The 71,026-nt window shown below is 42.3% G+C and overlaps 1 protein-coding gene and 1 long non-coding RNA gene across 4 annotated transcripts; one reads left to right on the forward strand and one right to left on the reverse strand.

Moving 5' to 3' along the window:
* Positions 1–1,149: 1,149 nt before the first annotated feature.
* On the reverse strand, positions 1,150–49,428 carry KCNH3 (potassium voltage-gated channel subfamily H member 3). 2 transcript variants are annotated; one of them, XM_072135110.1, is made up of 16 exons: positions 49,288–49,428; positions 48,624–48,736; positions 31,113–31,346; positions 29,873–30,007; positions 29,201–29,331; positions 28,446–28,695; positions 26,582–26,739; positions 24,434–24,641; positions 22,442–22,711; positions 13,879–14,078; positions 12,218–12,467; positions 11,187–11,404; positions 6,108–6,358; positions 5,279–5,364; positions 3,851–3,912; positions 1,150–3,740 (listed from the first exon to the last, which is right to left on the reverse strand). In XM_072135110.1, exons 2-16 carry the CDS (start codon positions 48,700–48,702, stop codon positions 3,276–3,278), a joined length of 2,997 nt encoding a protein of 998 aa, XP_071991211.1. In that variant the 5' UTR covers positions 48,703–48,736; positions 49,288–49,428; the 3' UTR covers positions 1,150–3,275. The 2 variants fall into 2 exon arrangements, with proteins under 2 accessions (XP_071991211.1, XP_071991210.1); XM_072135109.1 differs by having other exon boundaries at positions 29,201–29,334.
* On the forward strand, positions 13,860–26,841 carry LOC140117906 (uncharacterized). 2 transcript variants are annotated; one of them, XR_011853103.1, is made up of 3 exons: positions 13,860–14,120; positions 24,493–24,626; positions 26,574–26,841. It is a non-coding gene; the product is annotated as an uncharacterized lncRNA (long non-coding RNA). The 2 variants fall into 2 exon arrangements; XR_011853102.1 differs by having other exon boundaries at positions 26,598–26,841.
* Positions 49,429–71,026: the final 21,598 nt, after the last annotated feature.

Here is a 71,026-nt window from a genome sequence, read left to right on the forward strand (position 1 = left end):
GAGCTGAGAATTTCCAATGATCATCAGTTTGGGGATCCCTATAGATTAGCTGGGCCTGATCCTGTGGAGAGGGCAAACGTATTGATTATAGCAGCATTTTATTATAGGGGTTGTGGGCGTTGAGCTTTGAGAGCAGCATCAATAGACTGAAATAAGTGCAGGATGGTTGATTTAATGAACGGACCTCCATTTAGGTATTGCCGACCTAGATGTTGGGAGTAGTGGTTATGTGTGGGCAAATATTCCACAGACCCCTAGGTCCAGCCATATCTTGTCTCCAAACTATAGGAATGTTTTACTTTACTATTGAATGATGGTCATCATGACATTGACAGGTAATGTGGGTAGTAAAAGCATTCCCATCCCTTTAACGCTTCCTCATTTTTTAACATTACAGCCACAGACCTGTTTGGGAATGTCAATACCAGCTTTGTACTTCTAGAGGCAAGGAAAAGCAATTTAAATCCAAGTCACTTACTCATAGATCCAGGTACTGTGACGGTGGTAATCTTCTTATATTTGTTATCCATGGCCTCCTTCCCTTTTAAAATAAGTTAGAAGGGTTCTAGGGTGCTTACCAGAGCCTCTCCGTGCTGTAGCATCACAAGCTGTGATCTAAGAGAAAGTGTCCCTGGTTTATCATGCTAGATTTCCTTTTGGTTTGTAAAGTTTAAAAATTAGGAAAAGTTCACAGGGTGTGAATACGTTTGCAACCAACCATATAAAGTTTAATTAAATTCCAACAATCCCTTCCATTTTCAATGAGTGTGTACTAGAATTAAAGGGGTTGTCCAAGTTTAGAAAAAAAAATATGTGGCCGGGAGCGGGCTGCCTAAAACAATAAAGCTGTACTTCAGCTTCCGGCCGGACACGACAACCTTCCGGCCCCCATATACAATGCTGTGTATAGGGACGGATAGGCGTACCCGGCCACGGCCGGCCGGAAGCTGAATGCAGCGCTGCTCCAGCGGCCATGTTTGTTTACATGGCGCCCGGACCGGAGCGACAGCAGTGATGGATACCAGAGGTAAGTACAGCTTTATTATTTTAGGCAGCCCCCTCCCGGCCACATATATATATATATATTTTTTTTTTTTAAACCCGGACAACCCCATTAATGAATTAAAAAAATTTTTTTAATTTTGAAAATTGTGATAAAATGAAAGATGTGATTTGATTGGTTGCTATGTTTATACTTGTCCCATATGCCAATAACAGCATTTATTGTGGTTATGACAAGAGCAAATGTACGAGGGTTGGAATACATTATGCTCAAAGTATATATTCACCGTTTGTAGTTGATGGGTTAAAAGAAGTGAAGTGACAGATTGTGAAAATTGGATCAATTTTTTCTATTTTTTTAAATGCTCTGAATTACGGAGAGCTACAGCAGCATAATTGCACATAAAGATAATCCTAGCATAGATGGAAAGGTATTGGAACACTCACTGCATCTCATCTTGCTGGGTATCCCTGCTTACAGTGCCCAAGGTGACCCCTGTCCATTGCCTAGAGCACCAACATTGAGGATGAAAACTGGACCATGGAGCAGGTGACCCAGTCTGATGAATCACCGCTGAAAAGAGATGCACTGTGGAGATCCAGAGGAGGCGATGTAATGCTCTAAGCAATTTTCTGAACAACCTTTGTTTTCATTATTCATGTGGATGTTAGACATTCTTTTCTGCAAGTCCCCTAAAGCAGGGGCATATTAAGACTGTCGTGGGCCCTGTGTTGTGTGAATATTCTTTTCCTACATATGGCACTAGAATCAGCTTCTTGGGGAATGGAGAATGCATCCCTTCTGTCTGCTTACAATCTGATCTGCTATTGAAGGTCCTCCAAAGGTCCTGAAATGGCTCTTGTGTATTGAGAACAGGAACTGATGCACGAGGATTTCATGGATCAAGGTCATTCTCTGTGTAAAATTTGGTGGGTGGCTATGGACCCCTTAGAAGGCTTGGGCATCGGGCTACTGCCTATATTATAATCCACTACTGCCCTGAAGTTCCTAATTTAAAATGGGGTTCATGTTCATATATTGCTCTGTTCTCTTCTGTGGGGCTTTTGGGAAGTTCCTTACACAGAGGTTGCGTATGCACACAATTCCAGCTGTGGGACCTGCATGGATCAGGCACTTATCCCCTATACGGTGAGAAAGGGCTCATTAGTAGCATAATCCCCATTACAGCTTCCATTGCTACAACTGTAAATGATTTGTTAAGCTTTCCTAAGCAGCTCATACACATGAGATATATGTGGGCAAAATCTGTAGGTAACTATTCCACTATGGCAGATGAAAGGGCAAATAACAATCATTGTAGTTCGATTTCATTTTGTTCTTGAGTAGATAATGTGCTGCCAAAAAGGTCTGGCAGTGAATTTCCTCCTATTCCTACACATGTACTTCTTGGCTGAACCAAGCATGCAATTGTGTAGCCTGGTAGTAGAGCTCTTGCTTAAAGGGCATCTACCACCAGGATGAAGGACTGTATGCAAATTAGCCCCAGTGGCTCCAAGCTCATTTGCATACAGTCTTTCATCCTGGAGGTAGATGTCCTTTATCACTATATAGTTATAGTGCTTGTCTACTGTGTCGTCTGTAGATGGTGGCACTATCCGTTTCTCTTTATATAAATACATATATAATTCTTTATATTGGGAAGTTACAGAACTACGATTGTGTATTTAAAAGGTTTAATGAGATAAACAAACAACCACAATCATGTCCAGACACCTCCTATCTACAAGTTCACTAACTCTATCTAATATCATACAATCCCCTGAAATACACGGTATAAAAAACTTTCAGATAAAAAAAAAATATTAGCATCCTTGTCATTGTTTTTGTTTTACTAAAAAGCCTTATGGTTGGAAACGTGTTTGTACATTTCAAATTTTTGGTTCCTGTATAAACGGGGACAGGCACCAGAGGCGACAGGGTTCTTTACTATGAGAACTGTCAATCTGTGGAATAGCCTGCCTCAGGCGCTGGTCACAGCAGGGACAGCAGAGAGCTTCAAGAAGGGTCTAGATGCCTTTTTACACCTAAATGGTTATGCTATATCAAATTATTTCCCATAAATCTCTTCCTCATTCAATCCCTTCCCTTCCTTGGTTGAACTTGATGGACAAGTGTCTTTTTTTCAACCGTATAAACTATGATGCTATGATACCTGAGCTTCAGCACTGTGCCTACTTCTTCATTCTCCTTAGCATAACGTCTTGTAAGTGTCAATGTCGTACAGTCGTGGTTATTACTATCCTAACACTTCTCACACTCCTGTTCCCTCCTCCCTGGACCATATTTCTGGATCTGTGTTGCTTCCTCTTTGTGGAAGGATAAAGTGCATTTCAACAGATTGAGTGTCGGTGGCAGGATGAGGCTCTCCCATTGCCCCTGGCTGCATGTAGTCTCTCTGTTCATATCCTGTGCAGTGCAGCCACATTGGGGTAGGGGGCGCCCAAAGCCAAGATAAATGTCCCTCTGAGCAAGATGGGGAAGCGCTGTGTATATAGCAGACCTGAGATGGTTTTTCTACTCGAGCAGGGTGAAAAAGTGAAGGACATGTACTTGTTGCATCCCCTGGTGAATGTACCCCTCCCCCACAGTGTGAATGGAAGTCTCCTCCGTGGTGGCAGGATGATGGACTGCATGGCATTAGCGATACGTGAACCGCATGGCGAAGAGACTGGAGGCCTTCTCTCAGCTCTTGCACTTGGCACGAGAGATCAGATACCTGAGGGGAAACGAGAGGCGTCTATGATACTGTTATACCTATGCCACTTCCGCTTACTATGATAATACAGATGGAATATATGATAGAGCAGCAGCTATTGTACTACTCACCGCTTCACTGAGACGATCCATGCTTTCAGTCGCTCGCGGTTCAGAAGTCAACAATAAATGATCTGTAAGTAGACAAGAGATAGAATGTCCCCCGATAGTTATAGCTTTGGATATAAAAATTATTGGAAAGGTTTGCTTTGAGTTTGCATATCTATGAGACATCCTGTTGGCGATTCTGAAACGCAGCACTCTCATCCATGGGGCACCATAATCCCCGGTATTTACCGCTGTGGTACAACCTCAGCTCCGCTGTTTACATATAATGCTTGTTGTCTGCGAGTAAGTTTGGTCCAACAAACCCCATGGACTTGTGGGATTCACTACATGTTGAGTTTTGGTAGTTACTGTTTATTATATATGCCTGTAAACATCCTTATCTGTTAAAAAAAACATTTGGGCATCCTTTTTTTTAACCATTTTTATTGGGAGATTATGAGCATGGAAATACAAATCATAACATTCATATGAGATATCCATAAAAATGAGTTACATTTGTAGTGGGCTGGTTACACATGTAAGATTTTACTTCTGGACCCCTCTACTCTCCTCTCCCAATTCGCTTTTCATTGGGTACTGCCAACTGTTTTTTGCATAGTTTATGCTTTTATATTTCAGTGGTCCCCATAGAAGTGGATTTAACATATAAAACAGAAAGAACAATTGTACAACTCCAGGGGAAGGGAGGGGGGCATTACGGGATGTCTCCTAGAGTCCATCAATAAAGGGGTCAGACTGCAGTCACTATGGGGCTCATTTACTAAGGGTCCGTGGAGCGCATTTTCACCGGGTTTCCCAGCGGTTTCCGTTTTGCGCTGTATTTAAAGGGATTTTGCCTCATCGGCACCGGGAAGAAGAAGGTGAACTCCGGAGGACCTTGGCGGGAAAGTGACGGATGCAGGAACTCTGATGCACAACCTACGTGAATCACGCCGGATTTCATTTTTGTCGGACCATCTGAATCGGGGATCACGACAGGACCAGGTAAGTAAATTTGCCCCTATGTGTTGAGAGTCGCCCTATTTGGGGTTCCTTACACCCTTAGTCTACCTAGCGTACCCCTGAGATCCTTGACCATGTACCAGCTGGAATTCTTTAACTTTCTCATGAAATCCCCAATTTCACTTACAGACTTTTGGCCATCCTGATCTGTTATAACAATTTGTACAACCGCTTCGAGTTTACATTACACTGTAATTATTTTTCATATCATTTATTCTTTACTTACAGAACTATGAAACTGTGCCTATAAGTATATGAAACATTTCTATGATACCCACCAATATCCCCCCTCCCCCAAATGTTATGCTGCGGAGAACCACTGATCTGTGTTGTGGAATCTGATATTGAAGACATTACTCATTAGTATTTTAACCCCAGAAATGTACACTGATATCTGGTTTAGCAACTTCATGCAGATGTTTCTCTTACCTGAAGTGTTTTGTAGGTTACTGCAGTTCGAAAATGTGAACTTTTGTTGGACCAACCCAGTGGTCCCTTCTTTTCCATCCACTACCCTGTAGAAATACAGATTTTAAAGGTTATTATAAGTGCTATGCAGGACTTAAAGTGAAAAAACTACTTGTAATAATTATTCTTAGGCTCTGTTCACACTGATATTGGAGGCTTTGTTAGAATCTTTACACTAAACTTTACTGTCACCACCAGCCCTGTAGACTGTCATGTGGTAAGGAGGAATTGGGGATCACTATTCCAGCAATCACTAGAACCCCAACAATATAACATTTAACACTTATTCTGTAGACGGATGATAACTGGGCAATAATCTATTTTTTAAAAATCCTTTATATTCAAAGTGGGCAAAATCTAAATTTCCATATGTGGCACCTAGCATGTTCTATCTAGACAATAGTGCACATATTCATGTGAATTCATGTATTATGGATATGTGCACCATTACAACCATTTCTCTTTCTCAGGAATTCTCCGAAATTCTAAACAAAATTCATATTTTTTGTACATGACTCTAAAGGCCGCCTGAGAATGAGGCCAAAATAGACAGAGGTTTTATTATATTCTCATGCCCAATTTGCCTCAGTCTAGCATCTGTATTTCATGGATCCTCATAAATTATGAGTGATCCGTAAAAATACAAATCTGATTAGGACATGCTCTTGTTTTTAACGGATCAGTCGTATGGTCCCATTAAATAAAGGCTGTGGGCACTGATCCATTAAAATGTAGAGCATCCATGTGCTGTCGTAATGTTCCTGATACTAGCTCACTTTTTACATCTTACCTTGGGCTTAAGTCTGGTGGCCTAGTACAGGGCATAAGTGGTATTTGTAGGTCTGTAGCACATCTCTTCCGAGGTGTATGAATGGGTGTCACTTCCTGAGACCTGTTATCCATACTGTAATTTGAAAACCGAGACGGGGAGAGTCGAAGCCTGGGAGATGACTTTGGGGTAAGCAGAGAAGCATTTAGATTTGATGACACATCTTCTGGTGGATCATCTTTCATAGGTGACTGATGCATATGGATTTGACTCTAGAACACAGAGATTATAGAATTTTTACTGTATGTTGTTATAATAATTCCTTTATTTATACAGCACACACAGATTACGCAGCGCTGCACAGAACTTGCCAAATCAGTCCCTGTCCCCAATGGGGCTCACAATCTAATCAACCTATCAGTATGTTTTGGAGTGTGGGGGGAAACCGGAGTACCCCACACAAACCACACAAACACAGATAGAACATACAAACTCTTTGCAGATGTTGACCCTGGGACTTGAACCCAGGTCCCCAGCGCTGCAAGGCTGTAATGGTAACCACTAAGCCACCGTGCCACCCTTATATGAATAAGCATTTGACCCACATCTCCATTTCTTCTATGTTGATCATAATTGTCACACTTCTTTCAGGTCTTTTATTGTGAGACAAAGATAACGAAACTAAACTGTAGAAAGCCTTGGGCTTCCTTCAAACATTTGTTTTTGTGTTTTATTTTTACACATTTTAGATGTTATTAAGCAACTGTTTAAAAATGTAATCATGGTGATAAAATCTGATGTGAAAATCTGTATTTGATAAGTTAATTAGATTTTAATGTAAACCGTTTTTAGGTAGTATATGTGTTTCTTTAGGTTACAGAAAGCATTCTCAAAATTGTTAATTGAGAAAGTTTTTAATATTGCGTTTGGGGGGATTTAGTGAGCATTTTTCTAATATACTTCATTAACAAACTCTACTTAGTTTGTAAAAAAAAAGTCAAGCTACTCCCTCCCATAAAGATGAGTATTCCAGCCTGTGTAGTGTGTATCTCTGGCAGTGAGGATTAACCCCTTTACATTCAGCTTGATGTGTGAATATAGTGCTCATAGCATACTACAGCCAGGGAGAGCTCAAGAACACAGTTACACAGCTGTGTAACCAACAGGAGAAGAGAGGAGAGAGACCCATCTTCAATCCTGTAAATAGAATTTCTTAAAGGGGTTGTCCTAGCACTTTATAAGGCGCTGGGACAGGACCAGAGCGTGCCTGCTGCTATAAACAAACAGGTTCCGACGAGAGTACCTGAGGAGACCTGGAGTGCTGGAGGAGCTAAATAAAAGTTTATTTATTTGTTTAATAAAAGTTGGACAACCATTTTAATGAAGTATATTAGAAAATCTGCACAACACTCGCCAACACACACAATGTCAAAAATCATTTGCAATGACGGTTACGTTTTAACATGAGATGATCTGTTGATAGGTATTGGTACATGAAATAAGTCAATTGCGGGGCTGTAATACTATAGCTGGTTAGTGCTAATTGTTAATTTAGTTTGTGGGTCACAAGCAGTTTGTACTCAAACATACACTCGCCGGCCACTTTATTAGGTACACCTGTCCAACTGCTTGTTAACACTTAATTTCTAATCAGCCAATCACATGGCGGCAACTCAGTGCATTTAAGCATGTAGACATGGTCAAGACAATCTCCTGCAGTTCAAACCGAGCATCAGTATGGGGAAGAAAGGTGATTTGAGTGCCTTTGAACGTGGCATGGTTGTTGGTGCCAGAAGGGCTGGTCTGAGTATTTCAGAAACTGCTGATCTACTGGGATTTTCACGCACAACCATCTCTAGGGTTTACAGAGAATGGTCCGAAAAAGAAAAAACATCCAGTGAGCGGCAGTTCTGTGGGCGGAAATGCCTTGTTGATGCCAGAGGTCAGAGGAGAATGGGCAGAGCTGATAGAAAGGCAACAGTGACTCAAATCGCCACCCATTACAACCAAGGTAGGCAGAAGAGCATCTCTGAACGCATAGTACGTCGAACTTTGAGGCAGGTGGGCTACAGCAGCAGAAGACCACACTGGGTGCCACTCCTTTCAGCTAAGAACAGGAAACTGAGGCTACAATTTGCACAAGCTCATCGAAATTGGACAGTAGAAGATTGGAAAAACGTTGCCTGGTCTGATGAGTCTCGATTTCTGCTGCGACATTCGGATGGTAGGGTCAGAATTTGGCGTCAACAACATGAAAGCATGGATCCATCCTGCCTTGTATCAACGGTTCAGGCTGGTGGTGGTGGTGTCATGGTGTGGGGAATATTTTCTTGGCACTCTTTGGGCCCCTTGGTACCAATTGAGCATCATTGCAACGCCACAGTCTGAGTATTGTTGCTGTCCATGTCCATCCCTTTATGACCACAATGTACCCAACATCTGATGGCTACTTTCAGCAGGATAATGCGTCATGTCATAAAGCTGGAATCATCTCAGACTGGTTTCTTGAACATGACAATGAGTTCACTGTACTCAAATGGCCTCCACAGTCACCAGATCTCAATCCAATAGAGCATCTTTGGGATGTGGTGGAACGGGAGATTCGCATCATGGATGTGCAGCCGACAAATCTGCGGCAACTGTGTGATGCCATCATGTCAATATGGACCAAAATCTCTGAGGAATGCTTCCAGAACCTTGTTGAATCTATGCCATGAAGAATTGAGGCAATTCTGAAGGCAAAAGGGGGTCCAACCCGTTACTAGCATGGTGTACCTAATAAAGTGGCCGGTGAGTGTACATGGCTTAAAGGGAACCTGTCACCTCCTCCTGCACTTCAAGACCATAAGGAATACCTTGTCTGTCAATATTCAAGTCTTCAAAAGGTGTTTTTACAGCCAATGCTGCAGCGTTCCTCCAAAATGTACTTTTATTCTTTCCATCTCCTCCATTCCATTCCGAGTTCTTGTGCCTGCACAGTGCCCCTGTGATCTCCGCGCCAGCCCTTCACGTAGCTGGGCGGTTTCAAAGGCGCACAGGGAAATCCGATGGCCAGTGTGATTAGGAGGGCCAGCTTGACTGCATAGTGAAGTTTCCCCACCTCCTTGACTTTATCTTATGGAGGAGATGGGAGGAATAAAAGTACATTTTTGGGCATGCTTCAGCATTGAACGGCTGTGAAACACCTTTTGCTTTCAGACAAGCAGGTACTGGCCTGGATGACATTTATCTGGAATCTTAGTCAAAACCCAATTTTTTAATTTGATATGCTGAATTTGGAGTAATTGGACAGCTCCTAAGATTGTTTGCTGCACCTAAGATAAACATTGCACCGTTTACCTCTTAAGAACTCGGAATATGTAAAATGATTTCCACAAAAAATTTAGCAATGCAGTGTATATTTTTAATTAACTTCTGGCTATATTTTTTTTAAAAAAAACAATAAAATGCAGTGAAAAACAATCAAAAACAATGTGTAAATCCAACACTGTGGTTTCAAATTTAAGATTTGGACTACACCAAGTTCTCGGTTACATAATGCCTTAATCTAATGTTCTAAGAAATGGTGCTCTGACATTATTTTTTCATGAGGAAAGGTATTTACATGTCAGAAGACCTCGAAGATCCTCTTTAAATATTAACCTTGGTAAATCTAGACTTCCATGTCATCTTCTTTATTTACTCTGTGGTTAATTACAGTGGAACTTTTCAGACTCTTGAAAGTTTAAAATACTCACTTTCCCATATTTGTTCATGTGCCAATGTTTCCCCATACATTATTTACCCATCTCCACTGGTGACACGACCTCTGCAGCCAATCATTGCTCACAGCACTGTTATCAGGGTTCATGTGGAACTGTTATCATTTGGGACATTGCAACCTATTTAAATGTTTGCTATGGGGCCAAACCCCACTATGGCCATTTAATGAGTTACATGCTACTTTTTAATATTTCCTTTAAATTTCTTTTGATGGTACAAACACATTTTTCCTGTATTATATATACTGTATCCCAAATACCTTTTTAATACTACAACATTTTATTTTTTAAATTATATTCTCTATACTTATTTTTCTTTATTTACTGAGCAATTGGAACACAGACAATGGACCCGTATGTTGTTGTTTTTATCGTGTGTCATCGGTATGTGAGGTCCACTCCTGTGTGGATTACAATAGAAAAATAAACTTGTGAGCCACGAACTCAGGCAGGAATAGGATCTGCTCCAAAAAGTGCGGCCAATGCATTTGTATAAGTCCAATGAAATACACAAGGCTATCTCCAATCTGCTGAACCAACGGCAAGCAAATGGCCCAAAAATACAAAAATATGTTCATGTGCGTGAGCCCTAACTATAAATTTTTATTTATTGGGGCAAATAAAGGGAGAATATTAAAGCAAATAAGCACATTAACAATAGCACAAAATAGACCCAAATTACATAATGGTGGGATGGATGCAGTAAGCATCACGAGCAATGGTCACATGGGGGGGGGGGGCAAGCTGCAAACCCAGTTGAGGGAGAAACCCCGAAAAGAAGTTGCAACCAATGAAAGATGAAAGCAAAGAGAGTAAAGAGGGAATAAGAGTGAAGGAGAGGTGGGTATTCCCGCACATTCAAGCGATACAACACTACCTAGAGGGAGAGGACGGAGGCGACACTAGGGGAGGAATGGGCACAGTCCCTCCATAGTCTCTTCATAGGGACAGAAATGCATCATGTTTATTATGGGCATAACTTTAGGGGATGCAGAGGTTGCGATTGTACCAGGGCCCAAGAAGTTTAAGGGGCCCTTATGGTGTCACTTTCCCATATGAGAAGACTATTACTATAAACCATACATTATAGTCGGGGCCTGGCACAGACTTTGCACTGGGGCCCATCAGCTTCTAGTTACGCCACTGATGTTTATCATTCTAAATAGACATGTTTTCTAATGATGAAGTAATAACTTTCTTTGGAGGGCACAATATATCAAAACTGTCTACTGATTATAAGAACATGTACCATCCACAGCTGACATCTAGTATCATCACATGAAGTCCACTAAAAGATATTTCTATCATTTTGTTTGATCTCCTGCTTGGTGTCACTTACCTCAGGTTCACATCTGCTGCTTCCCAAGTTGTAACTGAGCTGCTGTGTGATCTGACTTGTGAATTTGTATGCATATTCCGGATAAAGTGATAGCGTGTCGCGAAGTCCCTTCAGACTGATCCCCTGAAGGTCACAATATGTTAAGCCTTTGACATCTGCATTTGCTTTAATCACTGTGTCCTCGAAAGAGACCTCACAGCCAATCAGGTCGCCTTTGCCTACAGGTCAATAAATACAGTCAATAAATGTTGTTACAATACGGTTATTGGGGTTTCTTAACTAGTGGAACACAGAAATACTTGGCTAATAGTTCTTTTTACCACTGACCTTTTATATCTACATATAAAAATAGTTATATAAGCTAAATAATAGACTGACTAATTAACAGAGCATGTCTAGAATTCTCCATAGAGCTCAATGAATAGTCTCCAAATAATTGCTGCCTATTACCTTAAACGGTTATTTTCATCTGGACATTCACATTTAAATTGATTCATCTGCCATATACATACATTTCTTCAATTGGATGTACCTGTAGATAATTTCCCATAAATGTAGTCATATTGTCTCTTAGAAATAAAGGACAGCTGTCTTTGGGTATGACCACTGCCACTGGAGGGATCGCTCAAATTAACTGTCTTTGCATCTGAAATGGTTGGAAATTACTGCTCACAGCTGCCATGCAATGAATGCTAAATCTGAGTAGTCAGGTGCCTCCATATCAGTGCATATCTGGCTACTGCTGAAAGTGTGTGGGGTGGTCGTATCCAAGGATGACTATTTAGTTCTAAATTTGTAAGTTTGAAAATCTACAAATGTTCGAACTATTACATTTGACTGCCCCTAACAACTATCCATGGTTATGAATGGCTATGGGACACCCTGGGAAATCATAGCCATGGCTAGTTGTTAGGGGCGTTTATTTGCCAGATCTGCTTCTCAGCAGCCAATCCGACAATATGTCAGGAGGAACAGGGCTGAATGCCGAACCTACACTTCAGATTCACTCATCTTTAATAGTAACCACTCACCCAGTATTGCAAGTACAACTCCATCCTTAAGGACTTCCATGGAACCTGAGCACACACAGTACAAGGCTTCCAAAGCATCCCCTTGCCGAATGAGGTACTCTCCAGGAGTGCAGAAAGAGGGCCTGATATTAAGGGACAGAGAGCGCAGACAGCCCCGACTTGCAAGAGAAAACAGGGGCATTTGGAGAAGTTCTTTGTTGAGGTGCATGGCGATATCAGCTCGTAGTTCATCTGGAAGACTGTGCAAGAGCTGAAAAGCAGAAAACAGAAAACTTTCAAAGAGTTGAAGTCTACAAATGGATAATATTTGGATGTGTGTGAAAGTGTGTATAACAGTTGTGTTGTTTCCACAAAGTTCAAAACTTACACTAAGGATACTCGGATACAAGTATGATTGGCAGGTAAAACAAGGCAAAGGAATAAGGGTCTGTTAAGGGTGTTAAGCACTATTCCCTCCCTGAGATGCCAGGGACTGCTGAGGGGGTGTGAGGTGCTGCACATGAGTGACACCATCTTGGATAGCCGATAAGTGTCCCCTGTGATTTCATTGAAGAATGGTGATTGGTTCACAATAGCTCCCACAGCTGTCATTTGGCACTCTGCTACAGTCTGTCTGAGGCAGACTGTAAGAGAGAATAATAATTCCTTTATTTATATAGTGCACACAGATTACGCATAGCAACACAGTACAAATCAGTCTCTGTCCCCAATGGGGATCACAATCTAATCAACCTACCAGTATGTTTTGGAGTGTGGGAGCAAACTGTAGGACCCGGAGGAAACCCAGGCAAACACGAAGAGAAAACTCTTTGCAGATTTTGACCCTGGGACTTGAACCCAGGTCCCCAGTACTGCAAAAAAGCAGTGTTGCCACAATATAGTGCAATACAATTATATTGTAGTATATTTTAAGATGTTAAGACCCCTTAAGGTTCAAGCACCCTAGAGGGCCTGAACTAATAGTAAAAAAAAATTGAAGGTTTTGAAAAATATGAAAAATATGTTAAACACTAAAAATTAAAATCACCCACCCCCCTCCATTTACATAGAACACATATAAAAATTCATAAACAAATGAAATCATAAACATGTTAGGTATCACCATGTTCAGGTGTCGTCATGGAATCAGTGAAAAACTACCTCTCTTCACGCAAAAAAAAATTGCACCTTACCCAGCTCACTAAAGTTTAAAAAAGTTATTGGTGAAAGAATATGGATACATAGCTTTTTTTCGATACAAGTTTTTTCATGTTTTTGAAGGTAATAAGAAATAACCAAACTATCTTATTTTCGTATAATCATACTGACCCAAAGAATAAAGACGATGTGTCACCTGAACCACACATTCAAAGATAAAAAAATAAAGCCCTTCAGAATATGGCGTGGCTATGTTTTTTGCCAATTCCCCTACAGCTCCCCAGTACTTGGCACATTATATTAAATGGTGTCAATATATAGTACAATTTATATACTCAACAAGATATGGCTTGTGAAAGAACAGGAATGAAAAACGAAAACTCTTTTTTGCCCGGAGGACAGAAATTTTATTTTTACTGTATGGCAAATGAGTAGTGTAAGGTCTCATGCAAACGACCGTTAAAACAGGTGAAATTACATGAGGAGAAATGGCAAACATGTGATTTATGTGATCACTCTCTTACCTCATTAGTATCTATGCCATTGTTCACTGCCCATGTTGTCTGGACATACTCCAACATGCGTTGTTTCAGCGGCTTGGGGATCCCATGAATACGGATATAATCTCGAAGATCCCGCGTACGGCTGTGGTACAGGAATCTCCTTGCATAGAGACGCTGGATAATTGCAGTGACATTTCCGAATACCAGCGCGTGCATCAAGGCTGATGGGAAAGAAGGGAACAGATAACACTGTAATAGAGCAAGTATGGAAACTTAAAAAAGTGAAGCTTTTACGTTTCATCCATTGGCATTGTTGACTATGAAAAGACACCAGCATGCCAAGAGGAAGTTGAGTAAAATTTGAGAAGTTCCTACAAACTTGGCAAAGGTGGTACCCCATCTAGACTAGTCCTACAGCTGTAGAACCACTTTCTATCAGTACATACATCCCTATGGAGAGGGGCGGCGGTGAGCAGCTCTCACCTCCTCCTCCTCTCCCCGCACGCTGCCGTTGCCCGCCGTGCTATGGTACGGCGGGCAACGGCAGTGTGAATCTAGCCTTAAACTGTAATGGCCTGAAGAAGTTATTTCTCGTAAAGCCCTAGAGTTCAAAGGAAAATTAAATTCTCTGCTATGGGATAAAACCATGCCTATGACGAAGGCTCAGGATGTACCAACTCTCAGCTCTGCTGACAGAATTCAATTATTCATGTCAATGGGTCAATTAAAATGATGGACAACGCATGGGCGACATTGGCGCGCTGTTCATTTTTCACAGGTTTGTTGCTAAGCAACGCTGGAAATAAAAAGTGAAATCAGGGACCGTAGACAAGAAAAATACGGATGACATATGGACGTAATAAACAAACAGAATGTGCATGGACACAACACAGACATTCATATGGATGCATATGCTAAAATGTACAGGCTTGTCTGTAGATCTACAATATATGGGAAAAAGGTATATCTTATTACTAAGATTAGACAAATCAGCCTCATCCTTTGCACATAGGTGCATAGATATGCAATCCTCATAGACAAACATTGGTTCATATGGGGAGATTTATTAAGATTTTCATATGCCAGTCTTCATATATAAAAGCATATATATTATAAGGTAAAGGACATTGTAAACCAAGCGCACTGACCTTCAGCTGTATACACGGTGCTTCAGGGACTTTTCTTCCTTATCAATAAAACTATTTGTAGAAACTGTCTTTTTACTTTATGCAAATTAGCGCCAGGTGCTCCTGTGCACATCAGACAGGGTGCTCCTCTTCTAATAATGTATTCATTCCTCATACTAACTTTCTATCCCACCCCCATGGATTCAGCAGTTCCCGAGAGCCACTGATGTCACTTGGCTCTCAGGAACGCTCACATATACCCGGATGGCTCACTCACTGCCCTCTCTCCCACAGTGTAAGAGAAGATGCCTCTTGTGGGAGGGCACACACCGGAACAAGCGTTCTTGAGAGCCAGGTGACGGAAACGCTGAATCCAAGGGAGGGGTGGGATAGAAAGGTAGTATGAGGCATGAATAAATTATAAGAAGCACCTGGTGCTAATTTGCATAAATAAAAGAGATCATTTAAAAAAATAAAAACGTTTTATTTATGTGAAGAGAAGTCCCTGCACACTGGGCACATAACTAAATGTCAGTTTACAATTTGCTTTTCTGAGTGGCTTGCTTTTCTTCAAAGCATATCTACCACCAGGATGAAGGACTGTACACCAAGCACACTGACATACTTATGTGCTCTCTCTGGCAGGATCTGCTCTTATTTTTGCTTCTGGTTTTTACAGAAAAAGGCCTTAAAATTACGCAAATGAGCCTGTAAGCTGCGGGCTCTATATGTGTTAATGGAGTTAATGGAGCCCCTCAGCTTCATTTGCATAATTTTAAAGCCTTTTTATCTTAAAAACAAGGTCATTAAAAGCTTAAGGAAAATTGGATCCTGCCAGAGGGAGTTTCCACCAGTATGTCAGTTCTGTTATAAAACAGGCTTATATTTGAGCTAAAACGTTCCACCATCTACACTAGAAATAGTAAACCCAGTAATAGTAATAGTAATCACTTATTTAGCAGTTTCTATTAGAAGTAGCATAAAACAGTTAGTTGGACATTTTAAACATGTGATTTTACTATTTATGTGTAGTCCATGTGCAACATCCCTGCCAATGCAAGGCAGAGCTGTTGTTTTGAATAAGTCTCTTATATGTGTGTTCCCCTCAGGTAATTGTGCAGCGATAGATTCTGCCTGGATAGGCAAGGGTTACAACAATGTTATGTTATCATCCAATAATGTTCCACTGTTTGTAACTGGAGTGTGATTGGAGGAGGAGACCACCTGACAAGGGAGTAACTAAACCCTTAGTCAGGGAAGGAGTTAGTCCAGTCAGGGCAGAGGAGAGTTCCAGAAACTTCAGGGAGAGCAGATCTCTCAGGCCCAGCTCTCACCACAGGAGAAGCTACTAGGCCTCAGCTCATCAACCTGACACCACCAACAGGACAAAGCTGCAGCTTCCAGTATTGGACACAGCTACATCCCAGCCTGCCCCTGCATCCAGGCTGGTGAGACAACTCCTGAGGTTCCTCTCCAAAATCACTCCAGTACTGCACTTGTACCGAATCGTTTGGCGTGTTGTTACCGTTGGTTGAATAAAGAACTGTAAGAGTTACTTTTTTGCACAACATTGCCTCAGTCTGGTCACTGCTACAGCTGCCTCACCACCAAGGGCGTCCCATCCATCTACCAGGGACACATACTACAGACTCTAAGGGCTGCCCCATGGAGAACCAGTACTACAGCCTCTCCCTCCATATCATTTCTTGCCAACACCACCTGCTGGAGACCTGCCAGGCTATAGGACAGCCCTCCGGTCCCCATACCAAGCACCGTGACACTATCATGCCTAGGCCGCAACCGCCAGCCACTCCGGTATTCCGGGCCCCGGCTATCTCCAGGCCCCGAGAAAAGGCTAGGCCCGGTGGGGGATGTTGCACATGTTTTATCAGACATGTAAATATGCCCATTCCAATTTACAGAAAACCCTTTCTCTTACCACCATGTACCAGAACTGTCAACAAAGGGAAGTCCATAAAGACATAGCTTGATAAATTACAGGAAATCTACCTGTTAGGGTATATCTAATGGTAGGTTCCTATAACCTACTAATCCCTAATGTATCTGTAGATAACCTGTAATGCTTTCTATACTAAGCTAAACTTTATCTAGCTAATATGTACATTTTCCCAGAGAGGCTACTGGGGAGTGGAGTAGTCATGCTCCAGTAGCATCTGCAATACCTCCCTAGCTGGCTGCACGTCCTTGGTGCCAACACAGTGGCTTTCCGCTGCCGCTCCCACGTAATGGCATCAGTGCAGACGTGCAGGCATATAGCAGCTCTCCCGTCGGCACTGATGCTGGAGCTACTATGAATGCACAGAGCGCTTGATAGCGGGAGCTTTGCGCCAATGATGTTCAGTTAGGGAGGGATCACAGAAGGTACTGGGCGTGGAGAAGCCTTTGCTACTACTCCAAGGAGAGGCTACTCCATACCCTAGTAGCCTCTCCGGAAAATGTACATATAAGCTTGGTAAAATTTGGCTTAGTATAGAAAGAGTTATAAAGTTAGCTAAAGATAGATTAGTGTTTAGTAGGTTAGTAGGAACCTACCACCAGATCTACCTTAATAAGAACATTTCTGATGGTAGGTTTCCTTTAAATGTAGAGGAGCTCAAATGGCTGCACAAAGTATTGATCAAACCCTTGGAATAAGTTGGTATAGACACCAGTGCCTGACCTTGAAAATGCTCTTTTGGATGTTACACAGACATGTTACAAGAATTTATCCTCCCAAAAATCTTCAGGATTGCAAGAAATGGACACAACTCACTATTACTGGCCATGGATTAGATGTCCACCAAGCTCTTGAGAGTACATTTATTTGATGTCCATATTCCATTGGCCATGAAGCGTACACTGAATGCTATCTCCCAGTTATGTTCTGTGTAGATTTGCATTTTCTGTAATTTACTCGGCACAGAAGAAGTGGAGTCTGAGCTGAGAAGCTGCTGGTTACATAAGTGTTTGAGATATTGATTACTTTCCTTAGCCCTATCGCTTTAGACGGAGCTATTAATACACAAATTGGGACATGCAGACACGTACTCCCACACACACGTATGAACACGTCGTCTCCATGGTAATGTCCCACGCTTGTCCCACACATACAGAGAGTAGAAATCTGCCCTGTTCTGTAAACTCTCAATTACCAAAGATATAGCAACAGAAAAAGTAGAAACAGGTAGAGTAAAGACATATAAACTAATGAAATCGCTAACACTGACCTCCATTTTATGGCCAACATCATACATTGTACTAATCTGGCGGTTTAAGCTACAAAAATATCTGTTAATATACGAAAAAGCGGAGATGATCTGTGGTTTAAAGCAGATCCAATAATAAAATCCACCCACTTCTGTTCAGAAACATAATTGAAAAGTGTATAGCAACATGGAAACCGGGGTTTGAGAACCCTCTGTCACCAGTAACAAAACAAGTAGGATGCATATATTTTCTCTGTATAGACCTTTTTAATATCACAATATTTCTACACACATTTCATGATTCTTACCCCACCCATCTGTTTCCTATTACTTTACTTCTATATCCAAACCCCCTGACTATTTATATACGACCCACCAATGCCGTATGTTACATACACCATATATCTGTTTCCCTACAAAATATTCTTGCTAACAATAAGATCTGAGATCCGATAGGAGTAAAGGGGGCCAATACGATGTGGAATCTAGACATAAGCATGTTTATAACTTTAAAGATGTTGGGGTACAACCTAAAAGTTTTTTCCATAAATACCTGGACACATTGCCGGATTGGCTGCAGAACACCCATTAATGCCCCTAGCTACCAGCCATGGCTGTGATTGGTCTAGGAGAGACTGCTGCCCAATTAAAGCCAATGCTAGTTGCTCGCATGTTGTTTAGCAGCCAATCCGGCAATATGTCCAGGACGTGAGGTGTGCACCCCATCCCCTTATCTGAACAGAAAGTTCTGGTCCGTCCATCTCTAATAACGATATAAAGAAAATAATATCACTGGCACGATTGTTAGGGGATTTTATGTTTACATTTATGTATTATTTACTTGCTATTTACGTGCTATCTATTGGACAGCCATTTCTAACCCTGTTATTTTTGTGTGCTGAAAACTGAAAAAGACTGGGAAAATCTAGGCACAACGCCATTTTGTGAAAGGCGAGGCTGCGTTCACTTATGATTTATTATTTAGTTTTCTGGCAGATTATTTTTAGCCTTTGTATACGTTTTCTGGGGAATTCCAGATTTTTAAATAATAGTGTGGATTTCTTTTATAACAATGGAATAGTTTTAATAAAGATGCAGATTAGTCAATTTCAAACTAAAATTCTTAAAAATCCTTAGGGCTAGTACTAACTGGCTCAAAAAAAATCCATGGATCAGCATCCCATTTTATAAAATGTGAAGTTTTTTTTCAGGAAAGGTATCCAGGCTCCTCTTTAGTTCCATAGTTTTTACTCGTATTTCAAAGCAGTCCGTTTGTTTTTGAGAAAGGGGCAGGATCCTGTCACAAGGGCATGACTAATTTCACTCAATTGTAAGTTACTTCATTTTATCATTTTGGAAATTTTATTGCCTTTTATGAATAAAGCAATTTTTAAATTTTTTTGGAGAAGAGTCAATTGATGCATCATTGATGTAGACACTCCAGTAAAAGATAGTACTTAGAGTCAGCGCCACCCATTCTGGTTATCTAGATATATATTTCTCTTTCGTTTGTTCATTTCACCGGACCCCCGTCGTATTTTGGGGGTTCCGGCCTTTATCTTAATACCAGAGGCAGCGACCCTAGTACAATTATAGCCAAGACGTTGAAACCTGAAGGTCAGGAACTTGTAGTGTATGACTGGATCCCCTGTGCAGGATATTTTGCCTATACCCAAGTGGCAAAGATGGTGAGCAGCCCTGCTGTGGGCCCCCCTCTCCTCTTTTTTCCTCACTCCATATCTACTGTGAAGGTATCACCCGAGGTGCCGTCCTTTTGTCTGTTGTTTTGTTTTACTTGTCATGGGAGGAGCTGGCATGGGACTAGAGTTCCAGTTTGAATTCACCATCGTTGCAGATTGGTTGTTGTTTGTCTAATCTTGTGCTTGCAAAATTGTAAATAGAGCGAAAGTTATGGTCTATGGAATATGGTGGAGAGGGTCTAAGAAGGATGCCTTTTCCTTTAACCCGTTCACGACCCGTGACGTAATAGCACGTCACGGGTCGGCCGCGGGTGCATGGAGAGGGCTCACGCCGGTAATAGCCGGTAAGTCTTTGCTGTATATTGCAGCAAAGGCTTACCGGTAACACCCGCGATCGGTGCCAGCTTTGCCGGTGGCTTCAAAAGGATTGCGGCGCATGGGCGTCACCATCTTTTCGAGGATCGCCGCTCCCCGTGACGTCATCGGGGAGCGGCAATCCGTCGCCATGGTAGCCTCGGGTCTCACGAAGACCTGAGGCTATTTCGGGTTAACCCATGCATTACAATGTGCTATCAGCACATTGTAATGTATGAGTAGTAAAATACACATATACTGCCATACTGTAGTATGGCAGTATATGATAGGATCGTGCAGACACCCTATCGTTAAAGTACCCTATGGAGTCTGAAAAATACTAAAAAAAAAATTATAATAAAAAACCCTAAAAACTCAAATCACCCCCTTTTCCCTAGAACTGATATAAATATAAATAAACAGTAAAAATCATAAACACATTAGGTATCGCCGCGTCCGAAAATGCCTGATCTATCAAAATATAATAACGGTTTTTCACTGCGTTTAATCCCGTAACGGAAAATAGCGCCCAAAGTCAAAAATGGCACTTTTTTTGTCATTTAAAAAAAATAAAAAAATTCTATAAAAAGTGATCACAAGGTCGAACAGTCCTAAAATTGATAACATTGTAAACGTCATCAAAATCTGCAAAAAACTACACCACCCACAGCTCCGTACAGTTATTAGCGCCAGAAGATGGCAAAATCCCAAAAAAAATTTTTGTATAGGAGGTTTTAATTTTTTTAAATGTATGAAAACATTATAAAACCTATACAAATTTAGTATCCCCGTAATCGCACCGACCCAAAGAATAAAGTAGACATGTCATTTGGGGCGCACAGTATAATCCGTAAGATCCAAGCCCACAAGAAGACGGCACAAATGCGTTTTTTTACCAATTTCACTGCATTTGGAATTTTTTTCTCCATCTCTATGAAGTGCAATTTGTTACGCAGAAAATAAGCCATCACACAGCTCTGTACATGGAAAAATAAAAAAGTTATGGATTTTTGATCATGGGGAGTGAAAAATGAAAAAACAAAAAAGGGCCAGGTCCTGAAAGGGTTAACGAAGGAGCTTAAACAGGAAACTGAGGTCTTCAGGTGAGCGTTCCCATTTTCAAGCACCACTGGGGAGCACTGCGGTGATCACTGCACTGTGGGTTAAGTTGCATCATTATTCAGATCAGGCTCATGGATTCGCAGTTGTGATGTGGGTTTCCCTCAGGCTAGACAGTAGTAATCGATATGGGACATGCAACAAGTTTACCAACAAATTGTGTTGGATTAATCCTCGATCTTTAGTTTTAATATGTGTAAACTGGTTATGTCTGTAACAAATCTGTAGTTATACTGGTCCAGTTATATGCTCATATGTTTTGGTAATTGATAACCCATTTTTATAACCTATGTGTCAATATGTTCCATTTGTTATAATTTATTAAAATGGGGAGAACACACAAGTTACATAAAAACACAATCATTATGAGCTGATGTTTCTAGCAATGGCTCAATTCTGTCAAAAAAGAGTGTACTCCTTTGTATGAAGTCAAAAAATCCCTTTGATAACCTTCGAGAACTATCTTAAAGTTTACCTATAGCTTTAGTCTCTTAAACTTATTGCTCAATTAACTGGTTTCTCAACAATTTTGTTAAGCCTGTATGGGTAGGACATCATGTAGCCATGATATTAGTTAGAAATTGTTGTCCTTGGATGCGACCACCGGTGCTGGAGTGATTGCATATAAAATGTCCGGGAATTACTGCATTTCCCACAGCAGCCCTGTGGTAATATCTAATATCCCTATGGGGAATTATCTTCACACAGGTACAATTTTCAATAACATGCACTTGAAGAAATGTATGTATATAGCAGATTAATTAATCTAAATGTAAATGTCCCGATGAGAATACCCCTTTAAGGGTATGTGTCAATTGGACTGTACAGTGAAAGCAGTAAATACAAAGGGCATAAAAATGGTGCAACTCTATTTTTTGGGGCAAATTGCATTTGGAATTTTATTTTTGAGCTTCCCAGTAGATTGCACAAAATACTAAATGGAACCACCAGGAAGTTATGGAGAACTAATATGGTTTGCTAAAAGAAAAATAAAAAACATATGGCTTTTGGAATGCGAATATGAGAACTGGAAACACAAAAACTGAATCGGGCCAGGTAAGAAGTGTGGTTAACATACCTCCTATTAGCATGATGCAGATGGAGAAGATTTTCTCAGTGTCTGTGTTAGCTGATACATTCCCAAAACCAACACTGGTTAGGCTGCTGAGAGCAAAGTACAAAGATGTAATGTATGAGCTCCTGGATGAAGGTCCCCCTAATAACACCAGGCCGGTCTCATTGGCGGTGTCCTCACTGTAATTGTTCTGAGCCGGTAAAGCTCTGGTGATATTTTTTCTTCCTATGTAATAAGGAGTTTCCAAACGTCGGGCCAGTTCTTGTAGCCAGCCTGAAAGAAAGATGAAAGTAGTGGTGAAAAGTATAGACTGACGTCCATCTTGCTTTTTTATTTCCCATTACAGCTCATGGAAAAACCCCTTTAAATCATCTTAGGATGCTTGTTTTGTGGGAGTAATTTTTTCCTGTACGAATTGATGTAATATCATTAGACAATAATTGTACAAACATGTCATTGTCATTCATTACTGTTTATTAATAAATGTTACCTGATTTAAAAAAAAAAATCATCTTAGGATGTTACATACAGTACAATGTTTATTCTCGTATCACTTTAAAGCTGCACAAACATTCCTTTTTCCTCTGCTGGTAATGGTACTGAGAAATATGTTACTTTTTCTTCCTAGTCCTTTATTAATAGATACACCTATTAGCATCTTCACATTTAGCAGTTTTTCTGTTTCTGCTTAAGAACTTCCACCTGACAGATGGCAGTTCTACTGAGATTGAAAAATAAGACAGTCTTCTCAGTCTAAGAGAGAAAAAAATCCATCCTGGTTTTCTATACAGAAGGTCCCCTACTTATATGGAACTTGTCACCAGGAGACCCATTTTTAGCACTCCCCCAGTCCCCACAGAGCATAGTACATACACTGCCAAAGTGTTTTTGTATTAAAAATAGGTTTTACAGAAAAAAAAGATATGTTATATTGTTTCTTTCATTAGCATCTGCTGTGTGACTAGGCAGTTGCCAAATGGGAGGGTCTGGAAAGGAGCAGTCCCCCCCCCACCCTTGGGGAACAGCTTCTCCATGTGACCTTTTCAAATATATGAAAACACCCATCACTTGGCTTAGCGACGCCCCCTGCTGCTCTACAGCCAATCCCGACTGAGGGGAGTTATTCATATATTTGAAAAGGTCACATGTTTCCCAAGGGTGGGGGGGACTGCTCCTTTCCAGCCCCTCCCATTTGGCAACTGCCTAGTCACACAGCAGATGCTAATGAAAGGTACAATGTAACTTATCTTTTTTTCTGTAAAACCAATTTTTTATACAAAAACACTTTGGCAGTGTATGTACTATGCTCTGTGGGGACTGGGGGAGTGCTAAAAATAGGTCTCCTGGTGACAGGTTCCCTTTAAGAACACCCGACTTACAGACAACCCCTAGTTACAAACGTCCCTCTGGATGTTGGTAATTTCTGTACTTTAGCCTTAGGCTGCAATGAACATCATTATCATTATCACAGGTGTCTGCAATTAAAGGGGTTCTCAGGAGGTGGAAAAACATGGCTGCAGTCTTCCAAAAACAGCACCACACCTGACCATGGTTACTGCCAGTACTGCAGCTCAGCTGTATAGAAATGAATGGAGCTTAGTTGCAATACCACACACTACCCATGGTCAGGTGAGGTGCTGTTTTTGGAAGACTGCAGCCATGTTTTTCAACCTCCAGAGAACCCCTTTAAGCTTTATTGTTATTCCTGGTTCTTGTGACATTCCAACATTTTTAAAATCCAGTTGTCACAGGGACCAAAAATTTTGGCTGGGGCTACAATTATAAAATATACAGTTCCAACTTACATACAAATTCAACGTAAGAACAGACCTACAGAACGTATCTTATAAGTAACCCGGGGACTGCCTGTATAAGCAAAGACTAAAACCAATAATTTAACAGAAGCACAACTTAAACTGATGAAATAACAGTGAAATAATAAGGGTATAATACATTATATTTGAGGATTTAATTATAATAGAGTTATAGACCTACCAATTTCTGGGACTTCTGACTGACTGCTTTGAATTTCTTGCTGCCCAATGAAATACCAGACACAGGCAACCCAATGCGCCAGGAGAGCAAAGACAACCATCAAAAGGCTGAGAACAACTGCACTGTACTGGGAATAGCGGTCCAGCCTTGGGAGAAGGCGCAGGAGCCTTAGTAAGCGTACAGTCTTCAAGAGGTGAGCCCCAAAATACTGAAAAAGTTAACCATTTAAAAATATTAAAGGGGTATACCGATTTCAGCAAATAAATGTTATAAAATTTTCCAATATACTTTCTGTATCAAATCCTCAGGGTTTTCTGGATCTCTGCTTGCTGAAATCTGGTGCACGGCTCATTATATCACACAGCTCTGGTTACTCTCTATGATACTAACAAGCCGTGCACCTGTGTGACCATGGTCAGATTTCTGTCCACTGGAAGTAAACATAGAAACTTTCTGTAGAATGACAGCAAGCAGAGATCTAGCAAACTGTGAGGAATCGATATATATATATATATATATATATATATATATATATATATATATATAGTATTTTAGAAAAATGTATAATAACATTATTTGCTTAAATGAGAATTCACTTAATTAAGCATTAATTAAAAATAAATACTTTTATTTGATTTAAGAATAAAATTAAGAATTACAGGTAACAGACATACAACAGATACATTCAGTGGTAAATTCAATCATTTTTAAATCAGTGATTTCCAGCACGAAACTTGTCAATTCAAAATAAAAACTGCTGCTGATGTGATCCTAATTTACATGTAGTTAATCCATATAATTTCAAAAGCTATTGGAGAATTGGCTTAGGGGGAGCAGTTGTTGCATTTCTACATGGACCTAGACCTGAGGGGCCAAAGGTCAATATGTAAATTAAGAAGATGGGGATTGGTCGTGTTACTCTGTTAAAGATTCTGCCTGGGTAATTCTATTTAGAAGAAGGAGCCACATACGATTGCATTTCTTTTGCAGATAAAGCTATCAATAAATTTAGTTAGATGATCTGGCTTTTGACTTTTTATTAGTGCTTTTTGTTTAAATACAAGCAGAAATGGTAGAAACAAAGTGTTAGATAAAACTGCAAATAAGGTAGATATGGTCATTCATGTTTGAGCCCCCTATTTGCCATCTGTGCAGGTAAAACTCCCAGAGAATGGCTTATTGCTATTCTCTGTTAAAGGACAATGTGATGCGGTATGAATTAAGTTTTCAGGCTTCTGGAGGTAACTGTCAGGCTTCTGGGGTAGTGAACCCCTTGGACCACCGTAGACAATGACACAAGTTGACGCCTGGGACCGGAATCTAAGTGACATCCGGTTTTCAACAGAGCCAGCCGCAGGTCGTTCCACAGGTGTGACTTGTCCAGAGTGGCAGCCGAGGTCGAGGGACAGAAAAGGCAGGCAATCTCGTGGTCGGGGATAGGCAGGAGGTCAAGACAAGTGGCAAAGGTTCAGGGTCAGAGACAGGAGTTCAGGGCTGGCAGCGGAGGAGCAGGTCAGGGGTCACAACGGGAATTCAATAGACAGGTCACAGATAACAGCTTTCTCAAAGGCATAAAGCACAAAGATCCGGGTGTGTGGGGAGAGGCTGAGTTAAATTGAATTCTGGGTAATTCTTGTTAAATCTTGTGAAGCTGTCGCGCGTGTGCCTGTAGGACACGGGGATGCCTGAGTGCAGCCGAGGACACGGAAGCAGGAGCTTTTGCAGGAGGATGTGTACCGCGGAGTGGGGGCACATGGGGGGCAAGGGTGAGCCCGCAACCCGAGACAGAAGTTTTTTTAAAATACGTAGGGAGAGATTTATCATTTTGTCTAGGGCAGAACTCTGGAGTAATGTCCAAATGAAATGCTGAGGACCACATTTATTGAGGGGTTTAGGTCATTTTTGGGCAGTTGTCTGTCTGAAAAGGGGATGTGGACTCTGGAAAAGGGGGCATGGTAAAATTCAGTTTGTGCACCCGAAAATTAAACTAGACCAACTAATAGCTGGTATGAAATAAGACTCCATAGTTCTAACCTACTCCAGATACATGATCCAGCATGATTTATCTGGCGCAGAATAAGACTATGGCATCTGATTGCTTTAGTCTATTAACCGAAACTTCATTAAATCTCTCCCATAGTGACTTACTATGTTGACTTTAAAGCTGTAGAGCAAATCCACCGGGAGGGCAGCTAGAAGATCCAACAAGAACCATGTCCTGATATAATGAAGGAAGATAAGACGTGAGGAGAAGACCACCTGTCCTGACTGACTTACAAATGTTGTCCGGAAATTCAAGATGATATCTGTATAAAAAGATGATACAGTACATTAAAAAATGACCTTTATGTTAATTTCATAATTATAAAATATGCATCAGTGATTGGATAGTATATGAATAGGACACTTTAAGGCTGCATTCACAATACCGCAAGGGGGACGTATATACGGCCGATACACGTCCCCCATAGACGGCAATGGGCACACACATGCGGCACCGTACCGCTCCGTACCCCATGAAAAAATAGGACATACGGCACCGTGCACCATATATCCCCATGGAGAGGGGCGGGGGTGAGCAGCGCTCTCCCCCTCCTCCTCTCCCCGCGCGCTGCCGTGCTACGGTACGGCGGGCACCGGTCGTGTGAATCCAGCCTAAGATTAACTTTTCCTCACTGTTAGCTGTCAACATTTTTTATATGTTCCTATAGAAATGTTTTTAGTTGGAGAATGACGGGCAATGGAGTTGAGACAGTAAGGAGGATCCTGCTGCTGCCAGTTGTCCTACAGCCAGACACATGATTGTGAGGAGGAGTCACATATACTTGGCTGACACATGTAAGGAACATAGTTTTATACATTTTTCAATTTTAACTGTAACATGAGACAAATTCGAATGAATGAAGTGGAGAAAATTAGGGTAGGAAACACTAGGACTTTGTTGACTTTTCTGGTTTTAGACTTGTTTACAGGTAGAATTATATATATTTTAGGTAGAAAAGGAGTAAATAGAAAAAAGGAGAAATACAGTAATTTAAGGATGAACTAAACCTCAACACATTTAAGGGTGATGGCAGCGAAATCCATAGTTCTACTGCCCATGTATTGCTCGCTTAGATGTAATAAACTATGATGAACAATTGGATCCCTCTTGCACAAAAAAGAACTGGAATCATAAAATCGCAGCTAAATGATCAAGCTTTAAAGGAAACCTACCATCAAAATCCAGTATGATAACCCGGGGGCACTTACTCATAGACCCAGATACAGTGACTGTGGTAATCTTCTTATATTTGTTATCCAGGGCCTCCTTCCTTCTAGAATCAACTTTTATAATTATGCTGGTGTTACCAGAGCCCTCCATGTTACAATGTGCAAGAAGCACTTCCCCCTCCCACTGTATGCTGAAACTTCCTTTGCTGCAGTGAGTTAACGTCAGACAGAAGGAGCGGGGAAGTGCTTAGGGAGCAAAGGGGGAAGGGGGGGCTGTCTAACAGCCTGTGAAGGTGCAACATGGAGGGGCTCTGGTAACACCAGAGAGTACAGTCCGACTTTAAGAAAGAGTGTAGCATTTTGCTTACTAGTAATGGACAAAAACTAATAACAAAGGCACTCCCAAATCACAGGAGCTGTAATATGTCAGACATATTTCTGAGACTTCTCAATAAATCCATTTATAACCCATTATCATAGTTTTCCATAACACTCTCAACCTTGTTCTACCATTCAAAGAAGATCCACAAATTCATTTCTTCTTAGTTCCCTAGAGATCAATGCTAATCCTCTGCTCAAATTCAGGACTGATCATGCTGATATCTTAATTTTACTTGAGTACTTGGAGAAATAAATACATTTAGGAGGGATTATATTAACTCACACCAAATTCTGAATTGCTTGTGAACACATCGTACCTATGTTATCTTTCTAGTCAGATTTTATGTATAATATAATGCTTTGCCTATTGCCTTGTTTTCTTTATATTTTTACTCCAGATTTAGCTCTTCATACATACCTAGAATGAACAGGATTTCTACCACAAGATCACATGCACTTGGTGGACTTCTTGGACTTTTAGCACCTTCTTCTCTTCCAGTACCGAAGCAGAAACTGTAGGGCACAGTCACAGCTACATAGAGAGTAGCAAGGAGGATTAAACAGTCCCAGCAGGCTTTAAATGGACCATAGTGTAGGAGTATAAAAGGAGATTTACGCACAGAGACAACTTTATATTCTGGAACCCGAGGCTTCTCACCAAAAACACCCTAAAATATAATTAAGTGGATTGATGAAAATGTAAATTATTAATTTTATATGAGCAACATCTATCTCATAATGTTTTAAAAACGCTCATATAAGAACCCCAGACCAACTTATTGCCATGGTGGACTGGGCCACTTGTAGAAGTAAAGGAAAGTAAATATGTATGTGAGAAACATTGTCATCCATGAGTCCTGGGATTTATAGATAACTGTTATTATCTGTGTTTACCCCATACCTTATTGAATTCTACTTTTCCATGAGATGTGCCCCTACACCATATGATACCATCAGTGATAGCTGATCAGTCAGACAAGGGAATAGGAACACATTATTATTACGAACAGAGAAAGGTGATATTGACTATAGATATGGCAAGACAACAATTGGGGAAGGAATTCTCCAGCTTGGTGTAGAGCTCAGGGCCTATGATCTACTTACTCTACCACTGATGGACTGTCTATTCTTTTCACACACACATATATATATAAAGAAAACCTATGTTTTTACCTTTCCAATTTTTGCTTTAGCTTTATTCTGTTTTTGCAGATGTCCTGAAAGGTGGTATAGAACAGCGCGGCTTCGCCTACGATTGGCATTGAAACCTTTACCCGTGGCACGAGAATGTTGCTCTCCCCTTCCTGCTAAGAGAGTATGCTGCCATTCAACATGTATTCAATATGTATTTATAGACTCTAAAATACGTATTACTTAGCCCTCTTTTACACAAATGTATGCAAACAGCCATATGCTGCCTGTACCGTACCGTTTTCATACGGATAGGATGCGGCCATATTAGTTTCAATGGCCGTATTGTCAACCGTACCACGAGGTATAAAAAAATATAGAGCACATACTATTTTATCCAGTTTTTACCGTTCGGTATACCTCATAAAAGTCTTTGGGAACATTTAAAAAACATGTTGTATATGTGTTGCATATGGTTGTGCACCATATATGCTGCTGTATATATGTACAGTATCCAGGGAGACCAGAACCAGTGGGAGGTGCATTCTGCATCATATGCCAGCCCACAGCATTTTATATGGATACGGTATAGACATATACGTGCACATTCGGAGGAAAAAAGTCACGTGTATACAGATTCATACGGTACAGAAATACAGGACTAGAGAAATCATACATCCATGTGAAACGAGCCTTAATTTTACTAAAAAAGACCTGTATCTTTCCAGCGCTCTGCTCCTGGCCGGTTCTTGGTATCAGTGATGTCTTTATATGAAACCAGGAAAAGAACCACCTCCCCTTTTTCATTCTTGATTGGTACAACATCCAGAAGACACAAGAACTGTGAACCTGGTAGTAATAAAAAAAATCATCTATCATGTTTACCATCTACAACATGACCTGAATCATAAAATCATCCCCAATTATCCGTAAACCATGTACCATTATATTTATGGCCTAATCATTAATGAACTAAATTAAATCTGTCACACAAAACAACTTCTTTGGATTGCAACTACAATTTCAAGAAAAAAAGATGTAAAAGTAATTTTCTAATACTTGACAAAGTGAATAGCCACAGACTGAAGTTATACTACTGAATAAAATATCCCTCTGGAAAGCACATGAAGAAAATTTCAAGCTGCACAATATAAAAATAGAAAATACAGACGAGTTTAGACTGACATGAGGTTGTGCAAAAGGGTCTCTCCAAAATATCTGAAGAAGAGGTTCTCTGAAATGCAGTTTTGCCTGACACAGGACAGTTCTAGCCATTGTCTCCTTCATCAAAACACATGAAACACACATGTCGGGGAACGGCTCCCTTGGTCTGTATACATATACTTTTATACTGACCTTTTGCTCAGCCCTGTTATATTTTGTTTATTTAGCAGGATTTATGCTGATATATACTAGGGGATTTTGCTTGCCATTGGATTCAGTGTAGTAGAAGTGAGTGTCCGTATATACCGTACTTTATTAGTACAGTATACAGTATATGTGTGGGCCCTGTATTTTCTGTGTGTTGTTCCTCTTTTTTATTATGTGGTTTTTGATCTGTTATCCAATAAATTTATGCTTTTATTTACATTGTTATTTGTGTGCTGTCTTGGATTTCTTTGGTCAGGTACACTATCAATACATGTTTCAAGAGAGATAAAGTACTTGAAATATATCTGTATTGAAACAGACCATTTGTAAAGCTGCAAAAAAAATGTATGTTAATGGATTGGTGAACTATTTTATGTGCATGAGAGCTTCCTCATTGTCTCCTAACTGCAGATGAATTGGGCATTGGTAGGGGATCTTCTGTTCTATCAGGGGTCTGAAAGTTGCATTTTTAACCCGGTTGAAATACACGCTGTGCCATATTGGGGAAGTAGTTACTGCTCTGTAAACTGTTTTAGAGCAGCCATACTATTTTATACAATTAATTCCAGTACAATTCACTCACCATTTTTCCTGTAAAGCAGTAACTCAGCCTTGAGCTCTTCCTTGTCATTCAGAGCTTTTTGGATGCACTGCTTGACCTGTTCTCCAGTATCTGAACCATACAAGAAGGTACAAGCACAGGACCTCTGCATGACCTCCGCCCGGGCAAAGCCAGTCAACTCACAAAAGCCATCTGAGCAATACACCACAGGGTAGGAATGTGGCAGCTGAGCGTTACCAAGGACAAAGTTACTGTCTGTAGAGAGAAGGTGAATGGGGAGAGGAACAGACAGAGGGAGAATGAAAAATGGAGAAGTGAGAAGAGATAAACAATAATGGAGAGTGAACTATAGAAAAACAATAGAATTACAATGTTTAAATATACACCAACATTTTCATGTCATCAGGTCATGTTTACAGGCATGTATTGCAATGTCACCATATACCCAGTGACATAACTGTAAGTTCACTGCTGTTTCACATATTTTGTAGCAGTTTTTATTGCTGAAACAGCATTAGGCAGCATTCACACGGCCGTTGGGGAGGGGTATGTACGGCCCCAAGTTTATGTATGCAAGGTACTGCTCCGTACATAGGGAAAAGATAGGACATTTCCTATCTTTCCCCATGTGCCATGCATCGCTGTGAATAGGGGAGGGGTCACCACTCCTCCTCTCCATCGCGGACAACGATGCCCACCACGCTATGGCTCAGGGGGCATACGTTCGTGTGCAGGTAGTCTTAGGCTGGGTTTACATCACTTTATTTACCATACATTGTAAGGACACATCAGGAGGATTCCAACGTGTATTGAAACGTATAGCACAGATGGAATACGTCGTCCGGGGACCTGTTGCTGTCATTGTACTCTAATGTGTATGGCGACCAAAATACAAAAACTATAATCTCACCCAATTTACAAGATATCTGCTCCCCCTTTTGTAATAACTATTGTATCTCACATCTCTCTAATCCTGAGAATCTCTAGATAAATTCACATACTTATGTGCCACTGATATTAATAGCTCTTCTTCTGAGCTGCACTTAAGGTTTACTGCTCCTCGGAGCTAATTAGATATCATTACTCTAACAATTCCTGCTTAATCCTTACTGATGTAAATGCAACAAAACCAAATGATCCAAAATAAGAGGTTGTTATGGAATAAGAAAGCTTATGATTGTTACAGATTTAATCCCAAACTATTCATCAGATAAAGGTGTAACGGACAATGTTGTGACATGATCGCAACAACATATTTTTGTATAAATCTTACATATCAAAGACCAATTTTTTTGGAGTGTGAATTACAACTCTACGTAGAGACCAGGCATTTATCAATGAAAGTAAACAACATATTTAGGTCTGTTATACACTGAGAGATAAATAGTGTGCAATGACTACAAATTACCCAGTGGTGTATCTAGAGTCCTCTGGGCCCCAGGGCAAAATTCCCAATAAGGCCCCCCCCCCCAACGCTATGCATAAAAACATTGAACCCTACTCCCGCATTTCAGCAGCTCCATGATTTGTGAGTCAATAGAAAGTAATGGGGCAGCTTGCTAGCCACTGAAATATCCAACACTATCTCCCAGCACTTATAATGCTGAGAGATAGGGACGGGTGGGAGTGGTCAGCCACCTCACTGGCCGGAAGTTCCCTCTGAACGGCTTCTGTGCCCCTGTAAACAAACAGATCGTTGTGTGTAACATCAGTAGCGCCGGAGGCGGTGAGTACACTTTTTTTTAAAGAGTCACAGGACCACCACAGCAGCAAACAGCCACAATGTTCCCCACAGTAGCCAAGTCATAGTGCCCCCATAGTAGCCAGGTCACAGCCATTATTAATTTTGCCCCCACTGTAACTATTAGTAATAGCCTCCCCCCACCAGTAGCCATTAGTAATATCCTGCCCCCCACCAGTATCCATTAGTAATATCATGCCCCCAGCAGTAGCCATTAGTAATATCCTGCCCCCCACCAGTAGCCATAAGTAATATCCTGCCCCTCACCAGTAGCTATAATGAATGCCCCCCCTCACCAGTAGCCATAATTAATGTTTCCCCATCCACCAGTAGCCATAATTAATGCCCCACTCACCAGTAGCCATAATTAATACCCCCCTCCACCAGTAGCCATAATTAATACCCCCCTCCACCAGTAGCCATAATTAATGTTCCCCCCTCACAAATAGCCATAAGTAATGTTTCCTAATTCACCAGTAGCCATAATTAATGCCCCCCCCCACCAGTAGCCATAATGAATGCCCCCTCCCTCACCAGTAGCCATAATTAATGCCCCCCTTCGCCAGTAGGCATAATGAATGCCCACCTCCCTCACCAGTAGCCATAATTAATGCCCCCCTCACCAGTAGCCATAATGAATGCCCCCTCCCTCACCAGTAGCCATAATTAATGCCCCCCTTCACCAGTAGCAATAATTAATGCCACCCTTCACCAGTAGCCATAATTAATGCCCCCCTTCACCAGTAGCCATATTTAATGCCCCCCTTCAACAGTAGCCATAATTAATGCCCTCCCTCACCAGTAGCCATAATTAATGCCCCCCTCACCAGTAGCCATAATGAATGCCCCCTCCTTCACCAGTAGCCATAATTAATGCCCCCCTTCACCAGTAGCAATAATTAATGCCACCCCTCACCAGTAGCCATAATGAATGCCCCCCTCAGCAGTAGCCATAATGAATTCCCTACTCACCAGTAGCCATAATTAATGCCCCCCCTCACCAGTAGCCATAGTTAATGCCCCCCCTCGCCAGTAGCCATAATTAATGCCCCCCTCACCAGTAGCCATAATGAATGCCCCCTCCCTCACCAGTAGCCATAATTAATGCCCCCCTTCACCAGTAGCAATAATTAATGCCACCCTTCACCAGTAGCCATAATTAATGCCCCCCTTCACCAGTAGCCATAATTAATGCCCCCCTTCACCAGTAGCCATAATTAATGCCCTCCCTCACCAGTAGCCATAATTAATGCCCCCCTCACCAGTAGCCATAATGAATGCCCACTCCTTCACCAGTAGCCATAATTAATGCCCCCCTTCACCAGTAGCAATAATTAATGCCACCCCTCACCAGTAGCCATAATGAATGCCCCCCCCTCGCCAGTAGCCATAATTAATGCCCCCCCTCACCAGTAACCATAATTAATGCCCCCCCCTCGCCAGTAGCCATAATTAATGCCCCCCCACCAGTAGTCATAATTAATGCCCCCCCTCACCAGTAACCATAATGAATGCCCCCCCCCCCAGTAGCCATAATGAATGCCCCCCTCAGCAGTAGCCATAATGAATTCCCCACTCACCAGTAGCCATAATTAATGCCCCCCCCTCACCAGTAACCATAATTAATGCCCCCCCTCGCCAGTAGCCATAATGAATGCCCCCCCACCAGTAGCCATAATGAATGCCCCCCTCAGCAGTAGCCATAATGAATTCCCCACGCACCAGTAGCCATAATTAATGCCCCCCCCTCACCAGTGTTAGGGATTTTTATGCAGGGCCCCAACAGCCCTCTTGACTTTTGTAAGGTGAGTCCTAATTAACCCTTGATGGAACATAGAGACTAAGCCACACACGTCAATCTCTTAGTCAAGATCTTCCTTCAAGGGTTAATTAGGACTCACCTTACAAAAGTCAAGAGGGCTGTTGGGGCCCTGCATAAAAATCCCTAACAGTATTTGGCGTCCATCTGGGTGGGTTTAGGAGTAAGCAACAACAGCACCAAGACAGCCTCCGTGAAGAGTCCCCGCCGGCTTGGTGAACAGAACTGACCAGAGAGCTCTCAGGGTAAGAGATTAATTTTTCTTGTCTACCTTGATATGTCACTTCTGGTTCACTGGTTGGACGGACCGGGTAAGACTGTCTCTGTGTTATGTATTTGCCACTGTTGTTCACTGTAACCTAAGCTCAGAGTTTTTGGCAAAGAACCACTTTGTAAGGTGATGGACAGAGACTGAACAGAGACTGGACAGTGACGGATGGTCAGACAGTCTGTGGTGTTAGCTGAAGCAGTGAGACGGGAGGGAGTAACCCTTAGATGTCTGCAATGCTAGAGTGGGAGAGTGGGAGATATTCTGTTGTGATTATCATAGTGTCTAGTACTGTTTGACTGGTGCCAATAGGGTTGCCCATAGAGGTATAGAGCTCAATTTGTGCACGTGCAGCGGAGACCCGCTCTGATCAAGTGTGTGTTAAGCTTTCTTTTTTTGGGAGTCTGAACAGCCTCGTGGGACTGTAAGAACTAGTAGTGACTTAGTAAAGAGTCGGTAAGAGAGTGGACTTGGTGTAGAGTCAGTGAAAGAGTAGTGACAGGTCAGAGTTGACTTGGTGTAGAGTCCTCTGTGGAAGTCTGGTATCTAGTTTCTTTGGGGTCAGTAAATCGAGGTGTTGGCATTCGCTGTGTCTGTGGGGACAAGTTTGGTTGTGTTGCAGTAGTAGGCATTTATGATGAGTTGTGAATTGGAATTGAGCCAAGTGCATTGCAGACAAAAAGATGTAGGTAGACAGAAGATTGGCTTGATGTAAGTAGACAGAAGGTTGTTGAGATAAGTAGAACAGTTGGATTTGAGTGCATCGGAAGACCGACTGTGTTTTTCATTTACTCTGTCAGCTCGCTGCCGGCAGCTATCTCATCCTCCCTCAAAGGGTTAATTAGGACTCACCTTACAAAAGTCAAGAGGGCTGTTGGGGCCCTGCATAAAAATCCCTAACACCAGTAACCATAATTAATGCCCCCCCCACCAGTAGTCATAATTAATGCCCCCTTCACCAGTAGCCATAATTAATGTTTCCCCACGCACCTGTAACTATAAGTAATATCCCCCGAAATAGCCATTTCCTAACTTGCACCAACAGTAACAGTAATAATAGTAGTACTAGTAAATGTATTTAAGCAAAATAAAAAATAATATTCTTACCTTATTCCGCTCCTCTTTGCTCTCTCTCTCTTATCTAGAGATTTGGCGCAGGCAACAGCTGATGACGCGTCTGCCAGGTCAAGTGCCGGGTCATAGACCTCAGCAGACCCGGTGCAAGCAGATGCGTCATTAAGCCTGTGTCAGCCAAAGTGATGGGTGAGGTTGGTGGGGACGGTGGGCGGAGCGGGTGCCCGTTCTCATTTTGAATTGTGACAGCTGCTGGCCCTCCAGATCCAGTGCATGGACCAAATACAGAACAGTCCGTGCACTGTAAAAGGGTCTTAGTCGGTCTCAGTCGCACCCCCTGCGACCACAATTGTTACGCCCCTGAAATTACCCCCATTGGCTGCTATGGATTAAAACTGGCACCACCAAGCAGTATGCAGTACATTTATTTACAGAGCATGTGGATAGGCTATAAATCTCCCTAGATAAATGACAGATTATTAGTAAAGAAATAACTACGAAGACTCTGTTTTTTCATAATTACAGTCTTCAGTCATATTTTTGAAAAAAAATTGGTGTAAATACAGCTCCAATAAATATGGTCTTGCGGTCATTAAAGGGAACCTGCCATTTAAATTAACTCACCGAAAATAAATACTTCATAAAAAACTCTAATTAAAAACCATTGCCCTTATCCCTAAATGGTTCATTTCCATGGCTGCAATGTTAAAAATCAGTTTGTAAACTAATATGCAACTCACCAGGGGCGAGTCCAATGATATTTATGCAGTCCTGCCTATTAAAATTTATGTGCATTGCCCTGTCTCCTTGTTTCTGATTGACATGTCTCCCTGCTAGGACATGCTGTTATATGATATATACAGCTCTGTTTACTTATTATTAGGGGTAGGAAATATTGTGTGAAATGTTTTACACAATGGGGGTCATTTACTAAGGGCCTGATTTGCGTTTTTGCGACGGGTTAACCAAATGTTTCCGTTTTGCGCGGATTTTCCCTGTATTGCCCCGGGATTTTGGTGCACACAATCGGATTGTGCCGCATTGGCGCCGGCATGCTTTCCTTTAGCCAGGGCCGGCGCCAGCTGCAGCGGTGGGGGGGGTTGCACATAAGGCTTTACATAAGGAATCTATGGGGGTGAAGAGGGCTGTATCTAATGAATCCATATGGGGTGTGGGGGGCTATATAAACATGAGGGGGCTGTTTGGGATGATAAATTAGGGAATATGTTAGGGAACCGGAGCCGGTCTTAGTTTCTGAATTCTAATGCTGCCACATGAGTTCACTGCAAAGGAGCCCACTGAGGCTCTGTCGCCCAGGGGCCTACTGAAACAGGTTCAGACCCTCCCATTACCCTTTACATTTCTGAAAAATGTGGTGACAGGTTCCCTTTAAATGCTTCTTTTTCACGTTCTAACAAGTTCAATTCAGTCTGGCATCAGATAATCTATGGTAGTTGCACCTTGTGGTGAAAACCTCTCTTCATCTAGAATTGTCTTAGTAAAAATAGAAAAGCAACATTGCTTGAAGTATTTGATATATTTCAAAATATTGTTTGTAGTTGGGAAGTGTCCTAATTTAATATCCTGCAGCAGCTGACCCTATTTTAGGTTTTCTTCTATGTGCTTCTATGTGCACAACAGTTGCAAGCCATTCATGTATTTGTTGGGACCAATCCTGCAGCAATTTGCTGATTACTGTAGAGAAGCCATGGGAAGGCTAGCATCCTGGATGTTGATTGAATGTTAAAAGTCCTTGTTTCTCTTGTTCAGCCACATGTTGTTCTTACAGAACTTTACCTGAACACAATGTTCACAGCAATGTCCCTGTAGTCCAAGTAGCAATTGATGGCATATAAAAATCCTGCAAACTAGAACACATCACTGGCAATTACAAGACACTCCAAGGACAAAAATATTATCAATATCTCCAGCAATATAATTGTTATTGGTTGATAAGTTGCTGAACTCACTCTCATAGATCAAATTATTGCTCAACAATTGGCTTTCAATGTTCCTAACAGCTTGATAAATATCACCTTTATATTGTCTGTGCACAGGATTTTATATCAGCCGTGGGCTTAATGTACCACTAAATCACCCAAGACATTTATTTTCCTTGTTGGAGGGAGGAGTCTTCAGTATTGATCTTCCATGTGTAGATAGTTTTCAAGTTTAACCCCATCCATTTTCCACATAGTCCTTACAACACACATAAACAAACTGTTCCATCATGTATGTAGTAGCATTTGAAAAGGTAAAGATAACATTTTATCAGAACTTGACGATCTGTCCTTGGTGCTGAAGACTGTGCCTAGGAACATAATGCTCCACAACAGTCCCTCACCTTTTATGCCCCAGTAGAGGAGATGCTTATACAATAGTCAGCAGTGCACAATTTCTTAAATGTCTAGGTCGTTGTGTAGTATTGTGTATTTAATAATATAAATATATATAAAGGCAGTCCCCGACTCCAGGACACCCAACTTACAAACAACTCCTAGTTACAGATGGACCTCTGGATGCTGGTTATTTACTGTACTTTATTTTTATTTTTTTTATTTATTATGCTGGTTTATACTTTTATTTATATAACTATAAGAGTTATCAAAGGTGACTGCAATGAAGTTTTATTGTTAATTCTTCTTCCCTTGACCACCCAAAATTTTGAAAATACAATTTTCCCAATTTTGTCTGGAGTTACACTTACAAAATATGGCATTTCTGACTAATATACAAATTCAACTTAAAGGGAACCCGTTACCACATTTAACACCCCTGTTTTAGTTAATATGGTTTCCCTCTGATCCCCATAAAATCAGAGTTATAACTTGCCTGGTATCTAGGGATCAATAGAGTGAGTTGAGGGGCGTGACCTAATGTCATGTGACCAGGTGCCATCATCTCCGATCCTTTACAAGAAAAAGCAAGGGGATTAGCTGCTGGATTCAGCCCGAGGAGCTGCTATAGACATCCTTGGATACCAGGTAAAATTATAAAGTTGGCCACTAAACTTCCACTCCTCCTCTAACTTCCTATAGCCCACATCACTAGTACAGCTGTACTGGTACAGTAGGCACTGGGGTGAGTAAGGAGCAGAAGCTCCATGCCCTGGCACCTACAAAACTTTAGTCAGTTGTTGCTTCTGCCACATCTTCCTCCATGACTACAAGAACTACATCAGGTTGGGGCTTGGGTTCAAAACTTCCACCTGAGACCATTCCCTGCGCCCAACTTCTTTTCACATCTTTCAGCCTTGGACCATCTGTACCATTTAGCAACATCACATGAGTCATTGATGCAAAACCAGCAGTCAGGTTTATAACTTGGGTTTTAAATAATTAGGGCACAAGCCGCAAGATATATATGTGGTATATGTACCATCCCACATAAATTATATACATGCATTCCCCAGGTTACATACAAGATAGGGTCCATAGCTTTGTTCTTAAGTTGAATTTGTATGTAAGTTGATACTGTATATTATATAATTGCAGCTCCAGATAATTTTTTTTTTCTTTTGTCCCAGTGACAATTGGAGTTTCAATTTTGTGCTGTAATGGGACCAATAATTGTCAATAAAGCTTCATTGCAGACACCTAACAGCTGATCATTGCAGTCTGGGACTAACATCCAGAGAGTTTCACCAGAGGTCACAGTGGGCAGAGGAGTCTGTCTGTAACTAGGGTGTCCTTAAGTAGGGGACTGGAAAGTCCAAGAACAGAACGGCACTCACATTTCTCAATCCACGATTCCTTTATTCAAGCGTTAAAACATCAGACATCTGAGGACGCCGGGGTCCACAAGGTAACAGCCTGTTTCGCGCGTATAGCGCTTTGTCAAACCCTACCAAGTAGGGGACTGCCTGTACTGGAGAGTGGCTCAGTTCTATTGCTATAAGCTGAACAGTTGCTATTCCAGAGATGTGTTATGAGAATACTGAAGCATTTGCAGATCCATTTTTGATCATATGCAAGGCATTAAAAGGTTAATGATTTTCTTACAATGGAATGGGGCATGTGTGTCATAAATGTAACTGCGCAAGGGGGATTAATTGGGGGGGCATTTAGGATACTGTTAGACATCAGAGGAATTTAATGTGTTGTTAAAGGGGTTTGTAAACCAAGCCACTATGTGGCCACTGAGAGCCCTTTAGCTACACTTCTGGGCATAACTATTGTAGAATAATATAGAATATTAGTAGTAAGAGACCTTGACACAAGGTAAAAGAATCAGCACCACTTCTGAACATACAACTGATAAACCAGCTCTCCAGGGCTCCTACCTCACAGTCTACAGTATGGAAGGTCAGAGTTGCTGATATAGATTGGATCATTGACCATACTGTCATCTCTGTAAATGGAGAGCATATTGCTGGGGATATGGATTTTTAAAGAATTCTCGGTTGTTTCTTTCAGGCTGCTATACAATGAAACACTTCCATAGTAATTGGCAGAGATATATCTCTAAGGATATACTCAGACACTGCTGCACTTGTGTTGTGTATAAATTGCTTCATAACGGATCATTAAGAAAGTCAAAAGGAAAAAGCAAATGCTAGCACTAACTAGCAGGCCCATGGTTAATGAATGGCAACAAGTTACTTTCCATGTCATGTACCCTTGTGGCTTGTGCAGGATGACAGGAGTGTTATAGATTGCTGTACTATAAGCTTGTGGATGATTTATCTACATGTTTTCATAGTAAAACTAATTGGAAATGAACATCGACGAAGAACAAACAACATGTAAATATTATGTAAAAAAAACTACCTTCAGATACACGGAGATGTAAATGCACCTGCTGCCCAAATTTCTATTTTTGATTCTACTAGTCTTTAACCCTTTATTAACACTACTTCTGGATAAATATTTTATATAAGATTTTTTTTCTATGTAAACTGCATTAATGATCCCCTTTAAAATTGATGCCAAACTCTTATTAAAACATGTTGACTATGTTGTGTTAGTCACTTTGATACCCAGTACGTATTGGATCGGACGAAGTGTGCAGCTATGGTGATAGTTGGGTAGTTCTTTCACTTGCTGTGTATTTAACTTAATTATTTCTTACATTTATTTTTGTATGCATAATATATTCCCTATGAGGTTAAAAAAGAACTCAAGAACCTTTTTTAATTTTTATTTGGCACTTGGAATCCCTATTATCATCTCATCACCAGGTTAATGGGGGCAGCTCTGCTACCCACTTTCTTCACTTTATAGCAAGTACTGAGTGCAACGTAATCGGAATGTTATTACCAATTCAGCTTTCTCCTTAGCTGCTGTATTCTGCACCCCCCATCTTTCTTTGGATTTATGCAAAGTATCCCTACATACACTAGGCCGCATCAGCCATGAGGCAGGAAGAAGTTCCCGCCTCAGGCAGCAGATTGCGGACCCTTTTAGGGGCACCGGATTGCTCCTGGTAGTCTATGTGAAAATTGAATTATATCTGCGCCTTTAAGGCGTGGACGTAATTGATTGGCAGAGTTGTGCAGCACATTGCGCCTGTATACCTGTATGCGGCAATACTATGGGTGTCAAAGCTGTATATACTAGTACTGGGGGAAGGTTGTGTATACTGGAAAGAGGCCGTGTATACTGGGGAGGGGCCATGTATACTGGGATGGAGGCTGTGTATAACACTGGAAGTGTTGTGTATACTGGGGAGGGGAGCTGTGTATACTGGGGGAAGGCTGTATAAATACTGTGGGGAGGAGGCTGTGTATACCCGGGGTGAGGCTTTGTATACCACTGGGAGGAGGCTTTGTATACTGCTGGGGGAGGCATGGCTCTGTATACTGTCTACTGGGGGAGACTGTGTGGTACTGGGTTTGGCATCGCTCTATATACTGTCTATGGTGGATCTGTATATAGGGGATGGATTTTAATTAAAAAACATGCAGGTGCACAAGCTGTTATAATCACAGAAATTAATAAGAGCTGTGTTACAATAACAGCTCGTACATCTGGATGCTCATCACACATCCATGGACAGATTTCTATCCACTGGTAGAAAGCACAGAAGCTTTCTATAGCAAGACAGCAGCAGAGATCTGGAAAACCAAGAGGAATTCATATAGATCGTATTTTGGAAAATTGTATAACTTTTACTTACACAAACAATATCAATTATTTGCTGAAAGTGGACACCCCCTTTAAATGTGTCTTTCTGTATTTGTTGCCTGCAAATTATATCCATGGCATTAAAGTAAATGCAGCTTTTTAAACCCAGCGCTACATTCCTCTGCCTTATATTCCTAAATCATTTTTCTTGTTGTTGACTTGTTGCACCATGCAATCCTTCATCTAAATAACATGTATTGATGTTCTCCTAGGGGAGTGAGAGAGTTCTCACAGAGTATTATTACTGCTGGCTCACAGCCGTTCCTATCACCTCTAGTTACACAGGGGGAGGACAGAAACACACACTGGCATGAAAGTGTCTGCGCTCCGCACAAGCTGCCACCAATCCTCTGATTATACTTCAATGGAAATCTCTGCAAACGCTCAGCTAGTTAACTGGAACAGGTGCCGCACTGACACTGCTGTGAAAAGAGCCCGCAAAGAGTATAATTATGGAAGAGCCACACAGCTGCCTTCTAATGTTTTATCCTTATAATATCTAATATCACATGATAAAACATATAGACTGTGCATAAAGGTTAGAATACACAGCTATTAAAAAATGTGTATTGAATTCATCCATCATTTATGTTATAGTCATTTATGGTTGACAATTGTCCTTTCATTGTTTATCATCTGGGTAATGTGTTTGCTGCCTATTCCTGTTTCTTAAAAAATATTTTTTAAAAATTCTAAAATAAAGAGTCGAAAAATTTCTATCTATCCAAGCAGCTATCATAAATGATGAAATTTCGGTCCAATCTACTGGACAATTTGTTTAGTTTATGTTTCGATTGCATCCAAATTGTTTTGCAGCAATTCCCAAAGGTGATTTTAGCTCATAATTTGCATTTGTCAAATACAACTGTTCAGGGAACCTCAAAGGAGTTCATATGGCTGAAGTTCATGGAAAACCATGTTCGTCAGCACACGGTGTCCTTTTTTTGACTGAGCGTACTTTTGCATAGACAGGAGTGATTATTTGGGTGCCAAAAGGGATAACATGTCACGTCAGGATGTCCTGGTAGCTCTTCCGAGTATATGAGTCCTTAATTTTTTAGTAAGTCACTATCCCCACAACCTCAGAGACACCTCAATGCTTGACTGCAGGTTTAAAGGTGTTGGCCACCATCAGGTAAGTTTAATAGGGTTATGCTTACCCTGTTAAACTGCCAGGAGCCTCCTGGAGCAACAGGTGCTGGCCAGCAGAATCTGGGACTTCTTATGACTTCCTGTCTTTGTTGGCTTCCAGGGTATGGAGGGGGATGTGCAATTACTGTCTGTATACCCTATCTGTTCACCCCATCTGTTATAACCAGAATGTCCTCATAGTAGAGAGTTTATGACGGCCGGGGCATGTTATGCAGAGGAGAAGCTACTAGGGGGGCAAAGGGAGCGGTAGCTCAGGGCCCTGGTACTTCGGGGGCCCACTATTCCAAAGACAAACTATCCCTAGGAAACAAGCAAAATTATATACGTAGACCAGTCCAGCCCTTTTCTAGTCTCTATAGTAATACATGTGTTTCGGCTCCCAACACACATGCAGTACTATCGACCTTCCAGGAACTTTGACAGTCCGCCAAAGGTCCTTTGTGGTCAGCACAGCACGAGGAAGGGAGTCAGAGCACATGCGTGAAGTAAGTAATGAGTTTTACGTAAGTCTCTGTGCCAGTCTTTTTGTTTTGTATCTATTTGTCTTTTTTGTAACTCTTTTACTAATATTACTATTATGGCTATCCTGAATATATGTGCATTGTACAGTACTCCTACTGCACCCATGATATATATATATATATATATATATATATATATATATATATATATATATATATATATATATATATATATATATATTTATGGGCTTAGCACAATTCTATTATGAAGAATGCCAGGTTGATGGATATAAATGGAAGATTTTCTTTTATTATCCGTAATCATGGATAGCCATTTTAACAAGATAGTGTAAGTGACCACTTTTTACCTTTTGTGGGGTGCATGCAAATACTTCTCCAATTATATATTAATGTAAAGATAAATACAAGACACAGATGGTGGAAGAGGTCATGGCGTCATATGGAAGCGACAGGAAATGTGGATGAACACAGAGATGTCTCCTATAAGTCATTACATTGTTATGTACTGTGATTATTAATAAGATGTACTAAGTAGAACCAGTATCTACCAATATATAATCACTGTATGGTGATAGTACCACCACCTGGGTTGGGGCCCACTTGGTGAGTTTTGCCCCCCCCCTCCCATGCTGAACTCCTAGTTACACCTGTGGCACAACCCCTTCATCTGCATGAAGCAACAGAGATGGGACCTAACAGGAAATCCCTGGTCTGCTGGTCGTCTCTCCCGGAGGGTCCAAGGAAGGTTTTACAGGGTAAGAATGTTAAGGTAAACCTAGCTGACAGATCACATCCTGTCATTTCTACTTGTCTTATTTTCCTAAAAGTACTGTAATAGAGAATATAATTTAAGATGGAGACGACATCGTGGATCGCACCTAAAACTTCAAGGCCCCGGAATTTCAGGAATTCCCTATGGTGATGCAAACGTGAGACAGCAGGCGAACTCTCCTGAGACAGCTGGAAAAATCAGGAGACTACACGATCTGGGAAGCCTGATATGTTATGCTCTGTATGCTCCTCCTCTTCCTGCTTTTCTATATAGACTTGTGAAACCAAATAAACTTGCGCAGTGCTGATTTTGCCCAGGCAGTAGCACGAGTGACACTTGAATCAGCAGTTGTCTGAGTCAGTGATTTTCAAGCTTTTTTGAGCCGCGGCACACTTTTTATACTTAGAAAATCCTGGGGCACACCACCAACCAAAATAGCACAAACTGACACTAAAGCAGTCATATTATACATATAGTTAATAATATAGATTCTAAATTTATTTTACTCAGTGTGAAACCTGGGCCTGTTTCGATAAACACAAAAGGGATATCCTGGCAGGAATGGGGGAAAGACACACACAAAGCTCTTCCTCAACAGTTCTCAGCTTCTCCCTGCTTTTAGTATATGGTGCTGATTATTATGTTGCTCATATACTGCAAAATAAAGGGGTACAATGAGAAGTACCATGGCCATGAGGCCAGAGTACAAGTGCCAGCTCATATACTCAGCATATGAGCTGGTACTTGTAGTACTCCAGCCTCATGACTATAGTATTTCTCATTTTACATTTCTCTGGGAAACAAAACACAGGGGGCACCATAGTTTGGGGAACTTTCCCCGCGGCACACCCAACCATGTGTCGCGGCACACTAGTGTGCCATGGCACACTGGTTGAAAATCACTGGTCTGAGTCATTCCTTGCAATGTGCTTTTAACTAATTTGAAACACACGACCATTGCACTCTAAAAGAGGATATCATAAATCCTCCCCTAACAAAAATAATATGGATGATCCTGACAGGGTTACCTTTTTAACCTGTTAAGCTTTCCTTAAGGCCAACCCCTTTAACGTAACGAGGAATTATGTTCTCATCAAGTATATTTATAATCAACATAGCCTCTGATATTTTTATGGGCCTACAAAATGTTTTTTCAGGTTGCTTCTTCAAATTCATAAAGTAAAATGGCAAAGAATAAATCCCTCTGATAATAATGCACATAAAAATGCTACATGAAACACATTTAATATACTCACTAAAGTATTAAAACAACACATCCATAAAATATACTGCTGAGTCTCTCAGTAAATGCTTCTTCTGTGGCATGGGCAACCCTAGATACACATACAATGCAAACAAAACCCTAACTATTATTAAATCACATACATATCTCACATCCTTGAAAGGTATAACTATATGCACATAATTCTTCATCATAAAAATCCTTCCATACTTCTGGAAATAAGAATTAAACAGTAGTAACTTTATTATAGTTCAGCTTTTTCGGACTTGGTCATATATATGAGATGATATGATTTCTGTCCAATAGAAACTCCTTACATGACCAAACAGCATTGGAATTAATGATTGGCTCTTAAGATTACATGATCTTTGCCATGTGACTGAGATTCTATTGGAGATAAATCATATAGCTTTATGATGCAGCTGATAGATGATGTTACAGGTTGTTATTAAGTCTATAATCTCTTCTCTTGCTGGACCATGGTCCTTATGAAGACTTTGCCAATTATAGACACCTTATAGGCGTGTGGAGACTTATAGCTATTGATGCTCCACTAGGGGATTCCAGGAAAAATGCAAATAAGTTTTCCAGAATGGGACAAGGAAAACTATACCTCTTTTACTACCTTGTAAGGCAGCCCCCTTACCATCAAGCATGGTCTTCCCCCCTTACCATCAAGCATGGTCTTCCCCCCTTACCATCAAGCATGGTCTTCCCCCCTTAGCATCAAGAATGGTCTTCCTGAACCATGGCAGACATGGAGCAGTTTTGGTAGCATAATCTGCTTTTTATTTTTTCCAATTACAGAGATGGAATATAATACATTAGACACAATATAGGATTCTAAGTACTAAAGGGATAATCCAGGAATTTCTTATTTAAGATAGACATGCTTCTTCAGAGTTCGCCATACATTTTATGATGGCAGTGCATGGTACTGCAGGTCAGTAGCAGTCACTAAAATGTGACTAAATGATGTGACATCACAGGTCTATGAAGAGGAAGCAGTACTCACTGGAGTGCTACAAATCACCGGGGCCCTATTCTAAGAATAGATGATCAAAATAAAATTCCAGGTACACCCCTTTAAGACATATTTTCTTATTTTTTTATTAGGGGAACACATTCAGTATTATTGGACTATGATTTGCAATGTTCCATGGATTTCTACCCCAAGTGGCTCATGTAATGAATGTGAATGACAACCTGTGGTATAAAGCCAATTAAATGTGCAGAAGTGATCCATCTAACAAGACAGTCATCCTATCTAATGATCAATTCCAGGAAAAGTCTATTGAATAGTAATTTAGGGGGAAGATTAAAGAGAATTTATGGCAGGTTTTCAAGCATTTATTTCTTTCCAGCCATGTCATATTGGCATTGCAGAAGGGCACTGCTGCCCCCAAGGCCACCCTTGTCTGTACATCAGGCCACCCTTGTCTGTACATCATGTAGCAGCCATCATACAAATGTCTGTACACGGTGACATGGAAATGTCAGTTTTCACAATGCTGCAGGACACCACAAGTGCTAATTCTTTGTGACTAAAGATCTCTTGACTCCTTCTATGATAGACTATTATTATGATTAGGCTGCTATGAGCCATTGAGAGATCTCAGTGCCAGTATTGAGGCTGGAGAGAGTTAAACTGGTCTTTTTACTGAACATTTCTTCACGTATATTGCATATAATTTAGTTAATCTTAATATTAGTGGCCATATAGTGTTACATAACTACGTACCTTGCTGAAAGCTGCAATAAAACTAGATAATGCAGTAGGTTTATGCTGAACATACTGTATATGGTATTGAACTGCTCATCTGGTTTATTCTTTGACCTAAACCAGTGGCTGTTATATAAAAAGAGGTATGTCAGCTCTTCTGCCATGTCTGACCTGGAAGATACTTCTGTTCATAATAATGTAACTGATTATCGATTATTCTTGTAACACTGTTATTCCTACTAGAAATGTAGGAATAAATTGACACATGGCTGTTAACCATTGGGGAGGTTGTCCATATACAGTCTGACATTGTCCAATCACTAACTATGTAGGGACACGCACCTTTGACAATTTGATTAGTAACACCCAGTTGTCAATTTTTCCATATACAGGCATTCCCTGGGTTATGTACAAGATTGTTTCCATAGGTTTGTTCTTGAGCTGAATTCGTAGCTGTATATTTTATCATTGTAGATCCAGCCAATTTTTTTTTGCCCTGGTGACAATTGGAGTTTCAAAATATTTTGCTGTTATTGTACCAAGGATTATCAATAAAGCTTCTTAACAGAGACCTTACAGCTGATCATTGCAGTCTGGGACTATAATAAAGCATTCAGAGAGCTTCACCAGAGGTCACAGTGGCCAGAGGGGCCCGTCATTAACTAGAGGTCGTCTGTAAGTCGGGTGTCCTTAAGTAGGGGGCTGACCGCCTGTATCTTCAGGAGGAATAAAATTGCAATAGCAAAATGCAGATTTAGAGTAAAAATGCTCAGCCATTGTTATTTCTTGAACAATAGCTAAATTCACCAACCAGACAAGTCAGGTGATAAAATATACAATCATACTAAGATTTTTGGTCTTGTAGATTGTCTCTTACAGAGTGTGAAATCACTACAAAAGGCACAATGATAAAACAGTAGGATACACAATGATTAGAAAAAAACTTATAGGACTTGGTAGGAACTGATCATTTTAGTCCCATAAACATAACAGTTTTGATAAATGAAGGTCCTTTATAGTTGGATTGTTAACTTTTCGTATAGTGTCTATGGCCAGCCTTACTGTGACCACATTCTCTGTGCAACTGGATACCTAACGGAAAGAAGTAGTAAGATGATATGTTTATTACTTACGTGTTCCATCAAACCTGGTCGCTATGGTATCTAGGAATGTATTCTGAGGAGCTAGCAGCCCTCTCATGGCTGGCATCATCTACTTCTCACTGTACCCACTCTCCAAGAACAGGCTGGAACAGAAAACATACAGATCTGTCACTTATCTGTCTGACAAAAGCGATTAGAAAGTACACCACAATGTTTCTGTTTCGAGCACAGGACAAGCGGGCAGGCAATGATTTGTGCCATGTGACTGTCTGTGGTTAGAGGGACAAATTATTATCATACATCAAGCATTGCCTGTCAGGAACGACTGGGACAAAGTGAATCAAATGTTCTTCAGATCTGGAACTGTTCTGGAGAGCTATAACAGGGTATTTAACAACTAGCCTTCAGAAATGGAAATGAGTGAAGGACATCTATGTCCAACCTGTGGGCACGTTACGCCATTTTTTTTTCCCGGAAAAAAAAATTAAGTAGACACAACGATTAGATAAGATACAAGGGGCGGTGAGAGGTTCTATACTTAGCTCTCTGTAATAAGTGAAAATGTGACTAAACCTCAGACACATTTAAGGAAACTCTAAATGTTGGAGAAACAATGTCGGTAAAATGATGGGAACTAGCCAGCATGTGACATAGGTGTGACATGTAGTACCCATCAACACCTGCATCTTCTCACCTGATGTCCATCTTTCCCCAGGAGCCCAGTAGCAGCTACGTACGATGGGGAGGCTCTGTAGGAGACACCTGTGACTGTGATGATGATAAGATTCTTCTTCTCAGGAGTTATGGCCACCCTTTCCCTTCCACCTGAACTTCAACCTCCAAAATCCTCATATCCCTGTTCTGTGTTTGCCTGTCTGCTTCAAGCCTCCACTAAACTGCTTGCAAGAGCTTTGCCTTTATTCTCGGCTTGAAGTTTCCATAGTTACTCTCGACACACCCGCTCATCTTCTTAAAGGAACAATGCCTTTATAAGTGCTTCCACGAGAGGTTAATTGCTGCAGTCACATGAGCAGAGCTTGTCTTTCTATGTCGCTCTCCACCTTTTATCCAAAGTTGAATAGTTGTAGAAATGTAATTGTCTCCAGCTAATTATTAAGTCGTAATTAATTATTTATTAATGTTGATAGAACTAAGAAACAAAATAAGAAACTGGTCCCTATATGGTCTCCAATATCAAAACTCTAGAATGGACTCAATTTTACGGTCTCATTTTTCAGAATATTTCCTATATATTATGTATTATGTATCATTTAACAATTCCTGAAAAACACACATAAACCAGGTGTCCGGTGGCACCAAAGTTGTGCCATGATAGAAATACAATTCTATGACCACCATCTCAACTTCATTTGTTGCATATTTGTAGGTAGATGCATTGTATACATTTTAGACATATACATACACATATATTTAATATTTTGCCTAAACTGTATTCAAATGTTCAAATTGAGGTACACCCTATAGGCAAAAGCATCCCACCGCTGACTCTGAAGGGATAGATGCTTGACCACCTCGGCAAGCTTCTTTTTTAGTCAACAATTAGGTGACCAGGCAATTTCATTTCCGAAACACTGTAGAGACAATTATCTGGCCTGGCATTTGGTGCGCTGCTCCTATCCACCTGGCCCACTGGCACAAGATAAGGCACAATTTTTAAGAGACTGCGGCATCTTAAGAATCCAGGTGCCTCATGAGCTTCTGAATTGGAATCTATCATCTATATCAGCCCTCTGGTACAAGTGGCAGACATGGAGCAGAAATTGGGGATGACTTTTTGGTTGCTTTGGGCTGCAGAACATGATTTATCTTTTTATTTCTTAAAATTCTCTAAAGACTTCTCTATAAAGCCACAAAATTATGTTTAATACAATTAAAAAAACACACACATTCTTGTAAAAAGTTAATGCTATGAAATATACTTTATATTTTGCTTTATTATATGTATTTCCAGGAGGCCTAAAATTGTTTATAATAAGCTGATGTGTAACCTAGAAAGGACATGGCTCTTCCCCTAATCTCTCAGCACACCGCAGCAACCATATACTCATCAGCCATTAATGTGTCCGGCTGGAAAGGCTGAATCATCCTGTTTCTAGACTATTTATTTATTCATGACATTTTGTCTATTTTCTTCCTTCCGATTCATTAGACTTAATTACCAGCATGAACGTGTCCTCCCAACAGCCATCTATGTGCAAAGAATCCAGCATTACAACCCTCATCTTATTAGTTTACAAGAAACACTAGATCATTATAGCCGCCGTGATATCAATATCCTAGTCCGAACAGTTCAGGTAAATAGTAAGTTCATTATTTTAGCATATTACAACATTGACAACAAAGTTATCAGTCTTTAAAGCATGCCTCACCTTTCAAAAAACTTCCCAGAAATAGTTGTCCAATGTATGTAACAAGGAAAAGTACCCATAAAGAACACACAATATAACACCCAAATTATACAAACATAATATATCTTTATTAAACCCAAGAGAAAACAGACAAGACAGTAAAATCAATAAAAAAACTAAGAAAGCATGTCAAAGGGAAGAACCTCAGCCATAAATGTAAAGAGTGTGCTTCTGACCAATAAAAAATAATTATTTAATTACATAAAATATGCAAGGAACCATACAAAACAATAATAATAACAATGAACAAAGTCATACAATCTAAGCAGACTCCTATGGAGTAACCACAAAGTAGCCCCAAAGTGTAAGTTATTGAACGGACAAGCAGAATAAAATAGACAAAATGTAACAATATCAAAGCCAAGTTTAATAAATCTTAGAAGGAACAAGACAACATACCTTGGTGGTGGCCATGCATCCAATGTTTCTGGGCATTTCTGTCACAGTTGATGGAGGGACACCTTTGTCCAGTGGTATACTTGGAAATTTCAGGTCTAGAAGATAATAAGAGATTACTTATGTTCTTACTTTTTTTCTAATGTTTCTTGTTGCTGTCTAAGATGAAACAGATAGGCATATACAGGCGGTCCCCTACTTAAGAACACTTGACTTACAGACGACCCCTAGTTACAAACGGTCCTCTGGAAATTGTTAAATGACTTTACTTTATCCTTAGGCTACAATAAACAGCTCTAACAGTTATCACAGGTGTCTGCAATTAAGCTTCATTATTAATCCTGGTTCTTATGACTATCCAACATTTTTAAAATTCAATTGTCACAGAGACCAAACAAAATTCTGTCTGGGATTACAATGATAAAATATACAGTTCCGACTTACATACAAATTCAACTTAAGAACAAACCTTAAGGGCCTATCCTGTACGTAATCCGGGGACTGCCTGTATACAATTCTGTAGACTCAGCAGCAGATTTTTTGATTGCATATTGACTCAATTAGGAGGATTTATAAGAAGTTCCTATCCCTCTTATTCTATTATATAGGCTTAACCTTTGTAGGCCTTTCATAACCCGGTAATTTTTGGGGTTTTGAAGTGTTAACTCAATGGGAAAAAATATGTAGAGGGAGATACTTTAATTATTCTTGTTTTTGACACTAGCACTGCTGACACATCTGTGCCCATGTCATTGTCTGTCTGGAGGATGTATAGAGCTAACAGATCCAGCTCATAAGACGCCTCCTGAGCTGGATCTATTATTTCTTTACATTGATTTGCATGTCTGAAGTCCCGGTAATCCCAGACTTGGAGACTCTACAGCCGTTACCAAGCATCATCCAGGTGACCTGGTTCCTCTACTCTATTTTGTGTATGGTGGAGGATGTTGATATGTCAGTCTGTTCATGATATTTTTGGTTTGTCTGAACATAGATGAATTCCTTTCGCCTGACAGCCTTTATTGAATTACCCCACACAGCTCTGCTCCAGTTCATCATTAGATTTGCTGTTCTGCCTTGTGGATTTGGAGTTCTGGTCCAATAATTTCCTTGGGTCGGGTTTCTGATATCACATAAGAGGTCTGCTCAACATTCTTTGCCTGCTAGTGTATTAGTACTTAATAAGTTCCTGGCTATTCTGTACTATGTATTTTTGTATGTTGATCCTTTGCTAGTACACAGACTATCCTTTGTCCTCTTGTATTTGTCCTCAGTCCCCTGGACTGAATCTGGTGCCTATTCTGCTCTGTTTATACAGTTTTAATACAGTTTTGTCTACAAGACTCACCATTAAAGGGAACCTACCACCACAATTCTACCTATAAAGGTGGATCGGATGGTAAGTGGTTGTAAGGGACGTGAGGATAGCTCTTTTTAGAGCTAATCCTCACGTCCCCGCTAACTTTTGGTACACTTTATGGAACTAATATGTAAATTTCGTTATGCGGCTACTGGGGCGTGGAGTAGCCGAGCACGAGGCTACACAGCGCGGCTACTCCACGCCCCAGTAGCCACATTATTCCTCCTACCCTGTTGCGTGCTGCGCGCCCTCATCCGTCATGATGGCGTTCTGCGCATGCACAGAACGCGGGCCGGCGGCTAAGCAGCCCCAGCTCCGAGGCCGGAGCTACTGCGGATGCGCAGTAGCCGACTTGTCGGACAATGGCGCGCAGCTACGAGGAGCTGCGCGGCGCACGCAACAGGGTAGGAGGAGTAATGTGGCTACTGGGGCGTGGAGTAGCTGTGCTGTGTAGCCTCGTGCTCGGCTACTCCACGCCCCTGTAGCCGCATAACGAAATTTACATATTAGTTCCATAAAGTGTACCAAAAGTTAGCAGGGACGTGAGGATTAGCTCTAAAAAGAGCTATCCTCACGTCCCTTTCATCCACCTACCACCCGATCTACCTTTATAGGTAGAATCGTGGTGGTAGGTGCCCTTTAAGCACCTGTGTGATTATAATAGGATAAGATAACTGGCCATAAGATAACTTTCTTCTCCCTTCATCTCTTTTGCTGGAGCCTATCCTCTTTATTTCCCCATTCTACTACCTATCTTCTGTTCACTCTCTTCATTAAGGTGCTAATAATGCCAATGCACAAGCATTATTATAAGATTGTTGAATACCTAATAATGGCTCCAATTTTGGCTCTGACTAAGGCATCTCTCACACGTTTTGAGGAAGTATATTTGGCCAGCTATACATCCCTATAGACGGTCCCCACATGTGTACCATACCATACCAAGCACAGGAAAAAGATAGAGCATGCTGGGAAACATGCCTTGTTATGGATAGGGGAGTGGTGAGCAGCGCTCATCCTTCCACTTCTACAGAGTGTGACTGTATGCTTGCCTGGGCTATGTCTGGACGAGCATACGTCTGTGTGAAAGAGGCCTTAGGGCTCACTCTGGCATCCGGAATTGTGGCCGTGATCTAGCCACTCCAATCACAGCCACAAAAGAAGTGCCTGGATCCCAGTCATGGTTCGGTGAGGCAGCAATTGTAAGTTTCCACTTATTGTTTACACAAGCCACATCCTGTAGAGTGTTCTAAGATACTTAAACCCAGACAGAATAAATGGCCTATGTTTTTTTATAGGTTTAACTCATTACATCTAAAAGCTTAAACCTCATAACGTTCCTTGTATTTCTCTACAGCAATATATAAAGACTGCTGAATCATCTATCACTTCTCAGGGTAATATTTGGCAGAATTGATACTGGACATTTCTGACTAGCAATATATCTGATGTTATATTTCAAAAAGGCATATTATTGGGTTTCTAACATGGCAAAAGCTTGTGTATAGTTTGTGTCACTATTGTCTCTTCCTACTTCTGTAATTATGGTTATAATGAGAAATGAGTGCACCCAATGGTCAGGTTCAGGGTTTGGCCACCTGACCGAGACATATTGGTGGATTGGCGGCCGAACAGCCAATATGGCAAATTGATGCCCCTGGCAACTAGCCAAGGGGGACAGATTGTAGTAGAGGTGAGGAGAGGAACTCCTGAGAGAACTGGTTGTACTCTCTGGTTCGGGGAGTTGAATCCCATTGACTCCTGCCCTAGAGGTTTCTCTGGACTAGGTTATTTGATCATCTCTCTTGCACCTGTACAATTATATGCTCTGTACAGGGATCACATTGAATTATTTATATTCTATGTAACTAACCCTGAATAAATTATATCATATCCAGCACTCCCCAAAATAAATGTATTATACATATTGTCATATTATACATATATTCAGTAAATTACATAAGTTACATGCACCTTACAATAATAAGAAGCACTACTGTGCCGCTCTCCTTATGAGTCGTAACAGTGTCTTGAAGGTGCATATACAATTAGTTATTTTAGCCTCCACTGTAATACTTGGGCAGCACAGGTAAAGGTTAGGGACCAGTCCATAACATAACCAGTAAAGGGGACATAGGGACAGCTATGAAGTCTATGGATCTTTAGCTGGTTGTTTCATTCATATCCCTCTCCGATGCTCTGCTTGGTATGCAATGTCCAATGTCACTTACAGAGCAGAATGGGTAATATCATATGTGATTAAAATGGCGTTTGATGTGGTTCATATTTTTCTTCCACATATTACAGAAAGATACTTGAATATGACCTTTAGGAGGAGTTTTTGTTTATTGATAAGTTTTCTTACAATCGCTTGATTCATTTATGCAGAGTATGTGTAAAGTGAGTGATCATTTGTATACAGCACATATTTTCTACCTCTTTCTTAATCATGGCTGTATGTATCTTTTACAGAATGCAATGTTTTCTCTACTTTGTAGGTTCCTCGTCACGACCTTTATGGTTTTTCACCCTGTTCCACCTCACCAGTTTTCTCAGGGAATTCTCCTTTCATAGCACTGTTGGGAAATATACACAATAATACAACCTGGCTTCAACTTTTCAATAATTAACAGGTAGTTTTATTTTCATGATACACAAAATGTTATCAGACATCTCAAAATAGCAAAAAAATCTTTTAAGATTCAAATAGACACAAAGTGCAGTCAGTGCGACCTAACCCATGATTTTAACTGACTTTATGCTTTTTTTTATGTCTGATAACACTTAGTGTTTGTGAATATGACAAGAAAGCTACCTGTTAATCATTGAAATGTTGAAGCTGGGTTGTGCTATTGTGTGTATTTCCCAGCAATGTCCCTGGAGCAAACCGCCAGCATAGCAAAGGGGATATCAATCTTATAATCTATAATCTCAATCTAATAATATATGTAAGTGAGACCCCCTCAATCACAAGAATGGGAATCCGCTCACACAAAGTGATGGCGTTGGGGGTTGGTCCCCACACAGTCTATGTGATGGATGGGCAATAGACATTGGGCAGAAGTTTAAAGCAGCAGAATGACGCATGCTTGACTTGCTTCTCCATATACTAGTGGGGGATGGGACCCTAGTTGGGGGTCATGGGTGAGGATTTCCACCCATCTTCGGGATTATCATAATTATAATTTTTTTGTCACAATTACCAGTACCCAGACATTGTACTCTATTAGTTAAAAAAAGGACTAGATCATACAGTATTGGTATAGGTTTAGTATTCGATGTACAGGCAGTCCCGGGTTACGTACATGATATGTTCTGTAATTGAATTTGTATGCAAGTCGGAACTGTATATTTTATAATTACATTTTTATTGGTCTCTGTGACAGTTGGATTTTAAAAAATGTTGGATTGTCATAAGAACCAGGACTAACAATAAAGCTTCATTACAGACACCTGTTATAAATATGTTAGAGCTGTTTATTGTAGCCTAGGACTAAAGTACAGGAAATTACCAACATCCAGAGGTCCGTTTGTAACTTGGGGTCGCCTGGTGTTGGGTGTTCTTAAGTAGGGAATAACTGAGATGGGATGGCCTCCTCTCACTTATCCCAACTGTAATATCTCCATTCTAAAATAATGGGGCACATGAGTAATCACCTGAACCCAGATGTGAAAGTCACTAATTTTTGAGCAAATCTACAGCTGCCCCTGACCAGGCGTAGAAATCAGCTTGGAACTGATTGCGACTTTTGGAGACTATTTGCCTCTTTTGTAAATTCTCTCAAGACTAGATGCCACATGTATCAATAAGGAAAAGGCACTAAGATACATCTGACCAATAGAAAAGCCTAGAAAAAGCCAAAAAAACAAACAGGCAAAACCAGACTTATGATACATGAGTTCTAATTATTCTTTTTCAGTCTTTAGTCTATGAGCGCTTTATGTGTTTGCCCCATTTCTAATTTTCCTTATAACTTTACTTACCCCTCCTTTTATTCCACCACTTGGAGTATTACTTAGTCCTAGTCTTCACTCTAAATGATCTTGCCCTTTTAATGTTTGGTTGTCTGTACCTGCGTCTCTATTCCTGAACCCTTATAGCCATACCCATCATTTGCCCACTATTTTGCTCCCATCAAAAAAAATTCCCTTGTGGTCCTATCAAATAGTTATGCACCCTTTGTGTCCCTATATATTTAATATTAAATTGAAAAAAGTCTTTGGCGGGCACAGCCCCAACGATACCGCCGACAGCCCAACGTGTGCCCGACTCTCCAGGGGCAGGGGTGATCACGGCAGGACTTTCCAGCGGTGCTCAATCAATGTATATAAGAGGATATCCATACATAAACATAGAGAAAGATGACGGCACTCACTGGTTCCAAAAGCAGGAAAAGCGTCCTTTATTGGTGGGGAAGAATGCAGGGGGGTAAACAGACAGGTTCCGGCAACGGGGCCGTTTCACGCACTGTGGCGCTTTTTCAAGCCGATGGCCACGCCCCTCCGCATCATCGCTAAAATACACATGACCGCGGGTGGGCGTGGCCAAACCTAGTGGGCGTGGCCATACCTAGTGGGCGTGACCATACCTAGTAACAAGCAATGCATTACAACACCTGTGACAATGAGACCGCAACAATAGTTCAGTGATGCACATGAATATCCTTATATAAACACACAAGGAGACAAAGTATATGTGACAACCAGGTGATAATTAAAACTATTCAGGTAAGTGGGAGGATGATAGATCGTCAGGCCCGGCATGGAGGTCCTTCCAAAACCCGGACCGGAGGTTCAATCCCACTGCTGAAGCTAAAAACAAGAAGACACTAAAGCTGCGACGATCTGATCGTCAAACCATGCTAAATGGCACTTATGTACAGCGAACTATTAATACCACCCTACAATTTGAAGAGGGTAAGGGGCGCAGGGTGCTATAAAGGGCGCAGGGTGCTATATGGTAAGGGGCGCAGGTCGCGGAATACTGTATGAGCATATGTTCCAAGTTATAGTAAAATGGTGGCTTGGGATTAAGTGGCCAAGGTAGCCTGACCAGTATGAAAGAAGAAAAAGGAAGAGATAGTAAGTATCACAAGAATACATTGAGCTTGTTGCGGTCATTGAGTCCCAAAGGGCCCAGGGCCCCAAATTTACTAATGAGCCTGCTCTCACGCTGAAGGAGGAGTTTTGCACGGTCCCCTCCCACGCCCTTATGCTCAATCCTCTCAATGCCAGAGAACTTGAGAACATCTGGGTTGCCCCCGTGTACTCGTTGTACGTGTTCAATCAGACGGGGGCTTCCATTACCTTTAGTAATGGATCATCGATGCTCCCTAAATCGGGTAAATAATTTCCTAATGGTTTTCCCAATGTAGAAACGACCACAGGGGCAGTAGACCACATACACCACGAAGTCTGACCGACAAGTTATCAGCGACTTCACTACCTGTCTCACCCCTCCAAACTCTGCAACCTTTAGTTGGCCATTTAGGTTGCAGTAGTTTCAGTGACCGCATCTGTGATTACCAGTGGGTGAATCCCTAGATAACCATGTCCCTCCCATTGGTGGAAGTTTACTATGGACCAATCTGTCTCTAATAGTGGTGCTTCTCCTGAAAGCGACTAGCGGTCTAGCACCTGAAATACTGGCTAAATCTGGATCCTGGGTGAGGATATGCCAATTCCTTTGAATGGCCAATCGTATGGCCCTCTCACAGGGGGAGTATCTAAAGGAGAAGGAAAACCTGTTCTCCTCTGTTCCCTCTATCCCCCAGGGGTCCTCCTCCTGCCCTTCAACAAGTCCCTCCGAGGGACATTCATTGCCTTCCCCTGTGCCTCCTCTAGTAGTCCTGCTGGATATCCCCGGTCCCTAAGACTGGCCTTCAACTCCTCTGCTTGGATTTGAAATCTGCTTTCGTCGCTGTTAATTCGTCTAAGTCGGAGGAACTGACTGTAAGGTAGGCTGGTCTTAGTATGCTCCGGGTGGAAACTACCAAAATGCAGCAGGGAGTTGGTGGCTGTAGGCTTACGGAATGCCGTGGTACTGAGCCTACCCTCAGACTCTGTAACCCGTACATCCAGGAAATCTATGCTTTTGTCCCCAAACACCGATGTGAATCGCATGTTCATCGTATTAACTATATTGAGGTACTGTACGAATGAGTGGAACTCGAGCTCAGATCCCTCCCACACTATAAACACATCATCCACATATCGGTGGTATGCCTTCACATTCTGTGCATAGTGGTTGCCCAGGGAAAGGACATAGCGGCTCTCAAAACATGCCAGAAAAATATTGGCAAAGGTGCACGCTACAGGGGTGCCCATGGCCGTACCTGTCCTCTGGGCGAACCACTTGCCACCGAATGTGAAGGCATTATGGGACAACACCAATCTCAGACCCTCACATACAAAGTCGATGTACTTCTCCTCCCGGCCGGCGTTGATCAATACCTCCTTGATGCAATCTACTCCCAAGTCCTGGGGGATCCGTGTATACAGACTCTCTACATCTATCGATGCAAGGCTGTAGTTTTCCTGCCAGTGTAAATCTTCCAATATCCCCAAAAAGGCATTCGTATCCTTGAGGTACGAAGGGATGTCCCTCAAGAGGGGGCGGAGGAGCCAATCCAAGTATTGTGACAGGGGTTCCAACAAAGAGCCGATCCCTGCCACAATTGGGCGGCCCGGGGGATCGACAAGGGTCTTATGCACTTTGGGGAGGAAATACCAGTTGGAGTGCCGTGGATTGGGAGGGAACAGCCTAGAAGCAGTTTTTTCGGAAATAATTTTCTGCTCCACGCTCCAGCGCAGATAGGACCGGAGTTTATCCTGATACTTGCAGGTGGGGTTACCATCTAATCTTACATAGGTCTCCGTATCCAACAGCTGGCGCAGGGCCTCTTTTTCGTAGGCTGTCCTGGTCATTAGTACCACATTTCCCCCCTTGTCGGCAGGCTTCACCACAAGGTCGGTACATGCACTGAGATCATGGATTTTATCAAGGTCAAAATCGGCCAAAGGAGAAGAAGAGGGACAAGTTCCTACGAGACAAGGCCGACTTTGACCTTGATAAGATCTTTTGCTGGAACACTTCTATCCCAAGAAGAAGACGCACCAGAGGGCAGCAGAATCGGAGGCTGAGAGCCACAGAATTTTGGACCACAGAGTCCGACTCCAGCACGTCTGACGATCGGCCCACAGGAGAATTGGAGGAAACAGGACCAGGGCCACATGGTGCCGGATCAGGAGATGGTCTGCCCCCAAGAGGACCCAATCCAGCTGGAATGCCGGCAGCCCCTTTAGGCGGAGGATCCGGAGGGGCCGAGGTAAAGGGAGGAAGAGGAAAACGATTCGGCCAGAAGCGAAAGCAAGTCTCCTGGCGATAAGGGCCCGAGAGGCGACAGATGATGATTCCTCTGGTAACCTTACTGGACAGTCCCTGGCCATCCCCACTCCACCTTTACCCCTCCTTCCCCCCTCCCCTTCTCATTTCCGACCAGCCCCTGACTTTCCTCCCCTGTCTGCCCCATCCCCGAGTCACCCCACTAAGCCCATGCCCGGACACTAACAGCATCCATACCAATCTGGACGATGTAAAAACTAACCTTACCCGCACTAGTACGGACAAGAATATGACTGTTATCAATCTCACAGATGAGGCACTATCTGATGCTTGCGTGTCCCTGCTTTCTAAAGGATTAAACTATGCATTAGTAGAAAGATTTGATTATACTGCATTTGAGGTAGATATGTATAAGGCTGTACGCAAACTCAGCCTTAGGAAGTTCTTCCAAGGCGATGGCGGGACACGCATCCAGCAGGAACTAGGTGAGGTCCCGGTTACTGTGGGACCTTTAGGCTTTATTCCTCCCACCGCTTCTGCACCGGTTAGCGAGGCAGAGATCAATCTCCTGCTAGACATTGGGGAGGTTACCATGGACGTGGAACCACAGGTCACAACCACCTTGGAGGTGGCGCCATTCAGAGGAGGTGTACCCTCCACTTTTTGTCCCCCACCCTTTCCGGCAGGCTCACCTATTGAGGTCTTTAAGGATCGTGTCCTGGAGGAGGTGCATGTCCTGATGTATCCCGTAGCACCCAAAAACCTCACAGAAGAAGAGCTCCGGGCACTCCATGATCTCAGTGCACGTACCGACCTTGTGGTGAAGCCTGCCGACAATGGGGGGAAATGTGGTACTAATGACCAGGACAGCCTACGAAAAAGAGGCCCTGCGCCAGCTGTTGGATACGGAGACGTATGTAAGATTAGATGGTAACCCCACCTGCAAGTATCAGGATAAACTCCGGTCCTATCTGCGCTGGAGCGTGGAGCAGAAAATTATTTCCGAAAAAACTGCTTCTAGGCTGTTCCCTCCCAATCCACGGCACTCCAACTGGTATTTCCTCCCCAAAGTGCATAAGACCCTTGTCGATCCCCCGGGCCGCCCAATTGTGGCAGGGATCGGCTCTTTGTTGGAACCCCTGTCACAATACTTGGATTGGCTCCTCCGCCCCCTCTTGAGGGACATCCCTTCGTACCTCAAGGATACGAATGCCTTTTTGGGGATATTGGAAGATTTACACTGGCAGGAAAAATACAGCCTTGCATCGATAGATGTAGAGTCTGTATACACGGATCCCCCAGGACTTGGGAGTAGATTGCATCAAGGAGGTATTGATCAACGCCGGCCGGGAGGAGAAGTACATCGACTTTGTATGTGAGGGTCTGAGATTGGTGTTGTCCCATAATGCCTTCACATTCGGTGGCAAGTGGTTCGCCCAGAGGACAGGTACGGCCATGGGCACCCCTGTAGCGTGCACCTTTGCCAATATTTTTCTGGCATGTTTTGAGAGCCGCTATGTCCTTTCCCTGGGCAACCACTATGCACAGAATGTGAAGGCATACCACCAATATGTGGATGATGTGTTTATAGTGTGGGAGGGATCTGAGCTCGAGTTCCACTCATTCGTACAGTACCTCAATACAGTTAATACGATGAACATGCGATTCACATCGGTGTTTGGGGACAAAAGCATAGATTTCCTGGATGTACGGGTTACAGAGTCTGAGGGTAGGCTCAGTACCACGGCATTCCGTAAGCCTACAGCCACCAACTCCCTGCTGCATTTTGGTAGTTTCCACCCGGAGCATACTAAGACCAGCCTACCTTACAGTCAGTTCCTCCGACTTAGACGAATTAACAGCGACGAAAGCAGATTTCAAATCCAAGCAGAGGAGTTGAAGGCCAGTCTTAGGGACCGGGGATATCCAGCAGGACTACTAGAGGAGGCACAGGGGAAGGCAATGAATTTCCCTCGGAGGGACTTGTTGAAGGGCAGGAGGAGGACCCCTGGGGGAATAGAGGGAACAGAGGAGAACAGGTTTTCCTTCTCCTTTAGATACTCCCCCTGTGAGAGGGCCATTCAAAGGAATTGGCATATCCTCACTCAGGATCCAGATTTAGCCAGTATTTCAGGTGCTAGACCGCTAGTCGCTTTCAGGAGAAGCACCACTATTAGAGACAGATTGGTCCATAGTAAACTTCCACCAATGGGAGGGACATGGTTATCTAGGGATTCACCCACTGGTAATCACAGATGCGGTCACTGCAACTACTGCAACCTAAATGGCCAACTAAAGGTTGCAGAGTTTGGAGGGGTGAGACAGGTAGTGAAGTCGCTGATAACTTGTCGGTCGGACTTCGTGGTGTATGTGGTCTACTGCCCCTGTGGTCGTTTCTACATTGGGAAAATCATTAGGAAATTATTTACCCGATTTAGGGAGCATCGAAGATCCATTACTAAAGGTAATGGAAGCCCCCGTCTGATTGAACACGTACAACGAGTACACGGGGGCAACCCAGATGTTCTCAATTTCTCTGGCATTGAGAGGATTGAGCATAAGGGCGTGGGAGGGGACCGTGCAAAACTCCTCCTTCAGCGAGAGAGCAGGCTCATTAGTAAATTTGGGGCCCTGGGCCCTTTGGGACTCAATGACCGCAACAAGCTCAATGTATTCTTGTGATACTTACTATCTCTTCCTTTTTCTTCTTTCATACTGGTCAGGCTACCTTGGCCACTTAATCCCAAGCCACCATTTTACTATAACTTGGAACATATGCTCATACAGTATTCCGCGACCTGCGCCCCTTACCATATAGCACCCTGCGCCCCTTACCCTCTTCAAATTGTAGGGTGGTATTAATAGTTTGATGTACATAAGTGCCATTTAGCATCGATCAGATCGTCGCAGCTTTAGTGTCTTCTTGTTTTTAGCTTCAGCAGTGGGATTGAACCTCCGGTCCGGGTTTTGGAAGGACCTCCATGCCGGGCCTGACGATCTATCATCCTCCCACTTACCTGAATAGTTTTAATTATCACCTGGTTGTCACATATACTTTGTCTCCTTGTGTGTTTATATAAGGATATTCATGTGCATCACTGAACTATTGTTGCGGTCTCATTGTCACAGGTGTTGTAATGCATTGCTTGTTACTAGGTATGGTTACGCCCACTAGGTATGGCCACGCCCACTAGGTTTGGCCACACCCACCCGCGGTCATGTGTATTTTAGCGATGATGCGGAGGGGCGTGGCCATCGGCTTGAGAAAGCGCCACAGTGCGTGAAACGGCCCCGTTGCCGGAACCTGTCTGTTTACCCCCCTGCATGCTTCCCCACCAATAAAGGACGCTTTTCCTGCTTTTGGAACCGGTGAGTGCCGTCATCTTTCTCTATGTTTATGTATGGATATCCCCTATATATTTAAAATAGTCATCTTTTAAGGCCCCTATACAATAGTAATCGGTCTCTTTTTCATCTTCACCATATATGTGCCTCATTTTCTGAGCATGTGCGCTTATACGTAATATACTGTACATACCCTGTGCATTATCTACATAATCTGTACCCTACCTTATTCTTCATGATATAGAGGTCACAGTTCGTGTACATCTTGTAATTCTATATTATTATATTATTGGCAGCAGAAACTCTTCTTTACAAGTGGATGTATTAGTTTACTCTTCCTCTCCAAAGTTGATATATTTGATAATTGAATTTAATTCTATGAAACACATAATGATGTTTTGTTAAGAATGCAATAAAATTGAATTATGCAGTCAACATCTATTTATATAGTTTTCTAGTTTTAAGAATAGCGAATACCAATAAGAACTCTCTTATCGATAAAGACAGCCTGAGATTCAAAGGCTAAGAAAGGATATGATGTGAACAGGTCATTAATATCAGATTGGGGGGTACAAGACCCAGATATTCGCAACAGCCTCTGCAAAGGGATTGGAACAGAAAGCAGACATCTCTGTTCTTTTTGTGATGGCTTGGCCAAGTCATTACAGCTTAGCTTCCATTCAAATAGATGGGACCTGATCTGCAGGAACCAGGTTGTACTACTCAAAGAAGAGACTCGTCTAATTCCCATTTTATCCTCTATTTATCAGCTGCTGAGAACTGACCGATGGGGATACCAGGATATCAAGGACCTTTTCTATCAATGATTATCGGTATGCTTAGCCTAGGGAACCCCTTTAAGTCATGAAGACAGGCTGATGTCTCATAAGTAGTGATGAGAGGACCCGTCAAAATTTTGGTTCAGCAAACCCTAATTTTAAAGCTCTATTCTAACGAAGTTCGGGTCATGTCCAGGCGACCAGAACTCTCTGGGACTGCTCATCAGTACTACATAACCAATAAGCTGCATTACCGATTAAGTAAGTGCTATCTGCCATTCACCGACTAAAATCTGACTGATTTTTTTAGAATATGTAGAAAATCATCTCCTCTGTGTTACTCTGTTTGCTTTAAGACTGCCAAGAACCTTCCTAGGAATATCTGTAATGTGTGGCTCAGAAAAATAAAAGGTCTTGGAAGAATACTATATATAGATTGCTATATATAGTCTGCTGCATACAGAGAGGTGTTTACATGTTAATCCGACTGCATTAAGAAGAAAACATACACACATTATCACACTATGTGATTGCTGAAACAAGAGGAGAACTGTTATATTATCCTGGGGAGAATGTGGGGCATCTGCAGCATTTTGGGGGTAGGAAATGTTAGTTAAAAGTGTATAGTAAAAAGACAGAGAAAATGTTTTGCATTTTGATATTTTTGTAGCATCTTTGTCAACACATGGGATGCTCTAGGCATGGGGTTTTAGGTGGAAAACCACCTGTCTCTATCAGTCCTGGTGTTAACAATTTTGGTTGCCCCTAGACCCAAAGCTCTATCTTCTAAGTTTAGGGCCGGCAGACATCTTGCTCCTTTCTGCCTCCAGCCCCCACCCTTGCATTCCAGTTCATACACACACCGACTTCCTGCCGGCGGCTCGTAAGGAGAGTAACGCTACAGCCAGATAAGATCTTTATCCAGAAGAGGCATAGCAGATCTGACTGCATGTGTTATAGGTGAGATATAGCAGAGCTGTGTATGTTATGGCTATGATAGTAGTCATGTGTACTATGCATCTCATGGATTTCATCATCTCTGATCTGTCTCACCTCTTGTTTTTATGAAATGAAAGTGTATATAAACCTGTACCCTGATAATCTAAGCACATTGTCAGCAAACAGCATCTCATAGCACTAGAGGGGATCATGTAGTGTCTGCTCAGAGAGTCCCCGCTCACACTCTGGAATCTTACACTAACCATCACTGAGTTATAGGAGTTATAACAGCAATAAAACAGAGTAAAACTGTAAAGTAAGGGGTTAAAATGATCACTAGAGGATTACAATTTGAGAATTTTCTTTCATGGGCAAGAAAGTCCCTTATGATCCAGGGACAGGGGCAGGGGTGTAACTACAGTGGTAACAACCACAGTATCAGGAGGCCCTGTCATCCAACCTGACAATAAAGAATGGAGGATATATCTATATATAGCTGCACATTGTACAGCTATAATATAATATGTATATACCATATATGTGATGTATATATGCTGTATATGTGTGTGTATTTATCATGTATGTGTGTATATGCTCTATATGTGTGTGAATGAGTAAAGAACTGTATGTTTATGTATATAGGTATTTTAGTGTATATAAATGTATATATGTGAGGGTAATATGCATATTTGAAACTCGGAAGGGGGGCCCCATTCAAAAGTCTGCTATGGGGCCTTGCTTCTACTAGTTATGCCCCTGGTGGAGGGTACCATATGGGGTCTTTACCCTGGGATGCTTGTATTCATAAGAGGATGTCCATAACTCTTCTCACATGGCAGTTCATACTGATAAATTCTACATATATACTCCACCACTAGGTGGAGCCACAGAGCTTACTGTCTATTGTGCCCAATGTATAAATATTGAAACATATTATTATAAGTGGGTCTAAAGTAAAAAATAAAGAGACACCCCTGAGGAAGCCTGCATAGACAGGCGGAACGTGTGGGGATTGCTCTCTGCCCCCCCTATCCCTAAACTGGACACGTGAGATATTGAGGTAACTATGACTCTATTGGAGGTGATTAGAGATAAGCGAACATACTCGTCCGAGCTTGATGCTCGTTCGAGCATTAGCGTACTCGAAACTGCTCGTTGCTCGGACGAATACTTTGCCTGCTCGAGAAAATGGCATCTCCCGCCGTTTTGCTTTTTGGCGGCCAGAAACAGAGCCAATCACAAGCCAGGAGACTCTGCACTCCACCCAGCATGACGTGGTACCCTTACACGTCGATAGCAGTGGTTGGCTGGCCAGATCAGGTGACCGTGGAATAGACTAGCCGCTGCCCGCGCTGCTCGGATCATTCTGTGTCTGGATGCTGCTAGGGAGAGAGCTGCTGCTGGTCAGGGAAAGCGTTAGGGTGTTCTATCAGAATAGTGTTAGGCAGGAGTGATTCTACAAGAACCCAACAGCCCTTCTTAGGGCTACAATAACGTTATACATTTTTTTTTTTTATTTGCTTGTGGCTGGGCTTGCTGGCACTAGTAGTGCAGCTAGTACCATATTGTGAGGAATTTGCAGGGGGACTTGCTACCGTTGTGTTTAGCTCTTAGTGACACACATATCCACCTCAAACACCAAAGTGGGACAATTTATTAGGGGTTTGAGTAGAATTAGGCAGAGTCTGCTGATTTTTTTTTTTTTAGCTGTATTTCATTTTATAGCTCAAACTCATCTTGCAAAGCAGTGTGCTCTCATTGTAGGCTACAAAATAGCCATAGGAGAACCCCAACAGCTTACTTAGGCCTACAATAGCGTTATATTTTCCTTTTTTTTTTTGCTTGTGGCTGGGCTTGCTGGCACTAGTAGTGCAGCTAGTACCATATTGTGAGAAATTTGCTGGGAGACCTGCGACCGTTGTGTTTAGCTCTTAGTGACACGCATATCCACCTCAAACACCGAAGTGGGACAATTTATTAGGGGTTTGAGTAGAATTAGGCAGAGTCTGCTGATTTTTTTTTTTTACCTTTATTTCATTTTATAGCTCAAACTCATCTTGCAAAGCACAAAATCCAGTTGTGTGCTGTCAGTGTAGGTTAGAAACTAGCCATAGCAATAGGATAGCATCGTTTTGTTAAAAAAAATAAAAAACTAAAAAAAAATAAACACAAATTTTTTTTTTTTTTTCAAGTTTACACTTTAATTTGGAAAATGTTTAACCCGAGGGCTAGGGGTAGAGTCAGTCAGTCTTCCACGCAGTCCACCCATGTCACCGAAATCGGCACTCCTCCAGCTCCTCCACCTCAGCCTCCTTCCCCCCAGTCTGCCCCCTCCCACCAAAATTTGGCATTTGAACCGGCATACTCTGAGGAACTGTTTTCTGGACCCTTCCCACAGTCACAAACCACTTGTCCTGCTGCTGCTGAGCTATTTTCCGATGCCCAGGTTTTCCACCAGTCGCAGTCTGTGGGTGATGATGACATTATTCACGTAATGGAAGAAGTGTGTAAAGAGGTGTCGGACGATGAGGAGACATGGTTGTCAGACAGTGGTGAAGTTGTTGTCAGGGCAGGAAGTCCGAGGGGGGGGCAGACTGAGGGATCGGAGGATGATGAGGTGACAGACCCAAGCTGGGTTGATAGGCCGGGTGAACACAGTGCTTCTGAGACGGAGGCGAGTCCTATAGCAGAACAGGTTGGAAGAGGCAGTGGTGGGGCCAGACGGAGAGGCAGGGCCAGAGCTGGTGCATCAGCGCCAAATGTTGCCCGTAGTCAAGCTCCCGTGGCGAGGGCTAGATTTTCAGAAGTCTGGAGGTTCTTTAAAGAAACACCGGATGACCGACGGACTGTGGTGTGCAACCTTTGCCAAACCAGGATCAGCAGGGGTTCCACCACTACTAGCTTAACTACCACCAGTATGCGCAGGCATCTGAATGCTAAACACCCCACTCAATGGCACCAAGCCCGTTCACCTCCGGCCGGGCACACCACTGCTCCTTCCCCTGTGTCATGTGCTAGTCAGCCCCCTGCCCAGGACCCCGGCCCAAACACCTCCCGTGCGAAAACCCCATCTTCGCCTCCACGATCCTCCACAGCATCCACCAGCGTTCAGCTCTCCATACCCCAGACGCTGGAGCGCAAAAGGAGGTATAGCGCAACCCACCCACACGCCCAAGCCCTCAACGTCCACATCTCCAAGATGCTTAGCCTGGAGATGCTGCCCTATAGGCTGGTAGAGACCGAGGCCTTTCGAAACTTAATGGCGGCGGCCGCCCCTCCGTATTCGGTCCCCAGCCGACACTACTTTTCCCGATGTGCCGTCCCAGCCTTGCACCAGCACGTGTCAGAGAACATCCTCCGTGCCCTGACCAACGTCGTTTCTGACAAGGTCCACCTGACCACGTACACGTGGACGAGTGCTGCCGGGCAGGGCCACTATATATCGCTGACGGCACATTGGGTTAACTTGGTGGAGGCTGGGACCGAGTCTGACCCTGGGGCTGGTCATATACTGCCGACGCCGAGGATTGCGGGGCCTACCTAGGTCCAGGTCTCAAAGGCCTACTATGCCTCCTCCTCCTCCCACCCCTCCTCCACCTCCTCCTCTGAATTACCATCCGTGGGCATGGCGCCATCAGTCGGTAGCTCTAGGCACAGCAGCAGTGCCATCGCTAAGCGACAGCAGGCGGTGCTCAAACTGCTGAGCCTAGGCGATAAAAGGCACACCACCCAAGAGTTATTACAGGGCATCACGGCGCAGACTGATCTGTGGCTGGCACCGCTGAACCTGAAGCCAGGCATGGTTGTGTGTGACAACGGCCGTAACCTGTTGGCAGCTCTGCAACTCGGCAGACTGACATATGTGCCATGCCTGGCCCATGTGTTAAATCTCATAGTTCAGCGCTTCCTCAAGACATACCCCAATCTGTCTGATTTGCTCACGAAGGTGCGCCGCATCTGTGCGCATTTCAGGAAGTCCAGCACAGATGCTGCCACTCTCAGGGCAGCGCAGCGCCGCCTCCAACTGCCCGCTCACCGACTGGTATGCGACGTGCCCACGAGGTGGAATTCAACACTAACCATGTTATCCAGAGTTAACCAGCAGCGCAGAGCGATTGTAGACTGCCAGATGTCAACTTCCACCAGAACTGGTAGTCAGGTCAGTCAGCTTCCTCAAGTCTACAATGAGGAGTGGACGTGAATGTCTGATAACTGTCAGGTGCTGAGTAACTTTGAAGAGTCAACACAGATGGTCAGTGGCGATGCCGCCATCATCAGCCTCACCATCCCGCTGCTTGGCCTGTTGAAAAACTCTCTGATAAGCATGAAGTCGGAAGCTTTGCGCTCGTCACAAGAGACGGGGGAAGAAGATTCCCTTGTTGATAGCCAAAGCACCCTTAGGTCTGTTTCTCAGCGCATATCGGAGGAGGTGGAGGTGGAGGAGGATGAGGAGGAAGAGGAGGAGAATGTTGGCGAGACAGAAGAGGGGACCTTTGTTCAGTCCTTCACTGTTCAGCGTGTATGGGCAGAAGAAGAGGAGTTGGAGGAGTTGGAGGAGGAGGAAATGGACAGTCAGGCCAGTGAGGGGAGTGAATTCTTGCGCGTTGGGACTCTGGCGCATATGGCAGATTTCATGCTAAGCTGACTATCCCGTGACCCTCTCGTTCAAAGAATTTATTCCAGCACCGATTACTGGGTATTCACTCTCCTGGACCCACGGTACAAGCAAAATCTTTCCACTCTCATCCCTGGAGAGGAAAGAAGTGTGAGAATGCATGAATACCAGCAGGCCCTGGTGCACAAGCTGAAACAGTATTTCCCTTCTGACAGCGCTAGCGGCAGAGGGCGTACTTCTGCGGGACAAGTAGCGAGGGAGAGTAGGCGACCAGGCAGCTTGTCCAGCACTGGCAGGGGTACGCTTTACAAGGCCTTTGCCAGTTTTATGTCACCCCAGCAAGACACTGTCACCTGTCCCCAGTCTCGGCAGAGTAGGGCTGATCTTTACAGAAAGATGGTGAGGGAGTACGTAGCTGACCATACCATCGTCCTAAATGATCACACAGCTCCCTACAACTACTGGGTTTCAAAGCTGGACATGTGGCACGAACTGGCGCTGTACGCCTTGGAGGTTCTTGCCTGCCCTGCCGCTAGCGTGTTGTCCGAGCAGGTTTTCAGTGCAGCTGGTGGCATCATCACCGATAAGCGTCGACTGACAGCGCTGACAGGCTGACGCTTATCAAGATGAATAAAGCCTGGATTTCTCCGCATTTCCATTCTCCACCAGGTGAAAGAAGCTGAACCTGAATAATGTATGCACTCCTCCTCCTCATTGTCCTCCTTCTCCTCCTCTTTGTACACTAAAGCAGAGGAAACTGGCTAGTTTTTTTGCCAGGGCCAACTGGCTCTGGCTATAGTATTCTATATATTTAATTTTTCTGGAGGGCCAACTACCCTGTCCTCTGTTTTAAACAATTTTTGGGAGTGCCACATACAGGCACTCAATCTATGTAATTTTTCTGGAGGACCAGCTACCTGCTCCTCTGGTTTGAAAACTTTTTTGGACTGCCACATACAGGCACTCAATTTATTTAATCTTTTTGGAGGACCAGCTACCTGCTCCTCTGGTTTGAAAACTTTTTTGGACTGCCACATACAGGCACTCAATCTATGTAATTTTTCTGGAGGACCAGCTACCTGCTCCTCTGGTTTGAAAACTTTTTTGGACTGCCACATACAGGCACTCAATTTATGTAATCTTTTTGGAGGACCAGCTACCTGCTCCTCTGGTTTGAAAACTTTTTTGGACTGCCACATACAGGCACTCAATCTATGTAATTTTT

This window comes from Engystomops pustulosus, chromosome 2 (assembly GCF_040894005.1).
Source record: "Engystomops pustulosus chromosome 2, aEngPut4.maternal, whole genome shotgun sequence".
NCBI lineage: Eukaryota > Metazoa > Chordata > Amphibia > Anura > Leptodactylidae > Engystomops > Engystomops pustulosus.

Coding starts and splice junctions, on each gene's coding strand:
- KCNH3 (XM_072135109.1), bottom strand. CDS start 48,702: ATGATGCCAGCCATGAGAGGGCTGCTAGCTCCTCAGAATACATTCCTA. Junction 12,468..13,878: donor ATGGCATAGATACTAATGAG/GTAAGAGAGTGA, acceptor TCTGCTTTTCAG/CTCTTGCACAGTCTTCCAGA. Junction 3,741..3,850: donor TGGATCGTCTCAGTGAAGCG/GTGAGTAGTACA, acceptor GTTTCCCCTCAG/GTATCTGATCTCTCGTGCCA.